General features: G+C 52.0%; 2 protein-coding genes across 2 annotated transcripts; one reads left to right on the forward strand and one right to left on the reverse strand.

Moving 5' to 3' along the window:
- Positions 1 to 6993: 6993 nt before the first annotated feature.
- C3AR1 (complement C3a receptor 1) lies at positions 6994 to 17298 on the forward strand. Its single transcript, XM_056134712.1, has 2 exons — positions 6994 to 7046; positions 15814 to 17298. The coding sequence occupies exon 2, from the start codon at positions 15824 to 15826 to the stop codon at positions 17057 to 17059; it is 1236 nt and encodes a 411-aa protein (XP_055990687.1). The 5' UTR covers positions 6994 to 7046; positions 15814 to 15823; the 3' UTR covers positions 17060 to 17298.
- Positions 17299 to 25591: 8293 nt separating this feature from the next.
- Positions 25592 to 60080, reverse strand: FOXJ2 (forkhead box J2). The gene is made up of 11 exons (XM_056134686.1): positions 58880 to 60080; positions 49374 to 49720; positions 44199 to 44273; positions 41716 to 41784; positions 41192 to 41332; positions 39060 to 39267; positions 31131 to 31514; positions 30208 to 30309; positions 28486 to 28695; positions 27273 to 27371; positions 25592 to 25883 (listed from the first exon to the last, which is right to left on the reverse strand). Exons 2-11 carry the CDS (start codon positions 49704 to 49706, stop codon positions 25795 to 25797), a joined length of 1710 nt encoding a protein of 569 aa, XP_055990661.1. The 5' UTR covers positions 49707 to 49720; positions 58880 to 60080; the 3' UTR covers positions 25592 to 25794.
- Between the last annotated feature and the right edge of the window lie 10762 nt (positions 60081 to 70842).

Here is a 70842-nt window from a genome sequence, read left to right on the forward strand (position 1 = left end):
TGTTCATCAATTTTCTCGAGCACAGGCACCAGTAACATCTCACAACAAATTGTGAGACTTGTTGTTGCTATTTTTGGCATATCGAATATGTCACAGATAGCTTGCCAGGCTCTGCCTTGCAGGCGAGATACTCTCGGTAGCTTGCCAGGCTCTCCAAGAGGGGCGGAGGAATCAAACCCGGGTCGGCCATGTCAGCCATGTGCAAGGCAAACACCTTACCCATTGTGCTATTGCTCCAGCCCCACAAATACATATCTAGATATATTTATTGAAAATATATCTAGATTTAAATTTATAAAGACCCCTCAACCCCTCAATATTCTGAACCCTGTCTACTACTTTCTCCACCATATATTACATATATATTAAACATATGTATGTAATTTCCTATGAGCCCTCATTAGAGTAAAAGAATACAAGCTGATACTTATTCCCTAATATGCTTTCAATTTAATGGAAATCAAGTCATAAAGGGTGTTAATGAAACCCAATTATAATTCCCCTTCATTCTCCTTTCCCAGGCAGACCTAGAAACATACAAAAGAAAAATCAATATCCAGAAGACCCAACATAGTACAATGGGGAGGGTGCTTTTGTTGCACACAGCCAACCCGGGTTCAATCCCTTGTCCCCCAAGCCCCAACAGGAATGATCCCTGAGTGCAAAAACAGTAGTAAGGGCTGGAGAGATAGTACAGGCCATGGAGCACTTTCCTTGCATGCAGCAAACCTGGGCTCAATCCCCAGCATCCCATATGGTCCCCTGAGCAACACCAGTAGTAACTCCTGAGTACAGAGACTGGAATAACCCCTGAGTATCGCAGGGTATAACTCAAAGATCACGATCACGATCACAACCATCCTGTTGTTCGTCGATTGCCTCAAGCAGGCCCCAGTAACGTCTCCTTCATCCTAGCCCTGAGATTTTTTTAAAAGTGCCATATTAAAAGCTCTTCTAGGGTTAGGAGAATGAGACCCATTATTGTAACTGGTATTTGGCATATTGGGTACACCATGGGAAGTTTGCCAGACTCTGCCATGTGGGCAGGTTACATTCGGTAGTCTGCCAGGTTGTCCAAAGTAAGAATGAGATAATAAGGAGTTGTGCAGCCGCAAATGCGGCCGTGTGCTTCCGGGAGCTGGGTTTTATAGTCTCTGGGTCTTGGCCGTTGATGGGATTACACAGCACCAGGGGGCCAGTTGGTGGGTGTGACCCCTGCCTACTGAAATTTGGAGGATCTGGGTGGAGGATGCTCAGCCCCGATCTGAGCAGGCTTGGAGATCTCTGCCCTGGGACCCGCATGCCTTTGTTCCTCTGCCAGTACCTTCAATGCCTATGGAGAGTGGTCCCAGCATGGTGGTGGCTGGTTCTGGAGGTCTTCGGCTGCTGGAGCCCTGGTCAGGGTGGAAACTCAATCCGCTCCCCTCCAAAGGGCCCCAGCGAGGACAAAAGGAAAAAAAAAAGTAATAATCCCTGAGCACCATTGAGTGTGAACCAAAAACAAAACAAAAAGAAAGAAAAAAATCAATATCCAACAAATCAGTCGAAGGAATGAAGTTTATGATCTTTTCTTTAAAACCCTCCTAGTATAATAACATGCTAAATCTAGCTTATTGTTTCAAGGTCCCAGAGTCAGCGGATCAATCATGAATATGATAGGATTGGTACTTTGGGGTTTCAATGTACTTGCAAGGGAATTGCTGTAAGTCCTGGGTGTCTTTGTGCTTTGATTTATCTTCTTGCTTGGTTCTAGTACAACGAGGTACCTAATTAGGCTGTTGTATACTCGGGAGAAAAGCGTATGTACAATTCACAACTCAGAAGATGCCGGGCTGGGATTTAATTTGATGGCAAGTACGTGACTTCATGCTGAGAAGAGAACATTCTGTAAATATTTTTTGCTTTAATCGGCCACTGGGAGCCACATTAGCTCTTTGACATAATCGTTACTAACATTTTTGGAGCGCTTATGTCCCAGGACTGCTTGAAGTGCTGTGTCATTTGTCTGTGGCTGATCTTTCTCCTGAGAAGCTACAGCAAATATTCCCCCCCAATCAGCCAGTCTCTCTGCAATTCCTGGACTCACTCCCAGCGTGTCTGGGGAAGTGTTCCCACACCAATAAACAATTCTCGGATGGGAATCGGTTGTCTGAGAATTCGGCTCTTCTCTATTCTGACATTCCAACCTGGAGATGGCATTTGATTGTACAAGACTGCCTTCCTGCCCTCCAACTTACCAACTCCCAACTCAAGTCCAGATTTTATTTTATTTTTTTGGCTTTTTGGGTCACACCCGCTGGCATCAAGGGTTACTCCCGGCTTTTGCACTCAGGAAAAACTCCTGGCAGTGCTCAGGGTACCATATGGGATGCTGGGAATTGAACCCGGCATGCAAGGCAACCGCCCTACCCACTGTACTATCACTCTCCTGCCTCTCAAGTCCAGATTTTTACCTGCACTTCTTACCCACTGACTATAAATCAGAGGTTCCCACCATCTCTTCCTTGGGTTTTGATTCATTTGCTCGAGTGTCTCACAGAACTAGAAGAAATGCGGGGCTGGAGTGGATAGCACAGCGAGTAAGGTGTTTGCCTTGCACGCAGCCAATATGGCCGACACAGGTTCGATTCCCAGCATCCCATATGGTCCCCCGAGCACCGCCAGGAGCAATTCCTGAGTGCATGAGCCAGGAGTAACCCCTGAGCATCGCCGGGTGTGACCCAAAAAAAAGCAAAAAAAAAAAGTGAACTAGAACTAGAAGAAATGCTTTACCTATTAAATGACATATCGAATGACTCATTTGTTATAAATTTTTTTCTTTTTGGGTCACACCCAGCGATGCACAGAGGTTACTCCTGGCTCATGCACTCAGGAATTACTCCTGGGGGTGCTCAGGGAACCATATGGGATGCTGGGAGTCCAGCCCCAGTCAGCCGCGTGCAAGGCAAATGCCCTACCCACTGTGTAATCATTCCAGCCCCTCAAGTCCAGATTTTTACCTGCACTTCTCACCCACTGACTATAAATCAGAGGTGTATAACCCATCTCTTCCTTGGGTTTTGATTCATTTTCTCGAGCGACTCACAGAACTCAGAAATGCTTTACCTATTAAGTGGCATATCAAATGACTCATTTGTTATAATTTTTTTAAAGCCATCATTTCTAAACAGCCAGATGGAAGAGTTACATATGGCAAAGTATGGGGAAAAGGCAGGGAATTCCCAAATCCTCTCTTATTAGCATGCTCTCTCCCCAAATCTCCATATGTGCAATCAACTCAGAAGTTCTCCAAACCCAGTTTCACTTTTTTTTTATTTTTATGGAGGCCTCATTACATCAGTGTGGTTGATTAAATAGATGTTCTTAATCCATTTTGCAGACAGGCTCTTGTCCTGCGTACTGGACAGTGGACCAGCAGCTACAACCCAGGCAGAAGACCAGTGACTTTCATCTTTTCTAGACCTGTGCACAGCGGGTAGGGCATTTGCCTTGCACACGGTCGACCCGGGTTCGATTCCTCCATCCCTCTTGGAGAGCCCCACAAGCTACCGAGAGTATCCCGCCCGCACTGCAGAACCTGGCAAGCTCCCCGTGGCGTATTCAAACAAACACTGTCCTCCCGTTGTTCATCGATTTGCTCGAGCAGGCCCAGTAACGTCTCCATTGTGAGACTTCTTGTTACTGTGTTTGGCATATTGAATACTCTCGGTAGCTTGCCAGGCTCTCCGAGAGGGGCGGAGGAATCAAACCCGGCTCAGCCGGGCTGGCTGCACGCAAGGCAAACGCCCTACCTCTGTGCTATCACTCCAGCCCGTGGCGTATTCTATATTCCAAAAACAGTAACAACAAGTCTCACAATGGAGACATTACTGGTGCCCGCTCAAGCAAATTGATAAACAACGGGAGGACAGTGCTACGATGCTACAGTGCTAGACCTGTGAAGTGGCCCCAGTCTCTAGACCAGAGGTTGAAAACCATTGGATTTAGTCATTAACTGTTGGCAGTTGACACAATCTTCAGCTGTACTGGTACCTGGTACCTGGTACCTGGTAGCTAGAAGTTGGAATCCTCAGGCCCGTAGGAATAGTGCAGTGGCTTAGAGCATCTCTTTCCACCTTGCTTCCTGCCTGTGACACTTCCCTACCCCCTCTTTCCTATTGGCCCTCATTTATGCCTTTTTCACCTGTGAGCCTCTTGGAATTCCTTGAGAAACTCGAGTTTAGAGCAGCTGCCTTGCAAGCCGATGGTCATGAGTTCAAATTCCGCCATATCCCCTCGACACTAAGCATGACCCCGAAAGCTCTTCCATGGGACCTGGCTCTTCTACTTCTTGGGATTCTGAGAACTGCAGGTTGTGGCCATACACCCCAGCAAGGAACATAACTAAGAGATGCCCGAGCACCACAGCCAAGGGTTGTGTGCAATGGGTCATCACAACAACAACCAAGGAAAGAGCGATGAAGGGAGCAAACAAAATTAATTTTCTTTTTTTTTTTTTTTTGGCTTTTTGGGTCACACCTGGTGATGCACAGGGGTTACTCCTGGCTCTGCACTCAGGAGTTACTCCTGGCAGTGCTCAGGGGACCACAGGGGATGCTGGGAATCGAACCAGGTTTGGCCACGTGCAAGGCAAATGCCCTACCCACTGTGCTATCTCTCCAGCCCCAAACAAAATTAATTTTATTTTTTTTGGAGGGGGTCACACCCGGCAATGCACAGGGGTAACTCCTGGCTCTGCGCTCAGGAACTACACCTGGCGGTGCTCAGGGGACCATATGGGATGCTGGGAATTGAACTCGGGTCGGCCATGTGCAAGGCAAATGCCCTACCTGCTGTGCTATTGCTCCAGCCCCACAAAATTAATTTTTAATTAAAAAAAAAGGAGAGATCAAAGAGATGGTACAAACGTTAAGATGCTCGCCTTGCATGTGGCCAATATTGCTTTCATTCCCATATCACATATGGTCATCTGGCCATTACTAGGAGTGAACCCCAAGAAGGTCAGAAGTAAGGATCTCCCACCACCACCACCACCAATAATAAGAAAGAAAGAAAGAAAGAAAGAAAGAAAGAAAGAAAGAAAGGAAGGAAGGAAGGAAGGAAGAAAACAGCAGCTGGGGAGAAACCTTGAAGAACTGGAGCACATGCTTCAAGCGCAGAAGTCCTGGGTTCAATTTCCAACGCTACATTATCTTCCAAGCACCTAACACGGGCAAGCGTGATTCTCAAGCATCATTGGCTATGTGACGCCCCAGAATGTAAGGTCCAGGCCCTAATCACTTGGTTTGTTTTCCTGACTACCCATCTCCAAGGTGCAGTCCAAATCATTTCATCAACGAAACAAAACATGCCTTCATCATTCTCAATAAATTCTTAGGAAGTGCCAAGGGCTTTGAGGAGTGCCAGAAACCAGAAAGTCAAAGCTGCATTTCTTACTCAAAATGTCACACCCAGCCAGTAAAATAGAAACCACTGAAAGAATTTCAGAGCCAGACAGGAGACAAGACACCTTGCATGTAGCTGACCCTGACTCAAATCCCCAGCACTATACATGAATGATCCCCTAAGCACTGCCAAAGATCCGTCTTGAGGTCACAGCCAGGAATAGCCCCAGTGCACGCAGAGGTGTGACCCAAACCCCTTTTCCCCACAAAAGAAAGTCTTCAGGGCCTTGGCGATAGTGCATGGTTTAGGGCAGTGGCCTGATCGTGGCCAATCCAGGTTTGATCCCCAGCACCCCATATAGACCCCCGAGTCCCGCCAGGAGTGATCCCTGAGTGCAGAGCCAGGAGAGCACTCTGACAATCACTGGGTATGGCCCATAAACAAACACACAAATAAACAAAAGAATCCAGAAGCTCAGGAGCCAGTGGGTGGGGCTGGAGCCATAGCACAGTGGGAAGGGCGTTTGCCTTGCACATGGCCGACATGGGTTCGATTCCCAGCATCCCATATGGTCCCCTGAGCACCACCAGGAGTAATTCCTGAGTGCAGAGCCAGGGATAATCCCTATGCATAGCCCAGTGTGACCCAAAAAGCAAATAAAGAAGCCAATGGGCTTTTAGCAGTGGCTGCTGCTAAAAGGCTGTGACCCGGGGACCAGAACGATAGCATGGCAGGGGGAAGGCATATGTCTAGCATGCAGCTGACCCAGGTTCAATCCCCAGCATCCCCCTATGTCCCCCTGAGCACCACCAGGAGTAATTCCTAAGCACAGAGCCAGGAGTCACCCCTGAGCATCACCAGGCAAGGCCCCCCAAACCAACAAAAAAATAATAAATAAGTGAAAGCAATGATCCTGCCTAACCCACAGCAACTACTACAAAAATACACCTGTCGTGGGCGTGGCAGGAGCAGGAACCCAGACGGAACAGTTCCTCTTTCAATTTCTCTCCTTGCTTATGAGAGAATTACAGATGAGCAGGTGAGGGGTGGGAGCAATGGTGCGGAGGGGAGAGTGTTTATATATTCGCAACAGATCATCAACCTAGAGATGAATAGAGTCGAGCTCATCTGATTTTTGGCCTGGCACATTTCCTCACACATATCAACCCTTTAAAAGATGCTGGCGGCGATTCATTCCATGGGGCTGGGTCCCCCCCATCTGCTTACATCATTGGGTCTGGTTTTGGTTTTGTCTTTGTGGGACTGAAGAACACGAAAACTCAAGTAAGAAGTGACATAATCTCACTCCAGAAACTCTCTCTTCTCTCTCTTTCTTTTTCTCTCTTTCCCTTTCTCTCCCTTTCCCTCTCTCTCTTTCTCTCTTTCTCTCCCCTTCCCTCTGTTTCTCTCTCTCTCTGCCAGTTCCGAGTTCCTGTGAAAAAAAACTTGGTCTCCAAGAATTCGCTTTTGAAACTCTTCTGTGAATTCTGAGAGTGCAAAGTGTGAGGTCTGATTTATCATCAGAAACTCAGAGAGGAAGGAAGAACTCAGCACATTTCCTAACACCCTTCATGACTTGCCTGTGTGGTTAGTGGGGAGCAGGCAACACCACAGGGGAAATCTCCAGAGGTCCCCATCGCTCCCGCAGGCTCGGGCTTTGGGTAAGAAAAAAATTTAATTTTCCTGATAATTTGTGCCTAGTTTGTTTTGCTTATGGTGGGGCTCGGGTTGAGAACTACTCCGTTCTGCTCTTCCTTTAATCTGTGGGTTAAAAGAAGTCTCAAAGTCTTAAGTTCTGTAGATGTAGACGGTCAACCTCCCTCTCCTCAATTTCTATTTCTTCCCTAGCATTTTTATGGCCTCCGTTCTTCTGCTACCTAGTCCCCTATCTGTTCATTCTTTTATTATGGATTCATATATTATTAGCTTCTTTCTGGAACCAATTGCGAATTTTATGCCATTCTTCCTTCTCCGTGTTTTTCCATTAGTTTGTTTGTTTGTTTGTTTGTGGGGGGGCATACCCAGGGTTACTCAGGGATTACTCCTGGCTCTGTACTCAGGCCATTCCTGGTGGTGCTTGCGAAACTATATGTGGCATGAGGGATTAAACCAGGGCCTGTGAAGTGCAAAGCAAATGCCTTAACCTCTGTGCTATCGTTCCGGCCCCTCCATCATATTTTAAGAGGTAGCTTCCTCGCTTCATTTTATGGTTTTTTGGTTGTTTTTTTTTTTTTTTTTTTTTTGCTTTTTGTGCCACACCTGGCGATGCACAAGGGTTACTCCTGGCTCTGCGCTCAGGAATTACCCCTGGCGGTGCTCAGGGGACAATATGGGACGCCGGGAATTGAACCCGGGTCGGCCGCGTGCAAGGCAAACGCCCTACCCGCTGTGCTATTGCTCCAGCCCCTTGTTTGGTTTTTTCAAGTCACTAATAGTCTATTGTTCTCTATATATCTTTGTCTTATTTTTCTCATTTCCTTCTTTCTTAAAACGTGTTGCTCATTTCTTGTGGCTATTGATTCTCTCATCTACTCATTAATATTTGCTTCCCAAATTTACTTTTCTTTGCTATCATAGTTGAAAAAGTAACAACTGTAACTCTTCCCCCAAGAACATTCATTTACGTCATCTTTCATCTTTATGTCATATAAGACATGGTTTTAAATTCTGTCAGGGCCAGAGAAATAGTATGACAGGTAAGGCACTTGCTTTGCATGCAGCTAATCCAGTTTGATCCCTGGCTTGACATATGGTCCCCTGAGCACTGTCGGGAGTATTCCTGACCGCCCAGTCAGGTGTAAGCCCTGAGTACTGTCAGATGTTACCCTAAACCAAAAAAATTCTTAAGATGTGTAAGAAATGATGCTGTGGGGACTGGAGCTATAGCACAGTGGGTAGAGTGTTTGCCTTGCACGCAGCCAACCTGGGTTCGATCCCCGGCATCCCCTATGGTCCCCTGAGCACTGCCAGGAGTAATTCCTGAGTTCAGAGCCAGGAGGAACCCCTGAGCATCACCGGGTGTGACCCAAAAATCAAAAAAAATAAAAAGAAAGAAAAATGACCCTGTTCTGAGAGATAAAAACCCTGATTCATAAATTTTCCACTTCAAAACAGATATTTAAAAAAAAAAGAAGAAAAAAAAAAACATAATAAATGCTATCTAAAATAGAGCTCAGTTCCAGAGGACTCAGCTTGTTCTTTTCAGGAATGATGTTCCATTTGGTGATTCTCTATAAGGAGAAAAAAAAAAAAGAGAGAAAGAGGGGTGACAGTCTTCAGACCTAGGGCGTGTGTACTCTCTAGTTGCTCTGAGTTTCAGTGTGCGAAACTGTGAAACCAACACAGAGGAAAGAGAAGACGCCTGGCTAGTTTCCTCTCAATGAGAGCATTCTATTCACCGCATTCTCAAAAATGTGATTTATAAAGCAACGTGCTCCGGACTAAGGCAATGGACCACAAGAGCTGGCAGGTAGAGCATTGGGTCAGGAAACAGGTCTCTGATAATATTCAAATATCTAAGTCGGGCTACCAAAAGAGGAATAGAAACACTTCTTTATTATTTTGTTGACTTAGCTTTTTTAACTTCTGCTAAATACATAGGACCCAATGACAGGGCTGGGGCTGGGGCTCTGTGGGAGAGCATGTGCTTGCCTCTGTAAGGCCTTGGGTTCGATCCCCAGAATGGCATCTCCCCCCCCCAAAAAAAAAGTCCCTATGGCAATGACAATATTTTTGTTCAGCTGAATTACTGCCAAGTAGCAAGAAAATAAGCTAAAAATAAAAATAAACTTTGGACTGCTCAAAAAGGAAGTCGCGAACCCCATGACAGTAAAAGTAAGAATTGGGAATGGGGAAAAACAAACAAAGGAAGCTAGAAGAAATTGCTTTCTTAGTGGATAAAATAGTCTAATGGGCGGGACTCTTTGCCTTGCATGTGGCCAACCTGTATTCATCCCCAGAACCCTGAGCACCGCCAGGAGTAAGCCCTGAGCACAGAGCCAGGAGTAAGCTCTGAGAACCACCAAGTGTGGTTTTTTTTTAAATGATCACAATCACGATCACGATCACGATCATTCTGTTGTTCGTCGATTTCCTCGAGCAGGCACCAGTAACGTCTCCTTTTTCCTAGTCCTGAGATTTTAAAAGAGCCATTTCAATACTCTTTCAGGATTCGGAGAATGAGACCCATCATTGTTACTGGTATTTGGCATATTGAGTACGACACGGGAAGTTTGCTGGACTCTGCTGTGCAGGCAGGATACTTTTGGTAGCCTGCCAGGTTTTCCAAAGGAAAAATAAGATAATAAGATGTCGCGGGGCCGTGAATGCAGCCGCGTGCTTCCGGGAGCTGGGTTTTATAGTCTCTGCATCTTGGCTGTTGATGGGACCAACCTGGCGCTGGCAGCAGCTGGTGGGTGTGACGCCTACCAACTGGAAGATGGGGGGGTCTGGTTGGAGAAGGCCCAGTCCCAATCCGAGTAGGCTTGGAGACCTCAGCCCCGGGACCCGCATGCCTGGGTTCCTCTGCCAGTTCTTTCATGCATGAGGACCATCTGGACATGTGGAGAGTGGTCCCAGCATGGCCATGGCTGGCTCCGGAGGTCCTCAGCTGCTGGGGCTCTGCTCAGGGCGGGGGCGGGGGGAGAGAGAAACTCAACCCTCCCCCCTCCAAGAGGCCCCGGTGAGGACAGCCAGGCGCGGGGGCAGGAGACATATATATATATATATATATACATATATATATATATATATTAAGAATTGTTCGCCAGGCTGTTTCACTCAGGGCTCCCCAGAGGCGGGCAGGTGAGACCCCTCCTCACGCCAAGGGACACAGCCCCAGCAGCCGAAAACCTCCAGAACTCAACTGCCACCATGCTCACAGCCACTCTCCACACACTCAGATCAAGCCTTACCCACGAGTGAACCTATTTCTGGACACTTTATACCACATACCCTGGGGCTGGAGAGATAGCACAGCAGGTAGTGCATTTGCCTTGCACGCAGCCGACCCCGGTTCGATTCCTGGCATCCCATATGGTCCCCTGAGCAACGCCAGGAGTAATTCCTGAGTGCAGAGCCAGGAGTAGCCCCTGTGCATCGCCAGGTGTGACCCAAAAAGCAAAACATAAAAAAAAAACATATCACATACCCTATTCATACTCCAAGAGTACCACACCACATTTGACGGGGTTCAAAGTAATAGGCAACCAATCTTCGAGGGAAATACATTTTTTTACAGATATATATATATGTATATAAAAGCACACAAGGCTCAACCTTTAACAACATGTTAGTGATCTCTTATAGAACAGCTTTAAGGGCTGGAGAAATGGCGTTTGCCTTGCACAAGGCTGAGCCGGGTTCGATTCCCAGCATCCCGTATGGTCCCCCAAGCACCGTCAGGAGTAATTCCTGAGCACAGAGCCAGGAGTAAGTCCTGAAAACAGCTGGGTGTGGCACCCCCCCCGAAAAAAAATGTGCTATTGCAGAGAGAATATGAAAAAAGTTGTTCAACCACAAGCCAAAATATATTTAAACGGCTGAAGAACTTATTTCTTACTGGGATTACAAGAGAAGGTTTCAAGGAAGATAAAATGTTTAAGCCTGACTTTAAAGAATTTCAACAAAGATTAAGTCATGAAATTTGCATGTAAGTGGATCAACATGGAGAGTATCATGCTAAGTGAAATGAGTCAGAAAGAGAGAGACAGACATAGAAGGACTGCATTCACTTGTGAAATATAAAGCAACAGAATGGGAGACTAACACCATAGGATAGTAGAGATAAGGACCAGGAGGATTCCACGGCTGGGAAGCCACCCTCAGATGCTGGGGGAAAAGGCAGCTCAGATAGAGAAGCAACCACCAAGTAAAGGATGCTTGGAGGGCCTGCTATGGAGGAGAAATGTGTGCTGAAAGTAGACTATAGACCAAGCATGATGGCCACTTAATACCTGTATTGCAAACCACAATACCCAAAAGGAGAGAGAGAGCAAAAGGGAATGTGCCTGCCACAGAGGGCGGTGTAGGGAGTGGACTGGATGGTGGTGGGAAGGATACTGGGAACATTGGTGGTGGAGAACGGGCACTGGTGGATGGATGGGTACTTGATCATTGTATGACTGAAACGTAAGCACGAAAGTTCGTAAGTCTGTAACTGTACTTCATGGTGATTCACTAAAAAAATCTAAAAATTATTAAAAAGGAAAAAAGAATGTCAACAGAGATTGAAGGTGGGAAAAAATATATATAGGGGTAAAGGTGAAGGACATAATTTCAGGTTATGCCATTAGCAGCTTTGACCAAGGAATTCCAAATGCCATTAGCTTGGAATGGGCTAGAGCGATAGCACAGCGGTAGGGCGTTTGCCTTGCACGCAGCCAACATGGCCGACCCGAGTTCGATTCCTCCGCCCCTCTCAGAGAGCCCGGCAAGCTACCGAGAGGATCTCGCCTGCACGGCAGAGCCTGGCAAGCTCCGCGTGATGTATTCGATATGCCAAACACAGTGACAACAAAGTCTCCAAAGGAGACGTTACTGGGCCTGCTCGAGCAAATTGATGAACAACAGGAGGACAGTGATGACAGTGATTAGCTTGGAACGGTGACTTGCTCAAGAGAGCTATAGAGATAAGTATCTGAGCTTGGGTACAGTTATGTAAGCACAATAATGTCTCTGGAAGCGAGTCTTAAGAAGTCAAGGCATCAAATCATTCACACATTGTGAATGATTTGATGAAGAATGAAGACAGAGACAAAGATGTTTGCATTTTCCACAGAGAGGTGATTTTAATGGATGAGTAGGAGACAAAGTAGAAAGGGTTAAGAAAGAAGTGTGTGCTGGGGCTGGAGCAATAGTCCAGCAAGGAGGGCGTCTGCCTTGTACATGGCCAACCGGGATTCAATCCCCAGCATCCTATATGGTTCCCCTGAGCACTGCCAGGAGTAATTTCTGAGTGCAGAGCCAGGAGTAACCCCTGAGCTTCGCTGGGTGTGATTCAAAAAGCCAAATAAGAATAAAAGTGTGTGGTGAGGCATCGGAGCAGGTAGATTACTTGCTTTGCATACAGGCCAGCCAAAAGCACCGCCAGAAATGACTCAAAAAAAAAAAAAAACAGTGTCATGAGAACAAAAGAACCCAAAACCACTTAGTGTTTTGGTGGGTTTTGGGGGAGGGGCTTTGGGAGGTGGCAGAGTTCTCTGTTTGGGGGCCACACCCAGCTGTGCTGAGGGTTCTGTTCTCAGGGATCATTGCTGGTGGTTCTGGGGGGCTACATGTGGGATTTGAACCCAGGTCACCCACATACAAGGCAAGTGCCTCATCCTCTGCTCTATCTCTTGGGCCTGAGTCAGTATCTTCTGAAAAAGGGAAGTGAAGCTAAAGGAAAGGACTTAAAAATAACATCCAGCACCAAGGCGACAGCTCCAGAGGCTGGAGTACATGCAGGAAGCCTGGGTTTGATCCCCGACGTGGTAGGGCTCCCTGGGCACCACCCGGAGTGACCTCTGAGCACTGAACTGGGAGCAGCCTCTGAGGACCACCAGGTGTGCCCCCAAAACCAAAAAAAAATGATATATAACATCCAAATGCAAAGTGAGATCCTAGACTGGATAAAATTGTGGACAAGTGAGCTAGAAAAGTATTTGGGGGTAAGTTGGAGGGAAACTCGTATCATCTCTGGGTATTTCATCAAGGACCGTTTACCAGTGCATTGCAGCAATACTACCTGGAAAAAAGAAAAAAAAAAGCTAATAAAACAATTTGCTTTTACACGTATGTTCCCAGCAACGCTTACACAATAGCAGAAAGGGGGAAGCAACTCACACATCCAACAGTTGAAAGAATCAACAAAATGTGATACATGTACCCGGTAGAATATTCCCTATTGACCTTTGAAAGGAAAAAAATTCTGACACCAGGATCTGACAGATGGTACAGGGGTTATGGTGCTTGCCTTGCATGTGGCCTTCCTTGGTTTGAATCCCCTCACCTCATGTGATGCCCCCAGCACCCTTGGATGTGACCCAAAAATTAAAAAGAGAGAAAAAAATTCTGACGCCAGCTATCATATGAATGAACCTTGATAAGTGACATAAGCTAGACACAAAGGTACCAATATTGTACTGTCCACTTACGTTACTCTTCATAGGAAGGAAGTAGAATGTGGTTTGCCCGGGGCTACAGGGAGAGGGAAGTGGGGAGTTGTTTATCAGGTAGAGTTTCCGATAATAGGGTGGAAAAGTTCTAGGGGCTGGAGAGATAGGACACTGGGTAAGCACTTGCCTTAAACACAGCCCCCTCAGGTTTGACCCCCGATTTTCCATTATGAAAATGGAAAATTTCCCCTGAGCACTGCCAGGAGTAATTAGTGAGTGCAGAGCCAGGAGGAATCCCTGGGTGTGGCCACAAAATGAAAGAAAGAAAGAAAGAAAGAAAGAAAGAAAGAAAGAAAGAAAGAAAGAGAGAGGGAAAAAGAAAGGAAGGAAGGAAGGAAGGAAGGAAGGAAGGAAGGAAGGAAGGAAGGGAGAAAGAGAGAGAGAGAGAAACAAAGAAAAAGAGAGAGAGAGAGAAAGAAAGAAAGAAAGAAAGATAGAAAGAGAGAGATAATCAAGGAAGGAAGGAAGGAAGGAAGGAAGGGAGAAAGAGAGAGAGAGAAACAAAGAAAAAGAGAGAGAGAAAGAAAGAAAGAAAGAAAGAAAGAAAGATAGAAAGAGATAATCAAGGAAGGAAGGAAGGAAGGAAAGAAGGAAGGAAGGAAGGAAGGAAGGAAGGAAGGAAGGAAGGAAGGAAGGGAAGAAAGGAAAGATGGATGAAGAAAGGAATTTTGTAACAGTACGATGCTAAATTTCATGTATGTGTGTATATATATAAATTTTATCATAATATTTTGTTTGTTTTGTTTTGGGGTCATACTTGGCTGTGCTCAGAGCTGACTCTTGGCTCTGTGCTCAGGGATCATTCCTGGCAGTGCTCAGGGATGATCATATGGGATATGAGATGACCATATGGGATGCCAGGGATCAAACCCAGGTCAGCCGTGTTCAAGGAAGATACCCTACCCATTGTACTATCCCTCAGGTCCCAAGATTTTATCATAATTAAAAATTTTTTTTTTCAGCACAGGTGATCAAGCATCTCCCCCAAGTGAGACACACAGTTTATGGTTGAGTGAGTCCCTGATTGCACTTGAAAAGTTTTTCCAACAATATGCACAGCGTGATGTGGAAGATTTTAATTTATTGATCAGATTATATTGTGGATTGGTCCCATGTAAAGTCAAGAAACATTAATGGACACTAGGGGATGTGTCTCAGCAGTACAGCATATACCCCGTGCTAATATACCCCTGACTTTGATCCCTGGCACTAAACAATGACCACACACACACACACACTCTCACACACACACACACACTGAAACAGTGCAAGGGTGTCTGTGGTTTAACACTAATAGGTGAGAAGGTAAAAATTCTAAAAATTTACTTTAGAAAAAAAAAAAACAGGGTTGGAGAAAGAAAGAGTACAGCGAGGAGGGTGTTTGCCTTGCAGGCAGCTGACCTGGGTTTAATCCCTGGCATCCCATATGTTCCCCCGAGCACCGCCAAGAGTGATTCCTGAGTACAGAGCTAGGAGGAACCCCAAATCATACCGGGGGAGGCCAAAACAAACAAACAAACAAACAAACAAAAAGTTTCTGGGAAAAGAAATAGTACAGGGCTGGAGCAATAGCACAGCAGGTAGGGCTTTGCCTTGCACGTGGCCGACCTGGGTTCAATTCCCAGCATCCCATAGGGTCCTCTGAGCACAACCAGGAGTAATTCCTGCGCGCAGAGGCAGGAGCAACCCCTGTGCATTGCCGGGTGTGATCCAAAAAGAAAAAAAAAAGAGAAATAGTACAAAGGTGGGGCTGGAGAAATAGCACAGCAGGTAGGGCGTTTGCCTTGCACGTGGTTGACCTGGGTTCGATTCCCAGCATCCCATATGGTCCCCTGAGCACTGCCAGGAGTAATTCCTGAGTGCAGAGTCAGGAGTAACCCTTGTGCTTTTGGGTTATACCCAGCGATGCTCAGGGGTTCCTCCTGACTCTGCACTCAGGAATTATTCCTGGCGGTGCTCAGTGAACCACATGGGATGCCAGGGATTGAACCTGGGTCAGCCGTGTGCAAGGCAAACGCCCTCCCCACTGTACTATCACTCCAACATGCTGGCTACAGCTTTAAGAAAGGCAACAACACTTCCACTCCCAGCCCCAAGAAATGTTAATTTTGGTGTTTGGGGTTTTTTTGGGTGGGGAGATACATCTTGGGGTCATCCAGGATCACTTCCGATGGGGCTCAGGGCTTGTGTCTGTGTGGTTGGGGATTCCCACCCAAGTCAGCTTCAGGCCCGGCTGTACGTGTCTCCAGCCTCTTGCTTCTCTTTCTCACAGATGTTCCGTCATGGAGTCTCTCTCAGCCGAGAGCAACGCTACAGACACACAGCCTCTGGCTCAGCCTCCCCTGGTCCTCTCCATGGTCATCCTCAGCCTCACCTTCCTGCTGGGGTTTCCCGGCAACGGGCTGGTGCTCTGGATCACGGGCCTGAAGATGCGCCGGACGGTGAACACGGTTTGGTTCCTCCACCTCACCCTGGCCGACTTTCTCTGCTGCCTCTCATTGCCCTTCTCCCTGGCCCACCTGGCACTCCGGGAGCACTGGCCTTATGGCTGGCTCCTGTGCAAGATCATCCCCTCCGTCATCGTCCTCAACATGTTTGCCAGCGTCTTCCTGCTGACTGCCATCAGCCTGGACCGCTGCCTGCTGGTGCTCAAGCCCGTCTGGTGCCAGAACCACCGCAAGGTGAGGACCGCCTTGGCCACCTGTGCCTGCGTCTGGGCCTCGGCCTTCATCATGTGCATACCTGTGTTCGTGTACCGCGAGACCTTTGTCGTGGGCAACCGCAGCGTCTGCAACTACAACTATGGTGTCTTTGGTTCTCTCGATTACCCAGACTACCATTCTTTCCAATTCGATGCCACGGTGCCCGCTGCCATGCCTAGTGCATTTCCCACGGACCCTCCCAGAACTCCCCTGAACAACTCCGATGCTTTGCTCTTGCCAGATTCCCGGCCGTTGGCGCTGGACGTTGAACGTTTCTCCTACAGCACGGAGCTGCCGCAGTACTGGCAGTATGATTACATGGGCCATTCCGTGTTCGGCCACCACGTGGCCACCCCGCTGGTGGCCATCACCCTCACGAGGCTGGTGCTGGGCTTCTTGCTGCCGGCTGGCATCATGGTGGTGTGCTACAGCCTCCTCGTCCTGCGCCTCCGCCAGGGCCGTTTCCACAAGTCGCGCGGCAAAACGTTGCGCGTGTCGGTGGCGGTGGTGGTGGTCTTCCTGGCGTGCTGGGCCCCGTACCACGTCGTGGGCGTCCTGTCCCTCTTCACGGACCCGGAGACGCCTTCGGGGGAAGCGCTGCTCTTCTGGGACCATGTGTCCATCGCGCTGGCCACGGCCAATAGTTGCTTCAACCCCTTCCTCTATGCCCTGCTAGGGAAGGACTTCAGGCGACAGGCACGGCAGTCCATGCAGGGCATCCTGGAGGCCGCGTTCAGCGAGGAGCCCACCCACACCACCAGCTGTGCCCCCAACAAAGGCGTTTCTGAAGGAAACAGCGCCAGCACAGCTGTGTGAAAAAAATGTAGGAGTACTGACTCATACAGCGAACCCACGAGCGTGCAATCCCCTTCGGGAAAAGATCCCCGGAGGTAGGAGCCGGAGGACATCTGAGACCAGCCCGGAGTCAGGTGCACGCTTCTCCAAAACGGGGAGGCCGTTCCTTCCCACATGTTCGAATGACCGGTTCTGGAATGTTCCCCCCACCCCATCCCCTGAGCAGATCCTCTGAGCCCGGTGTCCAGGCAAGTGCTCTGGACCTGCTGTGTGGTTTCCAATAAATGCCCAGTTTCAGAATCCTTGTGGACCTTGTCCTCTTTCGATTCCAGGCTAAGCCGTTGTGATGTCATGAAGACTCCCGAGCTCTGTGTTTCAGCCAACGCTCACGCGGCAACCCCATGGGCCTTCAGAGGGAGCCGTGGATGGAAACTGAAGAAATGCAGGGAACGCGCAAGGGACAGGAAGCCAATGGGAGGGCCACCGCCGGAAGGGAACAGGGTCACAAGGGGACCATGGCAGGGAAAGGGTGAGGAATCGTCATCTAGAATTCTTTAAAAGAAAGCATTGTCTGGTAAAGTTCAGCTTAATCAGTGGCTGAATAAATATCAGTACTCCTACATAAAAAAGAAAGAAAGAAAGAAAGAAAGAAGGAAGGAAGGAAGGAAGGAAGGAAGGAAGGAAGGAAGGAAGGAAGGAAGGAAAGAAAGAAAGAAAAAGAAAGCACTGTCTGTAGCACTGTCCTCCCATTGTTTATCGATTTGCTCTAGCGGACCCAGTAACGTCTCCATTGTGAGACTTGTTGTTCCTGTGTTTGGCATATCGAATACGTCACGGGGAGCTTGCCTGGCTCTGCCGTGCAGGCGAGATACTCTTGGTAGCTTGCCAAGCTCTCCGAGAGGGGTGGAGGAATCGAACCCGAGTCGGCCGGCTGTGTGCAAGGCAAACGCCCTACCGCTGTGCTATATGGCTCTAGTCCCTCCCTCCTCCAGCTTTTTTCTTTTTTTTTTTTTGCATCCTCCCAGTTTTAAAAGATTTTCATCATTTTTGTTTTTGTTTGGGGGCCAGTGATGGTACAGCGGGGAGGGTGTTTGCCTTGCAGTCGCTGACACAGGTTCAATAACCAGCACTCCATATGGTCCCCTGACCTCTCCCATGAGGGACCCCTAAATGCAAAGCCAGAAGTAAGCCCTGAGCATAGCCAGGTACGAAAAGAAGAAAGGAAGGGAAGGGGTGGGGAGGAGAGGAGAGGAGAGGGAAGAGGGGAGTGGGAGAGGAACTAGAGCCATTAATACAGTGGATAGGGCATTTGCCTTGCATGTTGCCAACCCAATTTTCATCCCCAGCACTACATATGGTCTCCCAAGCCCCGCCAGAAATGGTCCCTGGGCAGAGCCAGGAATTAGCCCTGATCACATATCTGAGTATAGCAAGAAAGCAGGCAGGCAGGCAGGCAGGCAGGAAGGAAGGAAGGAAGGGCAAAAGAGAGAAAGAAAGCAAAAAAAGAAAAAAAGGAGAGAAAGAAAAAGAAAGAGAACAGAGAAAAAAACAAAAAGGAGAAAAAGAGAACAGAAAAAAGAGAAAGAAAGAAGAAAAAGAAAAAAGAAAAAGTGAGAAATGAAAGAAAGAAAATAGAGAAAGAAAAAGAGAAGAGAGAAGAAAGAAAAGGAAAGAAAGAAAAAGAAAAAAGGAAGGAAGGAAGGAAGGAAGGAAGGAAGGAAGGAAGGAAGGAAGGGAGGGAGGAAGATAGAACAAAATTTTTGTCTTTTGGGCCACATTCTGAGGTATTCCCAGCAGTTCAAACCCAGACCTTCAGCATGCAAACCGTGCGCTCCAGATCTTTGGGCTAACTCTCCAGTTCCCCGTCGCTTTTTTTTTTCCCCAAATCTTCTCTAAATCCTTTTTCAGATTTCATTTTAAACTACTTCTGCTAGACGGAATGAAAGATAATCATTCGTTCTTTGGTCTTGTTGGGGGATGAATTTTGTTTTGTTTTGTTTTGGTTTTCGGACCACATCAGATACTGCTCAGGGCTTACTCAAGGGTCTGCACTCAGAGATCACTCCTAGCTGTGCTCAGGGGATGCTGTGGGGTGTCAGGAATTGAACCTGGGTCAGTCGCATTCAAGACAAGAAGGTAAGCACCCGTTTTTTTCCCTTTTCTTTTCCTGTGTCTGAGTGTTTGGGGGCTACACCTGGCAGTACTCAGGGATTACGCCTGGCTCCGTGCTCAGGAATCACTCCTAGCTTGCTCAGGGCACCATGTGGGATGCTGAGGATCCAACCCAAGTCGGCCGCATGCAAGATAAGGGCTCTGCCCACTGTACTATCTTTCCTGCCCCGGTAGTGGTGATTTTGTATTGGAAAAAAAAAAAAACAGTCAACCAAGGAAAAGGAGTTATGAGTCAGAGCAGAGCACAAGGTCACATGCTTGCTACTGGGAACATCCCTAAGTACAGGACAAAGAAAATGGAAATTCCGAGTTTCCAGCGTCACAATGAAATAAGCGTTGGGTGTGACAATACAGAGGACAAAGGCCTTGAAAATCTTACTCCGGAAGTGGCAGGGAAGCTTGTGTGCCCGCCCTTGTTTCCTCTGCCTACTGATAATGGAACATTCTCTTCCTTTCCATAAGCTTCTGGGTGGCCTTGTTCCCCGATGCATCTTAATCTTCTTGCACATCAGACTTGTGCCTCAAACATTATCATTTTATAAGGCTCCAGGAGCCAGAGGCAGTACAAAGGGCAAGGGCTGGCCCAGGTTCAATCTCCATTACCTCACAGGGTCCGCCAGGGGCAGTGAGAGCGGTCCTGAGTACAGAGTCACGAGCAAGCCCTGAGCACTGACTGTGTGATTTCACCCCCTACCCACCTCCCAAATTTCTAATCCCTCTCCTCTAGTTCCAGGTATTTCCCAAGAAATTCCCATTTCAAGTGACAAGAGGATAGAGCCCCAAAATTTTTATTTAAAGCACAAGAACTGAGGACCCTCTAAAAATACTATTACAGGGGACTGGGGCAATAGCACAGCAGGTAAGGTGCTTGCCTTGCATGCAGCAGACCTGGGTTAGATCCCCGGCATCCTACACAGCACGAGGAGTTAATTCCTGAGTGCAGAGCCAGGAGAAACCCCTGAGCTTCACTGGGCATGGCCCAAAAGCAAAACGAACCACCCCCCCCCCAAAACACACACACACACACACACACACACACACACACACACACAACAAATAAAAATACCAAAACAGGGGCTGGAGAGATAGTACAGCAGTAGGGTGTTTGCCTTGCATGCAGCTGACCCAGGTTCGATTCCCAGCATCCCATATGGTCCCCTGAGCACCGCCAGGAGTAACTCCTGAGTGCAGAGCCAGGAGTAACCCCTGTGCATCGCCAGGTGTGACCCAAAAAACAACAACAAAAAAAATGACCGATATGTCTTTTCTGCCCAAGTTATCAACTCTGTTTTGGATTTTTTATATATTTTTACCTTAAAGTATCATAGGTGTATTAGGTGTTCTGGGGTGGTTTTTTTGGGGGGGGGTGTGCACACCTGGGAGTGCTCAGGACTCACTCCTGCCAGGCTTGGGGGACCATATGGAGTGCCAGGGACCAAATCTGGGTCAGCCACGTGCAAGGCAAGTGGCACTACACTGTACTATTCTTCTGGACCCTTCTTCTTTTTTTTTTTTTAATGAAGCAAAATAGTTTGTATTGAAAGTTCTTATCCTATTTTCTCTTATTTATTGATATTTTTTCTCTTCGAGAGATGTGAGGGAATAAAGAGAATAATACACATTCAAGAGAGAATATGGGCATCATCAGAGCAGAAAAAGTCAAAAAAGAAGGCCAGAGCAATAGTGCAGCAGGGAGGGCATTTGCCTTGCACCCGGCCAACTTGGGTTCGATTCCCAGCATCCCATATGGTCCCCCGAGCACCACCAGGAGTAATTCCTGAGTGCAGAGCCAGGGGTAACTCCTAAGCCTCACAGGGTGTGACCCAAAAAGCAAAAAAAAAAAAAACCAGCAAGCAAAATTTAGACAAGCAAGTGAGTTACATCTTTGAGGGGGAACACAGGCTTCAAGGGCAAGCTCCAGCCTCTATGTTTATTATTTTTGTTTTGTTTGGGGGCCACACTCGGTGATGTTCAGGGGCTACTCCTAGCTCAGTGCTCAGGAATCACTCCTGGTACTGTTCAGGGGCCCATGTGGTGCTGAGTATCATACCTGGGGCTATCTCCCTGACTCATGATTATGAGTTTAAGGAGAAGTCAAGCTTTATAATAAAATATCAGAAGTTTCCGGCCCCACTCTGCCCAACCACTCACTCCACCCTCTACAATTACTCAAAGATAACGCTTGCAACATTCTAGATATTTCTTCAGATATTGGCCATATTTCTAAATCGTATGCTCATGCTGGTAGTTTGGGAAGATGTGATCAGACAACTTATTTTGAAAGATAAATTTTACTAAAATTCATTTCTATTTTGATCAGCCTACATCCCATGAGAGACCCTATTTTCATGTATTCACAACCACATCCTTTTTCTTCTCTATACCTTCGTAACCATGTACAAAGTTTTCCTTCTGATTTTTTTCACTTGCAAAAAAAAAAAAATTATTCAATGCCTATCACCTTCTAATTTTCATATAAATCATTGTGCTAAACTTCTGAAAGTTTGGGAGCCAGAGCAATAGTATAGCTGGTAGGGTGTTTGCCTTGCATATGGCCAACCCAAGTTCAATCCCCAGCATCCCATATGGTCCCCCAAGCCCTGCCAGGATTGATCCCTAGCTCAGGGAGTCAGGAGTAAGCCCTGAGTATAGGCAGATGTGGCTCAAAAAAAAAATCCATTTAAAAATAAAACCTGTGAATTTGGGTTCACTTTGCAATGCTACCTTCAGTTGATTCTATTTATATATTTGATGCAAATAAATGCTTCCTTTCTTAGGGTTCCTTCTGAGACCCAGACATGCATGCATCCTTTTGTTAGACACTCGCCATGTTATTATAATCTCTACACATGCATCAAATAAGTCTCACAGATGGTAGCTGTGGGTTTGCTTATTTATTGATATTTTTTCTCTTCGAGAGATGTGAGGGAATAATTGCTATAATTGCTATAGCAATAATTAGGCGTCCAGACACCCCGAGACATCTTCAAGTTCCTAGATACAAATTCCACATTGCTGCGGCTAGTGTCTAGGATATTGGGGTGATGGTTATAGCCTATTTACCAAGTTCCGATGGTTGGCGACAGTTGGCATTAGGGTTTAATCCCTGGGAGTCACACCACTGGGAGAGGTTTCTAAGTACTGTGTGATACCTAGCCCCACACAGACAAGAGAAAAAGAGAAATTCTTGGTGTTTCTAGATTCTTCTGTAGATGTCCTGTTATTTTTTACCTTGAAAATGTATCCTAAGGAAACTCCTGTGATTGAAATGCCCCCCACAAGGGTAAGGCCTTAGACGCAGCCGCCCCGTTTCCATCTTGCCACCACATGTGGTCCCCTGAGCACTTGCTGGGAGCACTCCTGAGCATTCTCAGCACCAGGAGTAGCCCCTGAGCACTTCTGGATGAGGAACACCACACACCACCGTCTCCCATAAAGGGCAACTTGAGACCGACACTGATAAAACTAGAAACGTTCTTCTTTTTTTTTTTTTTATTAAGAAAGCATGCAAAAAAACAAGTTGTGAGACCATACACCCCCTTCCCAGCCTTGCACCGAAGCATTATGGGTGGCATGAACGACTCACCAAACCAAGAAACATGGGGGTGCAAGAGAGGAAGGCAGGGATGGGGAGGGGGGGGTCTAGACCAAACAATTGCTTTGTCTGTCCCTCTCCCTCTGGTAGGCAGTGAGCTTCTGCAGTTTTTGCACACGTTACCCAATACAACCACAATGACTATACCGCATGCCCAGTGATGCTGGACCAACAAGAAAAAAAAAAAGTAGTATATTCTTTCCATGTCATAGACGGGCAGGGAAACTGAGGCCCCAAGGGGGTTGGGTGGTTTTGCCCTGCACCGCCTCAGCAAAGCAGTTTAAGTGGAAGGGAAGCCCCAATCCCAGGAGGCTGCAGGGCCACGCTCCAGTGCTGGCCTTGGACGTCAGTGAGGTGGCTGAGCCCCCCACACACACAGCCCCCACCCCGCCCCCGCCCCCACTTCTTAATGAGACCGGTTTTCAGAAGACACAGCTGAATTATCGACAGGGCACGTCGAACTGTCTGAGTTCGTCTATTCTCACAAATCCTGTTAGGCATCGGAGTAGAAAAGGGGTGTAGAAAAGGGGAGTGATCGTTTTTTGAAACGGGAGGGGGGAGGGGAACATCTTGGGGAGAACGGATGGGGAAGTGGCGTGTCGGAGGGCCAGAAGGACTCTGGGATGAGATGCCCCAGGCTGGGGACACGGGACAGAAGCATCTCGCCCGCCCCACCGGAGAAAAAAATCTCCTTTTCCCCAAAGGAAGACGTCGCTCCACCGGATGCCCCCAACACAACAGGGGTGGGCACCGCTCAACCCCCCCCCACTCCCTTCCAAAGAACTTGAGAGAAATAAAGTGCACTATACTTGACCGCCCTTTCTTGCCCCTCGGTTTTCTTTTGCCTCCCTGGGCTTCCAACTTCAATCAACTTTCATAGGTAACCCCGCCACCCCCGTCATGAAGAAAGACACAGGGGAAGAAGGGGGAAAAAAAAAAACTCGGGAGAAAAAGCTCTGGAAGGGAAAGGAAGGGGTGAAGAATTGGCAGAGAAGGCGGGAAACAGGGAGCGAAGGAGCTTTAGAGAAGGCGGGAAGAGTTTGAGACGGGGCAGCCCTGCTCATTCCAGATATTTCTCTCGAGGACTCTCGGAGAGCGGCTGTCTGCTCTTCCCTTCTTTAACCAGAACTCCCCAGTACACAGACAAGATAGAGCAGGTGCTTTGCAGCAAGAAATCAGGGCCGGGGCTGGAGCAATAGCACAGCGGGTAAGGCGTTTGCCTTGCATGCAACGAACCCAGGTTCGATTCCCAGCATCCCATATGGTCCCCTGAGCACTGCCAGGAGTAATTCCTGAGTGCAGAGCCAGGAGTAACCCCTGTGCATCGCTGGGGGGTTGACCCAAAAAACAAAACAAACAAATAAAACAAACACAAAAAAAAAAATCAGGGCCGGTCAGTTTGCATCCCTCTCTGTCCTCACTGAACTCTTCTCTCTGGAGCAGTTCCCACCATCATCACCGACTGCCTTCGCCCTGCCAAACAACTTCTCTGTCAAAGCTTCAGCCCCGGTGAGCTGGATCCTCAGGGAAGCATCTGCCTCGGTCGGTGCTAAGAGCTCAGAGCCAGCAAGCACACCCCCTCCCCAGGCCGAAGCCTTTCCTCTCCATTCTGCAGGGCTGGTTCCCAAGACTCCCACCCCCAGCTCCTGGGATGTGCTGAGACTCTGAGGGAAGATGGCTTGTGTTTCGTTCTTGAGAATCCCAGAAAACGGATGATGATCATTGGGGCGGGGAAGGGAAGGGATGGGGGGACAGCTGATCCACCAGCCAGGGGAGGTCCGAGTCTGTCCTCGCTGAATGGGAAGAGGAAATGGAAAGGTACCAGAAATGCGAGGCAGAGTTACAGCTCGCTTCTTCCGGAGAAAATGATGCTTCCAAAAGACAGGGGATGGCGAGATGGGGGTGCCGGTGGCAGGGATGGAGGCCCTGGGGTTGTCCCTAGTCACAGCCTGGCTGGCTGTGGCTTTGGTGGCCCCGAGCGCCACTGGGAGTGGCCCCCCACCACAAAAAAAAAAAAAAAAACTAAGCGTAAACATCAAAAACTTTTTTTTCAAAAGCCCAAATGGGTCCATGGACTCCATCTCTCAGGAGAAGAGGCAGTGAGCACTAGCTACGGGCCTCCCGGCCACAGAAGCAGCATCCAAGGTGGGGGTGACGGGAGGGGGGGTTGTGTTGTGACCAACATGGTGACCAACTGACAGAATAAAGAGCAAGACTAGCAAGGAAGCAACCAATGGAAGTAGATTCGCCGGGAGGCAGTTAAGCAAACACCCCAATTTGGGACTTCCTTCAGTGCTCCCTTGACAGTGCTCCCCTGGAGCCAAGCCTCTTCCTCCACGAGGCATTCCCTGTCACTCTGGGTACCACCATTTTCACCTCCCCCTGATGGTGGAGGGAGTGATGGAACAAAGCCCGGAAGTGCTGTGGAAGAGCTAAGAGGAGGATGGATGGATTTAGCACCATGGAGGAGAACCCGCAATTTCCTGGCCGCCAAGCAAGGCCGAGGCCAGGCAGCCTCCCCTGCCTGGCCCACCACGGACGGGCCTAGGAAACCAGGTCAGGCAGAATGGCAGGAGGAGCCTTTGGGTTCCCCAAGGGCAAGTGGGATGTGAAACCCTTCTGGGAGCGAGCCTGGTACCACCCCCCACCCCCAGGCAGCCAGAGGTTCTGAAACGAGCACAGCGGTGATGGAGGGACCTCGGACCTGGTCCAGGGCACGGGGACTGCACCCAACCAATAAGAAGAAGAATATAACGATGATCAAGCGTAACAACGAAAGAATGGGTGGGGGGTGGGAGGGATGAGAAAGAAGAGGAAGGCTGAGGCGGGAGAGAGGGGGGTTATCTTCGGCAGCATCTTGTGGTGGTTTCTCGGACAGAGAAAGGAACAGAGGGGAGAGAGATCTATATACAGCCAGGAGGGAGGGCCCGGCCGGGCGCGCTCAGCTCCCACGGCCAGCCCGGGCCAGACGCCCACGGCCCGCGCCACACTAAGTGATTAAGTCCCAATCGAAGTCGTCGGGGATCTCCTCGTTGGCCCCAGGAGGGGGCACCGGCGGCCGAGGGACCATGTGGTGGGCTGTGAGGAAGACAGAGAGAGAGAGAGCGTTAGGCAGCACCGCCCTTCCTGGCCCGGTTATCTGGGTGCGGGCTGCCCACAGCGGGGGCATCTCGGAAATGGGTGCCAGGGAACCAGCCCTGGGGGTGGGGGACGGAGGCCCGGCCGGGCTGCCTGGATGGACGTGGGCAGCGAGTACCCAGAACACAGAGAATGTTCTAGCAAACGGCCCCGAGGTTCGGGAAGTTGTATCTGGGTGACAAGGGAAACCAGGACTTGGAATCAGGGGACACGCCCCAAATGGGAAACTTCAGCGCTCAGGAGAATCCTGTGGTTTCGCCCACGTGACTGACAGCTGCAGGGTCTGCTCATCTGGTGGGACTGAGGGCAACTCGGGGCGTCCCCTCGCAGTTCACACTCAGACACAGACACCCATCATGAGAGTGACCCGTAGGGTCTGTCCTCCTGCACACACACACACACACCCCTGCCATAAGAGGTGGTCAGTCAGGTCTATCCCCTTACTACACACACACATACACACGTCATGACAGATGGTCAATGGTGTCTGTCCCCTCACCACTCACACACACACACAAGCACACACACACAAACACACATACACACCCTTGCCATAAATGGTGGTCAGTAGGGTCTATCCCCTTACTACACACTCAAACATCATGACAGATGGTCCATGGGGTCTGTCCCCTCACCACTCAGACACACACACACTCATGACAGATGGCCAATGAGGTCTGTCCCCTTAGCACTCACAGACACACACACACACCCTGACATAAGAGGACAGAGTAGTGTCTGTCCCCTTACTACACATATGTCATGACAGGTAGTCAATAGGGTCTGTCCCCTCACCTCACCACTTACACACACACACATACACCTGCCATAAAACATGGTCAATAGGGTCTGTCCCCTTACTACACACACACACACATGTCACGACAGATGGTTAATGGGGTCTGTCCCCTCATCACTCACACAGACATATACAGACATACACAACACATGGTCAACAGGGTCTTTCCCCTCGCCACTCACACACACACACACACACACACACACACACACACACACCCTTCTGTGAGTTTGATGCCTGCCCTGAGGCTAGAGGTCCGGCACCCGGAGAGCAAACGGGGCAGCAGGCAGACAGGCTGGTAGCAAAGTCCCCTTCACTGCAGCGCATCTATCTCCCATCCAGGCCCCCAAACGAGACTCGCTGTCTCCGCTGCTGTTCCCTGCATGCACGCACACACCGGCTGCTCTGAGAGGCTCGTCTCCAGGACGCCCCCGCCCCTCCCCATCCGGCTTCCTGTGCAGGCCCTGAGCCCAAGGCCAGTGCAACGGCAATGACTGGCTGCCTGGGGGCAGCGGCTCTGATGCCCTTACCTGGACGGCTGTATCCTGCGGAGTCCGGGGCGGGGAGCGGGTACATTGGTGACGGGCCGGGGTAGAGGTGAGGGGCTTGGGGGTGCCCGTAGGAATTCACTGCCAAGACAAGACAAGACGCGCTGGAGCGGGGCCCTAACACGCAGCCGAGCAGGGACCAGGGAGGGAAGATGCTCTCCCCTCAGAATTGCTGGGATCTCCTCCTGCCCTGAAGTGCCCGCAGGGAGGAAGCTTTTCCACAGCTGCTTTCGGCCCCCAGCACTTAGGGGAAATAGGGACTAAGATGCCAGAATCGGGGAAACACCGCCGATAGACACAGATCTTTAAAATACTCACTGGGGGGCTGGAGCGATAGCACAGTGGGGAGGGCGCTTGCGTTGCAAGCGGCCGACCCGGGTTCGATTCCCAGCATCCCATAGGGTCCCCCAAGCACCGACAGGAGTAGTTCCTGAGTGCAGAGCCAGGAGGAACCCCTGGGCATCGCCGGGTGTGACCCAAAAAAGCAAAAATAAAATAAAATTTAAAAAATAAAATATTCACTGGGGCCGGAGCGATAGCACAGCAGGTAGGGCATTTGCCTTGCATGCGGCCGACCTGGGTTCGATCCCCGGCATCCCATATGGTCCCCCAAGCACCGTCAGGAGTAATTCCTGAGTGCAGAGCCAGGAGGAACCCCTGAGCATCGCTGGGTGCGACCCAAAAAGCAAAAATAAATAAATAAATAGTGACCACTTTCTTTAAAAATAAATAAATAAAATATTCACTGGAGAATTACAGATGCTCTGCTTGTGGTAATCCACAATCTGGCACCACAGAGGGGCCCTGGGCACATCCAGGAGTGAACACATGGCCCCCCACCCCCCACCCCAAGTACCACCGCCAGGTAGCTGGGGGCTACTTCAAACAAAACCAGAGAGACCTGATTAGGGAGGGACGAGAGAGAGAGTACAGAGCTGAGTCCTGGCTCTGCACTCAGGAATTACTCCTGGGGGTGCTCGGGGGACCCCATGAGGTGGTGGGTGATCGAATCTGGATCGGCTGAACAGAAGGCAAGGACCAGACCCGCTGAACTATGGCTCCGGCCCCCTACCGTGGCATTTTCAGCACAGGGCTTCACGGAGCCCCCGACGGTCCCCAAGATGACCTCTCTGGACTCTGTCGATGGGGGCACCCCGCCCCGCCCTGCCCCACCTCCTCCCTCACTGCTCACTACCTTGGTTCATGGGGGTCTCCTGCTTGCCGCTGGTGAGGGCACAGGAGTCAGTGATCCGGGCAGGGGCTGGTGGCCGGTGGGAGGTGCCCTGGGGGGGCACGTGACCAGTCTGAGTGAGGAAGTGGTTGAGGGAGTCACACAGGTTGGCGATGTGGTGGGGGTCGAGGCTCCAGTTCTTCTGCTCCGCCTGCCGCAAGCACTCCATCAGGTCTGCACACAGAGGAGGAGGAAGGCTCAGCCTGTGGGGTGCCCTGAGGACCGATGGGGTGGCATCTGCCTCAAGGTGGCAGCTGCACCTGCAGTCAGCCGGCCAGTGGCATAGCTGGCCTGTCCCTGCCATTCAAAGGCCATCTCTATGTTCTCTCTTTTATTTGGGAGGGCTGCACCCAGGGCTGACCCCCGGCTCGGGGTGCAGGGATCACTCCTGGCAGGGTTCAGGAGGCCACAGGGCAAGGTTGAACCCGGGTTGGCAGCATGCAAGGCAAGTTCCTTGAGCCCCGTACTACCTCTCTGGCACCCAATGGCTGTCTCTTGCATTTTTTTCCACTCTCTTAACTCTTCTTCTAATTCCCATCTCTAGACAAAACTTGAAACCCAATAGAACTGGAGGAGGGGATGTTCTGGGGCCACAACCGAGGTGCTCAAGGGCTGACTCCTGGCTCTGTGTCCAGGGATCACTCCTAGTGGTGCTTCAGGGACCAGATGGGCTCCAGAGGAATTAAACCCAGGTCAGCCGTCCTCCCCACACCCTCCCAGTTCTCTATCCCCCCGAAGCAAAACTTCAAAACAGATAGAAACACAAAAATGACTGAGTTAACAGGCTGTGATCACACAGTCGGGAAATGGCAACTGGAAGATAAAAATCAAGGTCCAGGGCTGGAGAGATAAGACGAGGGTATTAATTAAATGCTAGCTCTGCATGCCCTCCACCCAGATTTGATCCCCAAACCCCAGCAGGACTGATCCCTGAGTGCAGAGCGTGGACAGAGAGCCCTGGGACTGCCCAGGGTGGCCCAACCCCCTCCCCCTCATTACAATAATCATGATCACAATCACGACCATCCTGTTGTTCATTGATTGCCTCGAGCAGGCCCCAGTAACATCTCCTTCATCCTAGCCCTGAGATTTTTTACAAGGTGCCATATTCAAGGGTCTTTCAGGGTTAGAAGAATGAGACCCATCATTGTTACTGGTATTTGGCATATTGGGTACACCAAGGGGAGTTTGCCAGACTCTGCCGTGTGAACAGGTTACATTCGATAGCCTGTCAGTTTGTCCAAAGTAGGAATGAGATAATAAGATGTCGTGTGGCCGCAAATGCGGCCGTGCGCTTCCAGAAGCTGGGTTTTATAGTCTCTGGGTCTTGGCCGTTGATGGGATTACACAGGACTGGGAGCCAGTTGGTGGGTGTGACCCCTACCTACTGGAAAAAGGAGGATCTGGGTGGAGGATGCTCAGCCCCGATCCGAGCAGGCTTGGAGATCTCAGCTCCAGGACCCGCATGCCTTTGTTCCTTGCTGGTACCTTCATGCGTTGTTAATTATTATTAACAATAATAATTATATATAAATAAAATGACAGCCCAGGGTTTCCGAACTGCCGCCACACAGCTGGTGAGGGTGACCCACTGTCATGGGACATTAAGGCCACATCAAAATCCATCTGAGAAGAGGATCCGCCATTCTCCTGTACCCTCCAAAGCTTCCCTCTCTGCACCCATACCGGAGAACTGGGATTGCTCAATGCTGGACCAGTTGAGCCGGTTGACCATCTTGAAGCTCTCCTTTAAGGAGTCGATGTTGGAGCACCAGTCGGGAGGAAAGGCTGGAAGAGAGGAGGGGAGGGGGGCTCAGCGGACTCAGGTCTGCAGTACGCCGGGCTCCCACATCCAGAAGGAATGGATAGGTGCGGGAACCCCCACCCCACCATCGTGCAGAGAATGTGGGGGGACCCAAGGCACACTGAGTCTGCGTGAACCCACTGCGCACCAAGATTTCGGGTATCTGCTGCGCGCAGAAACTGCCCGACCCACTGCGGGCAAAGAATGTGGGGGCAGGGGTTATGTGCGCACCTAGATTTTGGGTATCTGCTGCGCGCAGACTGCAGGACCCCACGGTGCACAGAGGCTGCGGGACCCGCTGCGGGTAGAAACTGAAGGACCCCACTGATAGCACAGTGGGTAGGGCATTTGCCTTACACGCAGGCAACCGGGGTTCGGTACCTGGGGCATCCCATGTGGTCTCACAAGCACCGTCAGGAGTAATTCCTTAGTGCAGAGCCAGGAGGAATCCCTGAGCATCATTGGGTGTGACCCCTCCCAAAAAAAGCAAAAAAAAAAAAAAAAGGAGGAAACTACAGGATCCCGATGCAGGCAGAGACTGCAGGACCCCGCTGTGTACAGAAGCTGCGGGACCCCACTGTCGCAGTGACTGCAGGGACTCCCTGCGGTCTCCTTCCCTGGGCACTGTTCCCTGGACGGCCACTCTGGGCTGCAGGTACATGCCAGAGCGGTGCAGGGCACGGACTGCCAAGCGCGCGGGCGAGAATTCTCGGGCTAACACAGTTCCGAAGCCCCCAGAAGGTCCCTCCCTCGCTCACTCTCAGCTGCAGTCCCTGGGGGTCCACCACCCGCCCTCGGGACTCACCGAAGCCTGGGCTGTTGATGGGCGCCTGGCCCGGGGCCTGCGGCGGGGGCTGTTGCGGGTGGTGCTGATGAGGGTGGTACCCTGCGTGCTGCAGGGGCGGCGGGTGCAGGGCCATCACGGGGGGCGGCCCGTAGCCCTCGGCCCCCGCGGGCTTTCCTCCGGGCGGGGGACAACCGTCCGGGCTAGGGGTGTGCAGCGCGGGGGCGCCCCCGACGGCGGCCGAGGGGCCCTGGGTGGACGGAGGCGGCGGCTGGCCCGGCGGGGGTTGGGCCTGCTGCGGGTTCGGGGCCTGCTGGGGGGGCGGGGCCTGCTGGGGGGTCGGCGGCTGCTGGTACATGTAGTAGTTGCTGGAGGGCGGCATGTCCCCCAGGAGCGACGAAAAGCCTGCGGGGACAGAAAGCAGGTCAGTGACTTGCATTATCCTTTTTTTTTTTTTATTTTTATTAGTGAAACACCCTGAGGTACAGTTGTAGACTTACAAATTTTTGTGCTTGGGTTTCAATTATACAATGATCAAATACCCATCCCTCACCAGTGCCCATTTCCCATCACCACGGATCCCAGTATCCCTCCCACCCCCCATCCCCCGCATCCCACCCTGCCTCTGTGGCAGGGCATTCCCTTTTGTTCTCTCTCTCCTTTTGGGTGCTGTGGTTTGCAAAAGAGGCACTGAGTGGCAATCACGTTTGGTCTATAGTCTACTTTCAGCATGCTTCTCCCATCCTGGGAGGGTCCTCCCAACACCTTTATTTGGTGCTCCCTTCTCTATCTGAGCTCCCTTTTCCCCTAGCATGTGTGGCTGGCCTCCAAGCCATGGAGCAAAATTCCTGGTACTAATCTTGATGCAGATCAAAATCTTTTTTTTTAATTTTTATTAGTGAAACACCCTGAGATACAGTTGTAGACTCACAAATTTTTGTGCGTGGGTTTCAGTTTTATATAATGATTGAGTACCCATCCCTCCCCCAGTGACTTGCATTGTTCTTGCTCATTTCTCTCTCCTAGTTTATTTTTCAGGTGCATGTAATTTTCCCCACCCGGGGTTTCTGGGTGACACTCTGCTGAGCTCAGGGCTGACTCCTCACTCTCTGCGCCCAGCAATCACTCATGGTGGGTTTGGGGAGGGGAGGGGGAGAGAGGCCTAGATGGGGTGTTGGGAAACTGAACCCAAACTGACCACAGGTGTGAGATAAGCACTCCACCCACTGTACCATCTTTCCGCCCCGTGCATACATATTTAAAGACAGATTTTCGGGCTGGAGTGATAGCACAGCGGGTGGGGCGTTTGCCTTGCACGCAACTGACCCAGGTTCGATTCCCAGCATCCCATAGGGTCCCCCCGAGCATCACCAGGAGTAATTCCTGAGTGCATGAGCCAGGAGGAACCCCTGTGCATCGCTGGGTGCGTGACCCAAAAAGCAAAAATAAATAAATAAAGACAGGTTTTCAGGAGCTAAGAAACAGGTACCACGGATATATATGGCCAGAGAACAGGAGATCCAGGGTGAATCCCATCCTCCCCACCTGTGTAACAGTTTGGTTTTTTTGTTGTTGTTGTTATTGTTTTGGGGTTTGGTGGGGTTTTCTGTCGTTGTTCATTTGTTTTCTTTTTGAGTCACACCCAGCAAGGCTCAGGGCTTACGCCTGACTCCGCACTCAAGAATCAATCCTGGCGGTGATGCTCAGGGGACCCTATGGGATGCTGGGGATCGAACTTGGGTTGGCTGCAGGCAGGGCAAACGCCCTACACATTGTACTATCACTCCAGCCCGGTGTTTTGTTTATGTTTTTGTTTTTTTGGGGGGATCACACCCGGCAATGTTCAGGGGTTATTCCTGGCTCTAGCTCAGGAATTACTCGTGGTGGGTCTGGGGGGGTCCAGATGGGGTGTTGGGAAACTGAACCCAAGCTGGCTACAGGTGCAAGGCAAGTGTTCTACCCACTGTACTATCTTTCCACCCCATGCACACACATTTAAAGACAGGTTTTCAGGAGCTATGACAAAGGTACCAGGGACATATATGGCTGGAGAACAGGAGATCCAGGGTCAATCCCGTCCTCCCCACCTGTGTAACGTTTGGTGCTTTTTGCTTGGGGGTTTGGTTTTTGTGTTTATGTTTGTGTGTGTGTGTCTGTGTGTTTTGTTTTTTTGTTTGCTTTTTGGGTCACACCTGTCAATTCTCAGGGATTCCTCCTGGCTCTGCACTCAGAAATCACTCCTGTGGTGCTCAGGGGATCCCATGGGATGCTGAAGATCAAACCTGGGTTGGCCGTGTCCAAGGCAAACGCCCTACCCTCTGTGCTATCACTCCAGCCCCCCAATCAGAAATTTTTAAAGCTAGATTTTAAAAAATTACTACAGACTACCTTAAGGTAAAAAAGGTAAAGGCCCTCCTGTTGATCATCGATTTGCTCGAGCGGGCCCAGTAACGTCTCCATTGGAGACTTTGTTGTTACTGTGTCTGGCATATCGAATACTCTCGGTAGCTTGCCGGGCTCTCCGAGAGGGGCGGAGGAATCGAACTCGGGTCGGCCATGTTGGCCGCTTGTAAGGCGAACACCCTACCGCTGTGCAATATTTTCTATTGCTTGGGCCAGGGAGACAGCCAAAGGGCTGGAGTGCAGATTGGCATGAGAGAGCCCTTGGCTCCATACTGAACGTGGCATGGTCCCCAAGAGCCATCAGCATGGGAGATGTGTAAGACACTGAGATTGGGGCTGAAGCAATAGCACAGCGAGGAGGGCATTTGCCTTGCACACGGCCAACCCGGGTTCGATTCCCAGCATCCCATATGGTCCCCTGAGCACCTCCAGGAGTAATTCCTGAGTGCATGAGCCAGGAGTAACCTCTGTGCTTCACAGGGTGTGACCCAAAAAGCAAAAAAAAAAAAAATTCTGATTTGGGTCCAACTATTCTAGGGGAAAGGGCAGCTCAGATAGAGAAGGGAGCACCAAATAAAGGGTGTTTGGAGGATCCTCCCAGGAGGGGAGATGCATGTTGAAAGTAGACTATGGACTGAACATGTTTGCCACTTAATGCCTCTTTTGCAGACCACAACACCCAAAAGGAGAGAGAGAACAAACGAGAATACCCTGCCACAGAGGCAGGGTGGGATGGGGGGATGGGGGTGGGAGGGATACTGGGATCCGTGGTGGTGGAAAATGGGCACTGGTGGAGGGATGGGTATTTGATCATTGTATAATTGAAACCCAAGCACAAAAATTTGTAAGTCTACAACTGTAACTCATGGTGTTTCAGTAATAAATAAAAAAAGAAAGACACTGAGATTATCTATGGCAACGCACAGCCCTGAGCATGCCAGGATGTGGTCCTGGTGCACCACCCCCCTCCCCCGCCAAAAAAAAACCACCAACAGCCACAAATCAGGAAAACTCAAGAACATATTCAAAACACAAAATCTGAGTACGGGCAAGATATGAGCTGCTCTTAAAGAAAATGTTATTAATTTTGTTAAGAGCAGAGATTTCAAAAAATGGAAAGCCGTGATCATTCAGAATTTCTTCTGCAGGACCACCCCTGCTCAGGGGAGGGGGAGGGGAAGGGGGAGGTGGACATTCCTCTCTTTTCTTTTTTTTTTTGGCTTTTTGGGTCACACCCAGCGATGCACAGGGGTTACTCCTGGCTCATGCACTCAGGAATTACTCCTGGCCGTGCTTGGGGGACCCTATGCGATGCTGGGGATCAAACCTGGGTTGGCCTCATGCAAGGCAAACACCTTTCCCGCTGTGCTATTGCTCCAGCCCCGACTTTTCTCTCTTTTTACTCTCCAGGTTGTTTTTCTCCTCTTCCAAGTTCTTAAATAAAACTCTTTTACTTCACTAAAATAAAATAATGCCTACTGAAATAGTATTTACATAATAACATGTCTGGAAATTGCACTAAGAGGGAAAAAAAATAGCTGGGTGGGAAAGGAAGTCCGCCTAAAATACTGGTAACTGCAAAGGCTGGAAGAAAACATGAATGCCTATTTTATGATTTTCTCTGTTTTTTCCATGTTTGAACTGTTTTTTTTCTAAACACACACACACACACACACACACACACACACATACACACTAACTATATGAGGCCAGAGAGATAGTACAGTGGGTTGGGCATTTGCCTTGCACACAGCCCACCCAGGTTCTATCCCTGGCATCCCATAAGATCCCCCAAGCTGGACTGGAGTGATAGCACAGCGGGTAGGGCGTTTGCCTTGCACTCGGCCGACCTGGGTTCGATTCCCAGCATCCCATATGGTCCCCCAAGCACTGCCAGAGCAGAGCCAGGAGTAATCCCTGTGCATTGCTGGGTGTGACCCAAAGAGCAAAAAAAAATAAATAAATAAAGATTCCCCCAAGCCCTGCCAGGAGTAACTGCTGAGGGAAGAATCAGGAGTAACCCTGAGTCCCGTGGAATGTGGCTCCAAAACAAAACAAGAAAATTAAACCACATATATGATTCTCCTGGCAAAATTGCAAAATCCCAGCCAAATGCCAGATTCTAAGGGTGCCACTGCTGCCCCCTAGTGGCCACCCTCTAAATAACTTGTCTGCAGCTAAAACAATCACTTCTTAGTGCTAGAAGCGCCTCTTAACTCCAACTCTCTGAAGCCAATAACCCCGCCTGCCTCTCACAGGTGGACTCTGAAGCGTGCAAGCGCCGGGCCATGAGTTTCACACCCAGGGGTCCCATGGGCATCGAGCGCGAGCCTCGCAGCTGTGCCAGCTACGATCCCGGGCACCACAAGAGATTTCTGGCTGCACGAGACCCAGAAAAGGCATGCAAGGAGGACCGGAATGAGAGCACAGTAGGTAGAGCATTTGCCTTGCATAATCTGACCTGGGCTGAATCCCCAGCATCCCATATGGTCTCTTGAGCAGCGCCAGGAGTAATTCCTGAGTGCAGAGCCAGGAGGAACCCCTGAGCATCGCTGGGTGTGAAGGAAGGAAGGAAGGAAGGAAGGAAGGAAGGAAGGAAGGAAGGAAGGAAGGAAGGAAGGAAGGAAGGAAGGAAGGGAGGAAAGAAGGAAGGAAGGAAGGAAGGAAGGAAGGAAGGAAGGAGGAAAGAAGGAAGGAAGGAAGGAAGGAAGGAAGGAAGGAAGGAAGGAAGGAAGGAGGAAAGAGGAAGGAAGGAAGGAAGGAAGGAAGGAAGGAAGGAAGGAAGGAAGGAAGGGAAGGAGGAAAGAGGAAGGAAGGAAGGAAGGAAGGAAGGAAGGAAGGGAAGGAGGAAAGAGGAAGGAAGGAAGGAAGGAAGGAGGAAGGAAGGAAGGAAGGAAGGAAGGAAAGAAGGAAAGAAGGAAGGAAGGAAGGAAGGAAGGAGGAAAGAGGAAGGAAGGAAGGAAGGAAGGAAGGAAGGAAGGAAGGAAGGAAAGGAAGGAGGAAAGAGGAAGGAAGGAAGGAAGGAAGGAAGGAAGGAAGGAAGGAGGAAGGAAGGAAGGAAGGAAGGAAGGAAGGAAGGAGGAAAGAGGAAGGAAGGAAGGAAGGAAGGAAGGAAGGAAGGAAGGGAGGAAAGAAGGAAGGAAGGAAGGAAGGAAGGAAGGAAGGAAGGAAGGAGGAAAGAGGAAGGAAGGAAGGAAGGAAGGAAGGAAAGAAGGAAGGAGGAAAGAAGAAAGGAAGGAAGGAAGGAAGGAAGGAAGGAAGGAAGGAAGGAAGAAAGAGGAAGGAAGGAGGAAAGAAGGAAGGAGGAAGGAAGGAAGGAAGGAAGGAAGGAAGGAAGGAAGAAAGGAAGAAAGAAAGAGGAAAGAAGGGAAGGAAGGAAGAAAGAGGAAAGAAGGGAAGGAAGGAAGGAAGAAAGGAAGAAAGAAAGAGGAAAGAAGGGAAGGAGGGAAGGAAGGAAGGAAGGAAGGAAGGAAGGAAGGAAGGAAGGAAGGAAGGAAGGAGCGACAGCACTGAGGGAAGGGTATTTGCTTTGCATGCAGCCAACCCGACTTTGATTTCTGGCATACCATATGGTCCGCCAAACACCGCCAGGCCTAATTCCTGAGTACAGAGCCAGAAGGAACCACTGAGCATTGCCAGGTGTGACCCAAAAGAAAACAAAAAACAAAAAAAAAAGGGGGAAAAAGAAACGGCAGGCAGGCACCACACAAATGGGTGTGATTTCCACCACCCCCCCCCACCACACACACACACACGCCCAAGTGAGCAACTAAAAAGGTGTGGGTGTGGGGGCTGGAGAGATAGCACAGCGGGTAGGGCGTTTGCCTTGCACGCAGCCGACCCAGGTTCAAATCCCAGCATCCCATATGGTCCCCCGAGCACTGCCAGGAGTAATTCCTGAGTGCAGAGCTAGGAGGAACCCCTGAGCATCACCAGGTGTGACCCAAAAAGAAAAAAAAAAAAGGTGTGGGTGTGCCACAGCAGGACTTGTGATCTACAGCAAGCACCAGAACCCACTAAACTGAGGCTGAGGGTGGGACTTGCCCTGACCCCAGGCCATGGGCACGGGTGCAAGCTCCGCGACTAAGCATTCGAGCACTGAGTCACGGTGCACCCTCCACCCAGCTGAGCACTCACCAGGCCAGCAGGGTACCCCAAATACGAAGTGGCAAATACGAAGTGGCAGAGCAGAAGGGGCAGGGCGGGGGGAGGGGGGACAGAGAGATAATACAGAAGGTCAGTCGTGAGCTTTGCACACGGCTGAGCCAAGAAAAGCCGTAGGATCCCACCCGGTCCCCCAGCCTCGTCAGGACTGATCTCTGAGCAGCACAGGGGGTGGCCCAAGAACAGTAACAAAACAAAAAAGGAAGGGGGGGCTGGAGTGATAGCACGGCGGAGAGGGCATTTGCCTTGCGTGAGGCCGACCCAGGTTCGATTCCCAGCATCCCATAGGGCCCCCTGAGCACCGCCAGGAGTAATTCCTGAGTGCAGAGCCGGGAGGAACTCCTGAGTATCACCAGGTATGACCCAAAAAGAAAAAAAAAAAAAAGAAGGGTCGGGGGAGGAGGGATTTTTGTTTTGTTTTGTTTGGGGGCCACACTTTCCAATGCTCAGGGTTTACTCCTGGCTCTGTGCTCAGTGATCACTCCGGGGGGTGCTCAGGGGATCATATGGGATGCCAGGGATGAAACCGGGCTTGGCCAAGTGCAAGGCCAGCTGTACTATGGCTCCGACCCCAATGAGGAGGGCGGTGGTTAGTTATTAAAAAACAAGGACAGGGGCTGAAGCGATAGCACAGCGGGTAGGGCATTTGCCTTGCATGCAGCCAACATGGCCGACCCAGGTTCGATTCCCAGCATCCCACATGGTCCCCTGAGCACTGCCAGGAATAATTCCCGAGTGTATGAGCCAGGAGTAACCCCTGAGCATCACTGGGTGTGACCCAAAAAAAAAAAAAACAAGGACAATGAGGCTGGAGTGATAGCACAGCAGGGAGGCCATTTGCCTTGCAAGGGGTTGAGCTGGATTCAATCCCCAGCATCCCAGATGGTCCCCTGAGCACTACCAGGAGTGCAGAGCCAGAAGTAACTCTTGAGCATCGCCAGGTGTAACCCAATAATAGCAATAATAACAGTAGCACTGTAGCACTGTCCTCCCATTGTTCTTCGATTTGCTCGAGCGGGCCCAGTAATGTCTCCATTGTGAGACTTGTGGTTACTGTGTTTGGCATATTGAATACGCCACGGAGAGCTTGCCAGGCTCTGCCGTGCTGGCAGGATCCTCTCGGTAGCTTGCCAGGCTCTCTGAGAGGGTAATGATGATAATAATAATAATAATAATAATAATAATAATAATAATAAAAAACAAGGGCAGTTCCTGAAACGCTCAACTCCAATGAGTTTGGGGTCACATCTGGCCAACGACTCACCTTTCCGTGGGTGCCAGGTGGAGGAAGGGAGAGCAGAGGCTGGCCCCGTTCTCCCCTCGCACCCCTGCCCACTCCCCAGGGGCCCGGGAACGCTGCAGGGGCCCGCCCGGCCGACTCACCGTGCTGCGAGGAGGAGGAGGAGGAGGATTTCTCCAGCATGGACTTGTAGAGGTTGCGGAAGGACCAGCTCAGGTCCTGAAAGTTGATCTCTGAGTAGGAGAATTTGAAGTCGTGGTTGGCGCTATACAGGGGCGGGGGGCCCTCGGCGCTGTCTCGGCCTGGAGCCCCCGCAGGCACGGCACCGCTGCCGTCCACAGACGCTGAGCTCTGCAAAACGAAGGGGGGACGCTTGACCCCACTCTAGGGAACCCGCTAGGGGTCCCGCACCCTCCCTGGCCAGTCCTTCGGCCTCTTCCCTCTGACCCACAAGGGAGCCCCATGAACCCCTTTTCTTGTCCTTTTCTCTTTTTTGGGGGGGGGCACGGGTGGAGGGAAGAGTGGAGGGAGGGTATCCACACCAGCAACGCTCAGTCACTACTCCTGATTCTGTGCTCAGGACTGACCCCAAGCAGTGCTTGGGGGTCCATATTGGGTACCAGGAATTAAACCAGAGTCAGCCAGGTGCTAAGTCAGCACTTTTTTTTTTTTCTTTTTGGGTCACATACATCTGGCTCGTGGACTCAGGAATTACTCCTGGCAGTGCTCGGGGAACCATATGGGATGATGGGAATTGAACTCGGGTCAGCCGCATGCAAGGCAAACATCCTACCTGCTATGCTATCGCTCTAGCCCCTAAACGAGCACTTTAACCCCTGTACTATCTCTCAGTCACTCATCTATTCCTTTTTCTTTTTTTTGAGGGGGCGGAGGGGGAAACCACACCCCCAGCAGTGCTCAGGGCTTACTCCTGGCTCAGTGTTCCAGGATCCCTCCTGGCAGGCTCGGAGGACATACCGGGTGGCACCCGGGATCCAACACTGATTGGCCACAGGCCAGGCAAACGCTGAATTTTCTCTTGCCCCCGTCACTGAAGGGGGCAGTTATTGGCTGAGGGGAGCGCTGGGGCTGCTCCAGGCTGAGTGCTCGGGGGATCATTCCTAGGTGCGAGCTGTCGGGCCTGGGGCTCCTGCATACAGAGCACATGCCCCAGCCCTGGCCCACCTCCCTGGACCAGGGAACTACCTCACCTTCTTTCTCACCACTTTTTTCCTCCTGATCTTTTTGTTTTGTTTTGGGGCCACACCGAGCTATGCTCAGGGCTTACTCCCAGCTCTGCACTCAGGAATCATTCCTGGCAGTGCTCAGGGGTCCAGAGAGGATAAACAGACTGAACCCGGATCGTCCGTGAACAAGGCACACACCTTACTCACTGGAGTATCTCCCTGGCCCCTCTGATCATTCTTAAATTTCTGTTCTCTCCCTCTCCCTCTCTCTCTCCATTTTATTTTTCTTTTTGGGTCACACTCAGCGATGCTCGGGGGTTACTCCTGGCTCATGCACTCAGGAATTACTTCTGGCAGTGCTCGGGGGGACCATATGGGATGCCGGGGATTGAACCCAGGTTGGCTGCATGCAAGGCAAACACCCTCCCTGCTGGGCTATCACTCCGACCCTTCTCACTCTCTTATATTGTCAATCTCTCCTCTCTTTTGCTTCCCCCTCTTATTTCTCAAATTATCTACCGCATGGCAGAGTCTGGCAAACTCCCCGTGGCGTACCCAATATGCCAAATACCAGTAACAATGATGGGTCTCATTCTCCTAAAGAACCTTGAATATAATCTCAGGGCTAGGATGAAAGAGACGTTACTGGGGCCTGCTCGAGGCAATCGACGAATAACAGGATGATTTGTGATTTGATTTGTGATCTACCGCATGATAGATACAATACCTATGAATTCATCCTTCCACTCAGATGGACATTTCCCAATTCCTCCGCTCATCCATCCCTTCCTCTATCCATCCATCCACTCATCCCTTTCTCCATCTAAACATCCATCCCTCCTCCCACTCCTCCGTCTATCCATCCACTCATCCACCCCATTCATTCCTCACCCCTCTTGCCTCCCATCCGCTCATCATCCCTTCCTCTCTCTGCCCATCAACTGCCACCCGCCCACCCCCTCCCCCTTCCTCGCTCTCTCATCCATCCATTCATGACCCCCGCCCCCACACCGACCCCTGCTCTCTCCCACTCTCCCTCCCTCAAACCCCTCCCGCCTCAACCACCATTGGCCACCTGGATTCCCTACCTGGCTGTAGCTGGTGATGGAGGTGGGGCTCTGAAGTGCCATCTGAGGGTTCCCCTCGGGGGGCAGTGAGGCTTCTCCACCCCCGGGAACACCACCCCGCGGGCTCTTGCTCGCCTCCTGCTCTGGTGAGTCTTGGGAGAGCTGGGGTTGGACAAAGAGGAGCGACCTGTAAGCGGGAGTAAAACATCCCCCCGACGCCCAGGGTGAGCCCCCCTAGGGCTGCAGCTGAAACCCCCTAGGGGTGTTTGCAGGGTTCGAGAGGGGACAGACGAAGCTACAGGGCAGGCTGAGAAAGAGACTCCCGGGGCCGGAGCCATAGTCCAGCAGGGAGGGCGTTGGCCTCACACGCGGCCAACCTGGGTTCCATCCGCAACACCCAGGATGGCACCCCGAGCCTGCCAGGAGTGATCCTGGAGTCACGAGCCCGGAGTCAGATCTGAGCACCACCAGGTGTGGCCCCCCAATGAAAAACAAACAAACCCAACCAGAAGCTCCCTGGGGGCTTCTCCCTGAGGGGGTCTTACGTCATCGTCAGGAGGGTGTCTTCTCTTCCGGGAGATGTCCGGGCACGTGTCGATGGTCCAATAGGAGCCCTGCAAGAACCATAGAGAACAGAGTTCTGGACCCGAGAACCCCCGCCTTTGGAAACTGGAGGTGGATAATTTTCATATAAATCAGTGAAGAAGAAGAGGAGGAGGAGGAGGAGGAGGAGGAGGAGGAGGAGGAGGAGGAGGAGAAAGAGGAGGAGGAGGGGGAGGAGGGAGAAGGAGGAGGGAGGAGGAGGAAGAAGAAGGGGGAGGAGGAGGAGGGGGAGGAAAGAGGGGGAGGAGGAGGAGGGGGGGAGGAGGAGGGAGGAGGAGAAGGAGGAGGAAGAGGAGGAGGAGGAGGGAGGAGGAAGGAGGGGGAGGAGGAGGAGGGGGAGGAAAGAGGGGGAAGAGGAGGAGGAAGAGGAGGAGGAGAAGGAGAAGGAGAAGAAGAAGAAGAACAAGAAAAGGAGGAGGAGAAAGAGGAGGAGGATGAAGAAGAGTAAGAAGAAGAATAAGAAGAAGAGGAGGAGGAGGAGGAGGAGAAGGAGAAGGAGAAGAAGAAGAAGAAGAAGAAGAAGAAGAAGAAGAAGAAGAAGAAGAAGAACAAGAAGAACAAGAAGAAGAACAAGAAGAAGAACAAGAAGAAGAAGAACAAGAACAAGAAGAGGAGGAGGAGGAGGAAGAGGAGGAGAAGGAAGAAGAGGAGGAGGATGAAGAAGAAGAGTAAGAAGAAGAATAAGAAGAAGAGGAGGAGGAAGAGGAGGAGGAATAGGAGGAGGAGGATGAAAAAGAAGAGTAAGAAGAACAAGAGGAGGAGGAAGAAGAGGAGAAGAAGAGTTAAGAAGAAGAGTAAGAAGAAGAAGAGGAGGAGGAGAAGGAGAAGAAGAAGAGTAAGAAGAGGAGGAGGAGGAGGAGGAGGAGGAGGAGGAGGAGGAGGAGGAGGAGGAGGAGTGACAAGGGAGTCCCACAGAATACTGAGGCCACTGGCTATTCGTGAGCAATCTGCCCTGAAAGCCCTGAGTCTAGGGCTGGAGAGACTGTGAAGGCGGTAGCCGGCACATGACAGACCGGGTTCCATCCCCAGCATGCCACGTGGTCCCCCGAGTTTGCCAGCAGGGATCCCTGAGCACCGCCAGGTGTGGCCCGAAAAACCAGAAAACAAACTTTTAAAAATGGAAAGAAAGTTCACGAGTCTGTCTGAGGTGACCCCTACCTTGAACCCCATCCTCAGCTCTCCCGGATGGTGCTAACCGAGTAAAGGGCCGGGAAGAGGTTCCAGGAACTGAGGCAAACATACACAGCCCTCCCCTTCCACGCACTCTGAGCTGAGACCCTCCTGGACTTCGTCCTTCTCCATCAAATGATTCCTTCTCACTTCTGGAGAAAAAAATCAAGGGACTTTTGTATAGAAAACCTCTGGCAGGGGTTGGAGAAATAGCACCGTGGGCAGCACGCTGCCCCTGCAGGTGACCCATCCACGAGCAACCCCTGGTACCACATGAGGCTCCCGGAACCTCAGCACAGCCAGATGTGACCCCAAAACCAAACAAAACAGAAAAACCTCCCATGGGGCTGGAGATAATACAGCAGCCAGGGGGCGTTCGCCTGCATGTAGCCGACCTGGGTTTGATCCCCGGCATCCCATACGATCCCCTGAGCACCGCTAGGAGGGATTCCTGAGTACAGAGCCAGGAGTAACCCCTGAGTATCACCAGGCATGGCCGCCCCCCCCCCCAAAAAAAGCACTGTAGCAGTGTCCTCCCGTTGTTCATCGATTTGCTCGAGCGGGCACCAGTAACGTCTCCACTGTGAGACTTGTTACTGTTTTTGGCATACCGAATATGCCACAGGGAGCTTGCCAGGCTTTGCCATGCGGGCGGAATACTCTTAGGGTAGCTTGCCGGGCTCTTCGAGAGGGGCGGAGGAATCAAACCCAGGTCGGCCGTGTGCAAGTCAAACGCCCTACCCGTCATGGTATCGCTCCAGCCCCACCAAAAAAAAAGAAGACCAGAAAAATGTCCTTCATGATAAAGGTTATAAAGTCAGGCTGGAGACACAATACGGGGGTGGAAGGTGGGGGTCCTCCTGGCACTACATACAATCCTCCGAGCAAACAGGGGTCGCTCCTGAGCACAAAGCCAGGAAGAGCCCTTGAGCATAGCTGGGAGACACCCACCCCCCACCCCCGCTGCCCAAGGTCCCGATCTTCCGCCTACAGAGCATCCCACACATGAAAGGCAGGTCTCGAGGTGGTTGTATCACCAGCCTCGCTCTGTTTTGAAGACTTGGCCAACTTCCTTAGTCAGCCCTCCTGGTGAGCACCAGGAATGAGCTCTTCTCTGGCAGGGAAAATAATGCTAGTAATAAGGAAGCTGCTCCCCTAATGCCAATGATTTCCTCTTCTGGGGGGTGCAGGCAGCCTCACTCGGGGGGCTTCCTCCCTCCCTTGCCCCACCAAGCCCTGAAGCCGTGGCTCTTACCTTCCCCGGGTCGTCCCGAGGCCTTGGCACCTTCCGGAAACACTTGTTGAGAGAAAGGTTGTGCCGAATTGAATTCTAAAGAAGCAGAGAAGTCAATTAGAACTGAGTAGGGGGGGAGGCGGGGGGGGGGGGGCGCGGAGGAGGGCGGAGAGATAGCACAGCGGGGAGGGCGTTTGCCTTGCACGCGGCCGACCCGGGTTCAATTCCCAGCATCCCACATGGTCCCCTGAGCACTGCCAGGAGTAACTCCTGAGTGCAGAGCCAGGAGGAATCCCTGAGCATCGCCGGGTATGACCCAAAAAGCAAAAAAAAGAACTGAGTACGGGGCCAAGCGGGAGGATTTTCCATGCTCACACATTTACACACAAGCATACACACATATACGCACACACATTCACACACACATGCACACACCACATGCACACGCATTCACATGCAAACACACACGCACACACCTCATGCACATGCATTCACACATATGCACACATGCATACATACACACATGCATGCTCGCTCTCTCTCTCACACACACACACTCAAACTCACACACACACAAACACACACGGAAGTGCTAGTCTCTGGAGAAACCCAACCCCTCTCTCGATGTAGAAGGGAATCACCCAGCAGCTGGCCAGGGAGGGGGCTCACACAGGCCTGGACATGTCCCCTGAAGCACTCAGCCCCCTGCAGCACCGCCGGGTGGGGCTTAAACCCACCCCCCAAGAAAAGCAAAAGAAGTCAATAAATGGGGGGATGAGGAAATAGCTACTATTGTTTCTCTTTTCCCAAGGAAGATGCATTCTTTATTTACTAGCTTTTGGCTTTTTTTGGGTCACACCCAGCGATGCTCAGGGGTTACTCCTGGCTCTGCACTCAGGAATTACTCTTGGCATTCTCTATAGAACGCTGGGGATTGAACCCAGGTCTCTCGAATGCAAGACAAACGCCCTACTCGCTGTACTATGGCTCTGACCCCTGAAGATAAATTCTTTTTTGGTTTGTTTTTGGGGAACCATACCTGGCTCTGTTCAGGGCTTACTCCTGGCTCTGCACACAGGGAACACTCCTAGCGAATTAAGGGGACCATATGGGATGCCAGAGATTGAACTCCTGTCAGTGCACACAAGGCAAGTATCCTAGCACTATCCAATGTAGGAAGATACACTCTAAGACCCCCCAGAGGACAGCTAATCCCAGGATGCAAAACCCTATATAGTTTTTTTTTTTAACTACACAAAACATATACTGATGATAAAGTTGAATATCTAAATTAGGAACACTAAGAGATTACAAATAATAACTAACAATACAATAAGGCAATTATAACTCTGTGCCCTAATAAAAATGATGTGAATGCCAGAGAGTTTGCACAGGAAAGAAGACACTGGACTTCTCTTTTGTGTCTGACCCTGGTTCAAATCTATAACCCCACATCTGGTCCCCCCAGGCACTGCCTGGGGTCGCCCCTGAGGAAAAGGCAGGAAGAGCCCCTAGCACTGCCAGGTGTGGCCCCCAAGTATCAAAAAGAGGTAAATTTTATATAAACTTACTCACGCCCACCTATATTGCAAATCATATTGCCCGAAAGAGAGAAAAGGAGGGGGATAAAGGGAAGGGGGGGGGGGGGAGAGACAGACAGACAGACAGACAGACAGACAGACTGGCAGGAGGGAAACAGGGAACACTGGTGGTGGGAAATGCACACAGGGGAAGGGGCAGGTGTTGGAACACTGTAAGACTGAAACCCCATCATGAACAACTCTGTAACTGTGTATCTCACGGGCTCAATTTTAAAAAATAAAGCACAAAAATAAACATATTCCCCGACTCTCTCTTTTCCCCTCCCTTCAAATCCCCTCTTATGTTTATAATATTTTTGGACTGAGGTTGGCCATGGGTTGCTAAAGCCATAAAAATATACACCTGGGGGCTGGAGCGACCTAGGTTCGATCCCCAGCATCCCCCAAGCACCGCCAGGAGTCATTCCTGAGTGCAGAGCCAGGAGTAAGCCCTGAGCATCACTGGGTGTGACCCCCAAAAGCAAAAAAAAAAAAGGGGGGGGGGCTGGAGTGATAGCACGGCGGGTAGGGTGTTTGCCTTGCACGCAGCTGACCCGGGTTCGATTCCCCGCATCCCATATGGTACCCCGAGCACCGCCAGGAGTAATTCCTGAGTGCATGAGCCAGGAATAATCCCTGTGCATCGCCGGGTGTGACCCAAAAAGCAAAATAAAAATAAAAAATAAAAAAGGATCTTGGGCTGGAGTGATAGCACAGCAGGTAGAGCGTTTGCCTTGCATGTGGGCGACCTGGGTTCGATTCCCAGCATCCCATAAGGTCCCCCGAGCACCGCCAGGAGTAATTCCTAAGTGCAGAGCCAGGAGTAACCCTTGTGCATCCCTGGGTGTGACCCAAAAAGCAAAAAAAAAAAAAAGTATATATATATATATATATGTATATATATATATATACACACACACACACACACACACACACACACAGAACACACACCTAGTAGGATGGAGGTGGAGGTGGGGGGGCATAAGGAGACTTCTGTCATTTTGTTTACCACCTGCCCCTGAAAAGTGGATCATGGAACCTTTCCTTCCTTCTGCCCACCAACAAACAGAGCAACTGTATCAGATTCCCGGCTGCCCTGAGCCACCAACTCATTCTAACTGCAAAGGATAAAACTTTGCAGGGGAAACAAAATATAAATTAGGGGTGAAGCAAAGGAACATTTGCTCCAACAGCAGAAGTGGGGGGAGAGGGGAAGGGTCAAAGGGGAAAGCGATGTTATTGTGCACGTGGGGTGCCGTGGGATGGGGCGGGGGAGGGGGGAGGGGGCTGGGGTAGCGCTGGTGGGAACTGACTGGCCAAGGAAACAGGAAAACTTTTCAGCTGATCGTCTGGTTCACATGTCAGAGGGTGACGGAGAGTGAGGGAGGAGAAGGCCACGCGCCCCCCATTCCCTTGCAACAACTTGGCAAAGGCGCTTCCGCTCTATGGAAAATTCTGGAACATGTCGCCTGGCGCTCCTCCCCAGGATGCCTGCTGCCAGAGGCCCCCTCTCTTCCTTTATCTCCCGCCAAGCCACTTAACCTCTCTCGTGACTGGCCTGCGGGACGAGCTGTGAGTGAGGGACCGAGTGCTGTGACTTGCTCTGGGTCGAGCAGCTCTTTCCGAGATGGTGACTACGTGCAGGGCAGCTCTGGTGGCCTGGCCCGGTGCCTGCCTCTGGGAAGGCAGGATCCCTGCCAGGCCCTGCATGGTGGCAGGAACAGAGCTACTCGGGAAATGAATGAATCGACTTCTGGAATGACGCGCGCCCCATATCCCCCACTGGTGCTAGGTTTGGTCGCTAGGTACCGCTGGAGTTTTCCGGACAGACTTTTAGAAAAGAGACTCAAGTGTGAATTCTTTTAGCTTTTTAAAAATAATCATGGGATTGGGGTTAGGGCAATAGCAGAGCGGGTAGGGCGTATGCCTTGCATGCGGCCAACCCGGGTTCGATTCCCAGCATCCCATCGGGTCCCCCAAGCACCGCCAGGAGTGATTCCTGAGTGCAGAGCCAGGAGGAACCCCTGAGCATCGGCTGGGTGTGACCCAAAAAGCAAAAAATCATCATCATCATCATCATCAGGAAGGGCCCGAGCAATAATACGACAGGTAGGCAGCTTGCTTGCCTCGCATGCGGCCGACCCGGGTTCGATCCTGGTCATCCCATATGGTCCCCCGAGCCCAACCAGGAGGGATCCCTGAGCACAGAGTCAGGAGTCAGCCCTTGAGCACCACTGGCTGGCTCCCCAAACCAAAACAATTAAGTTTTTTTAAAAATCATGTAAGGGGCAGGAGCATAAGAGCTCAAGTCCGCATGTCTCTGTAATGGGTCGGAGGGAATCAGATCAGGGTATACAAAAGGATGGGCAGAGAGGGAGAGAACAGAGCGTTGGGTGCTTGCCTCACATTGCACTTCCGGTAACTGGGGTTCGAATCCCTGGCACCACTTCTGGTCCCCCAAGTACTGCCAGGGCTGAGTCCTGAGCACAGAGCCAGGAAGAGCCCCCAACCAGCCCTGAGAAGTGGCCGCAACCACCTCCCCACTACCTCAAAAAAAAAATAAGGGGCTGGACCCATAGCACAGCGGGGAAGGTATTGCTTTGCAAGGGACCAACCTGGGGTCGATTCCCTCACATCCCTGCTGGTCCCCTGAACACCACCAGAAGTGATTCCTGAGTGCAAGAGCATGAAGCAATCGCTGAGCATCACCAGGTGTGGCCCCAAAATAAAAATAATGGGACTGGAGTGACAATACAGCAGATAGGTTATTTGCCTGGCATGTGGCCAACCCGGGTTTGATCCCCCGCATCCTCTAGGGGACCCCAAGCACCATCAGGAGTTAATTCCTGAATGCAAAGCCAGGAGTAACCCCTAAGCATCGCTGGGTGTGAAAAAATAGTACAAAACCAAACCAAAATAATAATAATAAAAAATAAAAGAAGAAAGAAAAGTCCCAAAAGACGGTGAGAGGTTAAGTTCAATCTCAGGAACAACCTCTGACCTGAGCATGAGCGGGTGGGACCCCAATAATAATAATAATAATAATAATCACTGTCACTGTCCTCCCATTGTTCATCGATTTGCTTGAGCAGGCCTAGTAATATTGTGAGACTTGTTACTATGTTTGGCATGTCAAATACGTCATGGGTAGCTTGCCAGGCTCTGCCATGCGGGTGGGATATTCTCGGTAGCATGCCGGGCTCTCCGAGAGGGGTGGAAGAACCGAACTTGGGTCGGCCACGTGGACCACGTGCAACACAAATGCCCTACCTGCTGTGCTATTACTCCAGCCAATAATAATAATAATAATAATAATAATAATAATAGCACTGTAGCACTGCACTGTCCTCCCATTGTTCATCAATTTGCTCGAGCGGGCACCAGTAACGTCTCCATCGTGAGACTTGTTACTGTGTTTGGAATATCGAATACGCCACGGGGAGCTTGCCAGGCTTTGCCATGCAGGCGAGATACTCTCGGTAGCTTGCCGGGCTCTCCGAGAGAGATGGAGGAATCGAACCCAGGCGCGTGCCAGGCAAACGCCCTACCCACTGTGGAGAGAGAATCGTGCAGACGGTGGCAGGGGGCCAGCCTTGGGGCACGGGGCATCGCTCACCTTCCAGCCGATGCCGGCGTTCTTGTAATAGGGGAAGTTATCACAGATCCAGCGGTAGATCTCGCTCAGGGTCATCTTCTTGCCGGGGGAGGAGTTGATGGCGTAGGTGATGAGGGTGGCGTAGCTGTAGCGGGGTTTGCCGTCCTGGTGGACCGCCGCCTCGTCCTTGCTCAGCGTGGCGTTAGGATCCGTGGGGGAGCCCGGGGGGCACTTGCGGCTGCCGCCGGGGGGTCCGGCCTGCGAGGCGCTCCCGAGCTTCTCGATGGTGGCGCGCAGCGTCAGCTGGGGGAGCCAGTCGATGGAGGTCAGGCTGCTCTCCAGGTCCGAGGCCATGGTGCCTCTGGGCTCTGCAGAGACAAACGCAAAGCAGCGGGGCTTACTGACCGGCGGGGACTAGGCCCACCCCAGGGAGGTAGGCAACAGTTTCCACGGTAACCGGGGAAGCCCCCAACCAGGTCTTTCCAGGACCCCCAAACAGGCGGTCGATCGCCAGTCATCTGCCAGGTAATGCACCGGAACTTCGCCCAACTCGACGGCAGACGAGACCTTCCTGCAGGTCTCCAGGAGGAGACGGAGGGAGAGTACAGTGGGCAGCGCACGCAGCAGACCTGGGTTCAATCCCCGACACCCCATATGGTTCCCCCAGCTCCAAAAAGAGTAATTTTTTTCTTTTTTTTTTTTGCTTTTTGGGTCGGGCTGGAGCAATAGCACAGCGGGTAGGGTGTTTGCCTTGCACACAGCCAACCCAGGCTCAATTCCTCCGCCCCTCTCGGAGAGCCCGGCAAGCTACTGAGAGTATCCCGCCCGCACGGCAAAGCCTGGCAAGCTACCTGTGGAGTACTTGATATGCCAAAAACAGTAACAACAAGTCTCACAATGGAGACATTACTGGTGCCCTCTCGAGCAAATCGATGAACAACGGGAGGACAGTGCTACAATGCATTGTGCTTTTTGGGTCACACCCGGGGATGCACAGGGCTTACTTCTGGCTCTGCACTCAGGAATTACCCCTGGCAGTGCTCAGGGGACCATATGGGATGCTGGGAATCGAACCCAGGTCGGCCACAGGTCGGTAAATGCCCTACCCCGCTGTGCTATTGCTCCACCCCCAAAGAGTAATTCCTAAGTGCACGGTCAGGAGGAACCCTTGAGCATGGCCGAGTATGACCTCTCCCAAAAACGCAAAACAAAAACCAGAAAAAAGAGCCATCCAACCAGCAACCAACTGGACCAGTCACTCGGCTCTCATTACCGAAAGCACACAACATAATACTTCAAAACGCTGTAGAAACAAGAGGCAGAGGAATAGTATAGCAGGTAGGATGCTTGCTGTACACGTGGACATGTGGTATCCTGAGCGCCACCAAGAGTGATTCCAGAGGGGCTGGAGTGATAGCACAGTGGGTAGGGCATTTGCCTTGCACGCAGCCCACCTGGGTTCAATCCCTGGCATCCCATATGGTCCCCCAAGAACCGCCAGGAGTAATTCCTGAGTGCAGAGCCAGGAGTAACCCCTGAGCATCACTGGGTGTGACCCAAAAAGAATAAAAAGAAAGAGTGATTCCAGGGGCTGTAATGATAGCATTGCGGGTAGGGCATTTGCCTTGCACGTGACCAACCCGGGTTCGATTCCCAACATCCCATATGGTCCCCTGAGCAGCACCAGGGGAAATTCCTGAGTGCAGAGCCAGGAGAAACTCCTGTGCATCGCCAGGTGTGACCCCCAAAAAAAAGCAAAAAAGAAAAAAAAAGTTAAAAAAAAAGAGTGATTCCAGAGCACAAAGTCAGAAGCCCAACACACCACTGAGTAAGCCCAAAAAAAAAAAAAAAATCCTGACTAGAAATACACATACATAGGGATCAGCATTTAGAACAGTGGGTAGGGCACTTGCCTTGCATGCAGCTGACCCAGGTTCAATCCCTGGCATTCATATGGTCCCCAAGTCGACCAGGAGTGACTCCTGAATGCAGTCAGCTGTGGCCAAAATACCCTCCCCCCAAAAAAATACGCACACACATATATGAATATACATACATATATTCTTTTTCTTGTTGGGTCACACCCAGCGATGCACAGGGGTTACTCCTGGCTCTGCACTCACGAATTACTCCTGGCGGTGCTCAGGGGACCATATGGGATGCTGGGAATTGAACCCGGGTCGGCCGCTTACAAGGCAAATACCCTACCCACTGTGCTATCACTCCAGCCCCTATGAATATAATATTTTTAAATAAAGCAAAACTGGGGTGGGAGAGATAGAATAGCAGGTAAGGTGCTTGCCCTGCTCACAGCTGACCGGGTTCGATCCCCAGCCTCCCCAATGGTCCCCAAGCCACATCAGGAGAGATCTCTGGGCTCCGAGCCAAGCAGAAGGCCTGTGCACCACTGGGTGTGGACCTCCCAAAAAAATGTAAATAAATACATTTAATGCCATTTTTAGAAAGCAAAACATTCTGGGGCCCGAGAGAAAGACTGAAAGGGTGGAACACAGGCTTTGCAGGCTGCAGCCCTGAGTCTGAGCCCCCACAGGCCCTGGGGTCCAAAGGCAGCCCTGAGCACAGCTGCATGTGGCCCCCCAAGCCTAAAAGAAAATAAGGGCCACTTCGCAGGCAAAATTAGACAAACCCTATTCACCAGGGCAGATGACTGTTCTATTACATGCGATTCTGCAGAGGGAAACCCCTCTGAGTAAAACGCAACTACACCCCCAATGAAGCACATCTGATCCCCTTAAACAGCGCTCTCTCTCTCTCTCTCTCTCTCTCTCTCTCTCAGCTGTGCACTCAGGGCTCATTCCTGGTGGGGACTGGGGACCACAGGGGTTGCTGAGGATGGAATCCACGTCTGCCATGTGCAAGGCAAACGTTCATCCTACCTGCTGAACTATCCCTCCACTCCAGCTCATAAAGGTACTTTTTGGGAAGAGGGCCGGGGGTCACACCTGGCGATGCACAGGGGTTCCTCCTGACTCTGCACTCAGAAATTACTCCTAGCAGGTGCTCAGGGGACCATATGGGATGCTGGGAATCGAACCGGGTCGGCGGTGTGCAAGGCAAACGCCCTCCCGGCTGTACTATTGCTCCAGGCCCAAAAAGGTACTTCGTAGGAGATACCTTTGATTACTTTGTCCCTGTGCGCTAGCACACACACACACACACACACACACACACACACACACACACAGTGCACAACCAGACACACCGCATGGCACCTGACCACCGGACGGCACAGTGTCCCAGAGGAGGGCACCCAGCGAGCGCCCCACTGCGATGCCAGCCCCCCAAGACAGAGCACAAGTCCTCTCCAGGCCCTCCCACCTCCCCCAGCCAGGGAGACACCCAGCTCTGTGCACACCGGGAACAATCAGACGGTCGCTAAAAATAGCCCGTCGGGCGGGGAGTTGGCTCCCGCCCCACTGCCGCCCAGCTAGCCGTCCTCCTCCTGCTCCTCCTCCTCCTCCTGCTCCTCCTCGCTGGCTCCCTCCTTCCCAGCCAGGCACGCAGGCTCGCCGCACCTCCGTGCAAACTCTGGGTGCTGCCAAGCCTCCCTCCCACGTCCCGGGTCTGCCCATCCCGCTTCCACCCACCCATACCGCTGGGCGCTCCTGCTGGCACGGCGTTGTGACGAGGGAGAAGAGGGTGGTGGGTGCCACTCGGCGGCCTCCCGGGCCAGGACAGGTTTCTGCGCGGTGTGATGAGGGAGAAGAGGGTGGTGGGTGCCACTCGGCGGCCTCCCCAGCTAGGACAGGTTTCTGCGCGCACACGCGCGCGCCACCAGATTCCAGCCGGTGCGTCGTCGTCGTCGTCGGCCTGGAAGCCGCCAGCCCGGCCCAGAGGTCAGAATCCCGGGCAGAGAGACGCAGTATGCCTGGAATCTCGACCTCCACACCCAGCTCGGCGGCACAAGCCCGTACACGGCACGTCCCCGTCCCCGGGCTCGGCGGGGTTGGACGGCCAGGCCCACGTCGGGCAGCGCGCGCGCTCACAACTCCCCCCGGCGCGGCACACGTTGGGCCGCCCGCCAGGGGCGCCCCTCCCAGCTGGTCCTTCTCCCCCGTCACTCGCCCTTTCCCCTAAGGGGGGGTGTGGAAGGAGTGTGTGGGGAGGGAGGGGGCGTCGGCTTTCGTCTACCGCACCCCCACCCCCACGCCCGCGCGATCTCTGCACGTCCAAGCATGCTTCCCCGGGCCCGGCCCGGGCTGCGTCTCACCGCCAACACACCCACTCCGCTGGGCTGCAGGAAACTCCAGAGCGCCCCCGGGGGCTTGGGCAGCCGGGACCCGCAGCCAACACTACCCGCCACCCCCCCCCCCCAAGTCTCCCCCGCCAGGGCTGCAAAAAGCAAAAGCCACGCACACAAAAGGCCACGTTTATAAATAGCACTCTGCAGGGGTTTCTCCCTGGCTCCTAGGCTCCGGCTCCCCCCCACACCCCTGCCCTTCAATCAACCCCCACCATCCTGCCCCCCCAACACCCGAGACACTTGGGACCCCAGCGGGGAAGTGTCATCCCTCCAGGAAGCCTCCCAGGCCTTGGGTCTGGCTGGGCTGGGGGCTTGCACTGGGGCTCTGAGCTGGCAGCCCCGCGGGTTGGGGGGGCGGGGGCCGGGGGCCCACGGGGGTTCTACACAGAACCCCAAGCTGGAGCCCTCCTTGCTGATAAGCAAAGCACCGGGGCTGGGGGAAATGTTATCTTAAGAGCCAGAGCCGCCCTCTGCGGACAGGACAGCTCATCTGAAACGCTCCCAAAACTGCACAAGGCGCAACAGAGCACTCACAGTGGGTTACGGAGCCTGGCGGGCACCGGCCGGGCACCCTCAACGCCAAGCAGGGAAGCTCGCCCGGACCTTTTACGCTTCCAGCCGCATGTCCTTCCCTCTCTCTTACACCACAACCCTCCCTCCCCACCCCCCACTGCGCCTGCCTGCGGCAGGTTAGGGCACTGTAGGTTAAATTTAACCTTTCCCCAGCACCCTCCGGGTCAGCCCTCGGGACTCAAAATACATTCCAGGCAGAGCGGCTACAAGATGCTGGCAGCAGGCGGGCTGGGGGGTGGGGGGTGGGGGGTGGAGGGTGGGGGCAGCCTCTGGGCTCTTCAGCCCCATCCCACCAACTCCACCCCACCCCCCAGTGCTTCCCCATTCTTGGAAGGCCAGTGCAGAGGCTGCACTGCCCAATTCCAGTCCCACTCTGGACACTGACTCAGGAAACTGCCCCTCTGGCTCCCTGCAAGGTCCCATGCCTCAGTTTCCCCTTCCATCCAAAAGAAAGAGGCCGGAACAAAAGTACAGTGGAGAGGGCGCTTGCTTGCCTATGGCTGACCCAGGCTGGATCCCCGGCATCCTGGAGGGTGGCCCGAGCACCTGCCAGGGGTGATTCCCTGAGTGCAGAGCCAGGAGGAACCCCTGAGCATCGCGGGGCGTGAGCCAATATTAAGAAAGAGAGAAAGAGGGGCTGGAGCCATAGCACAACGGGTAGGGTGTTTGCCTTGCATGCGGCTGACCTGGGTTCGATTCCCAGCATCCTCCATAGTCTCCCAGCACGGCGAGGAGTAATTCCTGAGTGCAGAGCCAGGAGGAACCCCTGAGCATTGCTGGGTGTGACCCAAAAATGCACAAAAAAAAAAAAAAAAGAAAACGAAAGAGAGGAAGAAAGGAAGAAAGTTAGAAAGAGAAAAAGAAAGAAAAAGAAAGAATGGAAAGAAAGAGAAAGAAAAAGAAAAAAGAAAAGAAAATGAAAGAGAAGAAGAAAGGAAGAGAAAAAGAAAGAAAAAGAAAAGAATGGAAAGAAAGAGAAAGAAAAAGAAAGAAAAAAGAGAAAGAAAGGAAGGAAAGAAAGAAAAAGAAAGAATGAGAAAAAGAGGGGGGAAGCATGAAATCATAAACTCTGCACCAAATCTTCCCTGACCCCCACTCCTCACCCCCAAAGCGCCCACAAGTGAATGAAGCTGAAGTCGGGACTCCACGGCAGCCTCACATTCCACGCGCCCCAAAATAATGGCTTGTGGCTACTCTCCTGAGCTATTATTAGAAAGGCAAACAAGAGGCATTCCCATGTCCCTGCACCGGCGACCTGTCTCCCCACACCTCTCAGACCAGGTGGGCGCCGGGGTACTGGGGCAGCGCCTGGGGCCAGTCACACTCACCCCTACGTCCTGGCAGGACGAAAGGAAACGGGCCCACAGACACGGGGAGAGGCGGCCAGCGGGCAGGCTCTGTCACATCCACAGGTGCTGGCAGCCGGCTTCGGGGCTGGGTGAAGGGCAGAGGAAAACAGAGAGCGTTTTGTGGGGGTGCGAGCCCCATCTCACAGGGGCTGTGTGAGACCCACCGGGCACAGCAGGGTGTGTGAGCCCACAGATCTGCAAGGCCGGGGCCTTGTGCAGAAATGGGACCAGGAGCCAGAGTCCTGCTCTGCCCGGAACATCCAAGATGAACTGAGCACTGGCCCCCAGTACCACCTCCCTGAGACCTCCTGGGCCCCCCGGCCTCCTGATCATGCCTTCACAGTGAGTTATTCACCGATTAAACCGAACTGTGGGGCTACAGAGGCCTATACGGAAGGAAGGTGTTCGCCAGGTTCAATTCCTGAGCACAGAGCCGGGAGGAAACCCTGAGCACCGCCAGGTGTGGCCTGAAAATTCAAAAAAAATAAAATGTGATCCTTGAGTGTAGAGTCAAGAATAAGCCCTGAGCACAGAGCCAGGAGCAAGCCTTAGGCGCCGCTGGGGGTGACCTCCAAACCCGGAAAGGATAATACTAATGATAATAAAATAGAGATGAGAACACTCCGGTGGGTTACTCTAAAGATCACCTTGGGTGCTCTATTTCGGCGGGGGGGGGGGGGGGGGAGAAGAGGAGGGATTTGGGCCCCATCCAGCAGTGCTCAGAAGCCACAGGAGATGACATTTGATACCAGGGAGAGAAGTGGGGTCAGCCCCTCGGGACCAGGTGCCTTGTCTGGTCTCTGCATCCCCAGGTAACTTTAAGGGCACTTAGTAAGTCCTGACTGCAGTTCCAGTTTTTGAATAAGGAAGGAGAGAGAGAGAGAGAGAGAGAGAGAGAGAGAGAGAGAGAGAGAGAGAGAGAGAGAGAGATTGATTCACCTGTAAACTAAGAGCGCCTCAAGGAAGCAGCTGTGTTTTGGTTGGGTTTTTTGGGCCACACCTGGCAGTGCTCAGGGCTTCCTCCTGGCTCTGTGCTCAGAGGTCACTCCTCGTGGCGGTGCCAGAGACCAAACCAGGGTCAGCTGCAGCCTGTAAGCCACCTCCCGGGGACTGTCTGTCCCAGCCAGCAGGGCTTCTCACTGCAAAGCCTGCAAAAGTTTTCAGGACAGCAAAACGTCCCGCAATTTTTTTTCCTTTGGGAACTGCATCACCCCAGTAATGCCAAGACTGAGGAGAAACTCCCTCGGAGGAAGAGAGAGGGGACTCACAATTCATATTTTGGGGAGTGGCTGGGGGGGGGGGGGCTGGGGGAAGGTCAAGACTCTAAGACAGGATCTGGAAAACAGCATTCTCGACATCACAGGTAATCAAACGCAGTGGCCCGATGCTGAGTTCCACAGAAGCAAACTAATTTGGGACGCTGGGTCCCAGGAACACTGACTGCAGCGGGGGGTACCCATGAAGATGAGGGGCTGCATTCCAGCATCTGGAAAAGTGCTTCGTAAGAACCACGCAGCTGGTCTCAAGACAGACACACAGACACACAAACACACACCGAAAAGTACTTTGTAAGAACCACGCAGCTGGCCTCGACACACACACACACACAGACACAGACACACACACACACCCTCCCCCAGCTGGGGTGGGGAGAGTTCTAGCTCCCAAGTCAGGGCTCTTTATGCCTCTGAGACCAGGGATATCAGAAATGGGGTGCTGTGCTCAGTCCTGGAGAAAGGAATGTCTGGGCCAATTCATTCACTCCAACCCCCCAGACAAGGGCTCCCAGGAGCTTGACTCCCTGCTGGTCACAGTCCCCAGGCCCCCAGCTCACTCTTACGGGGAGATCCTGGCCCAGGGCTCCCTGCTTCCAAAGGAAACACATCGGCCTAGGGGATTCCAGAGTCGGCCAGGAAACACCCCGCCCCACCCCCACTCCTGGCCCTCCACACACGTCAGCCGCGCTGAAACGCTCGTTTGAGTGTGTTCACACTCATCACCACCTGGCAGGGGTGCCAGGACCCAGTAGCTGGTGCAGAGCCCACCCAGGACACAGCAGCGGAGGCAGTGAAGAGCCCAAGGAAGGACCAGAGAGATACGACAGCAGAGAGGGCACTGGCCTCGTACACTGTCCAGCCGGGTTCAATCCCCAGCACCCCAGATGGTCCCCTGAGCCCCACCAGGTGGGAGGCCTGAGCACAGAGCCAGGAGTAAGGCCACTAGGCGCGGTACCAAAACCAAAGATAAAAACCCATGGCGCTGCATGAAGGGATGTTCCCAGCACCTTTTCCCAGAGCCAAGAAGCAGCTCACGCCTCTCTGACGGCACAGAAGGGAAACCCAAGGTCCCAGGAACCAAACAAGAATCAGACAAGGGGGGCTGGAGAGATAGCACAGCGGGTAGGGCAGCTGCCTTGCACGCGGCTGACCCGGGTTCAATTCCCAGCATCCCATAGGGTCCACTAAGCATCACCAGGAGTAACTCCTGAGTGCAAAGCCAGGAGTAACCCCCGTATATTGCCAGGTGTGACCCAAAAAGCAAAAACAAACAAACAAAAAAGAAACAGGGCAGGGAGTGCATGAGATCGGAGAAGCCCCTCAGAGCTCACATCCCGGAGGTGGCCCAGAGAAGAATGGAAGGTGAGAGTCGCTCCAATACCCTGCATCTCCCCCTCACCAGAGGATAAGGGGCCTGGAGGGGGCCTGGGGAACTAGCCCAGCACCCGGGAGAAGTTTAATCCAGCAGCTCCACGTCGACCCTCTCTCTCCCTTCGGATTTCATTGGCTGAGGAATGTGGTCAGTGGGGAACCGGGCGACCCTACAGGAGTCTAAGAACCAGGAGTAGGGCCAGGCAGCTCAGTGGGTTGGAAAGAACAGCTCTCGGAGGGCACCGAACTGGCCTGGGGCAACAGGTAAGAAGCTGTCCCACCAGAGGAATAGCACCCAGCTGTCCAGGAAGAGAACAGAAAAGGATGGAGCTGGGTCCAGAAGTCTGGACGGGCTCACACTTGATGACACAAGTGCTTTCTGCTGTCCCTGTGCCCCAGCTGGGAACCGACACTTCCCTAGGGACCTCCAGTAAAAGCCAAACGCTGAGATGCCCAACTCTGGAAGTTGAGGGTTCGAATCCGCCGAACTCTGGGAGTTGAGGGTTCGAATCCCGACCCGCCGCAGCACACACAGCCCCTCAGGACCTCTGGAATTCAGAGTTACTTCTCTGAATTCCAGGACAGGATCCCAAAAGCCACCCTCTCTGCCCGCACCCCAGACCCCAGCCATATCCCCCCTCCCATTAAAAAAAAAAAAACTCGGGCCGCAGAGACCCAAGAGAAGTAACTCACCGGTCTCCAAGGTGCCCCCAGCCAAGGGCGGGAACCACCTGCTAGTGGCGTTGGAGGGTGCCGGGATCCCCCTCTTCAAAGGGAGCCGAAGAGTCTCATCGTCATCCGCGGCTCTTCCTGTGCTCGGCAGAGCCTCCCATGCCGCCGCCGCCGCCGCCGCCGCGGAGGGGAAGTGGGTTCCCAGAGGGTGCGGAGCGGAGGGGCGCTGGGGGGGAGGAGGAGGAGGAGACGGAGGCCCTACCTGGGGGAGGTGGTACACCCCCCAGCCCCGGCCGGCAACCCTGGGGAGGAGGGGAGGGGCGTCTCCCGACCAGGCGCTGTCTCCTCCCCCTTGGGGGAGTCCCCCTCCCCCCCAAACTGGCTCTTTGGAGAGTGGAGGGCTCCTGAGGTCGGCGGGAGGAGCTCGGCGCCGAGGGCTCGGGCTCGGCCCGGCCGCGCCGTCGAGGCGCAGGGGATGAACGGGGGGAGCTGCTCCCCTCTCCTGGACGCCGACCCCCCTGCTTTCCCGGGCGTGGGCCCCGCTCGTGGATGTCAGGACGCCGCTGCCCCGTGAGTACCGGCTCGCACCGACGGCGCGCACGGAGCTCACCGCCTCCAAAGTCCCGCCGCGCCCGGAGTCGCGCGCTTGCAAGGGGCGGCGGCGGCGGCGGCGCGCCGGGCCGGGCTCCCCCTAACCTCCTCCGGGAAGGATCACCCCCTTTTGCACTTCTGGGCGTCTCGTCGCGGGCCTGCGCGGGGGGCTGCGCTCGCCTCTATCGCACCGAGCGCCGCGGCGGCGCCCCACGGGGGGGCGGGAGGGAGGCTCCCCGCGCCCGCGCCCGACGGCGAAAGGTCCGCGCTCCGGCCCCCGCGGCTGGTGGGGGGGTGACCCGAGGGTGGGGATCGCGTCCTCCCCGCTCTCCCCGCGCTGGCCTGGGCAGCTGGCGCCGGGAGGCCGCGGCTCCCGACTCCCGTCGCGGGCGCGGGCGGCGCCAGCGCCTCCTCGGAGTCCCCCGTCCCGTCCGCTCCGCTCCCGGGGGTGGCGCGGGGCGCGCTCGGGCTCCGGCCGGCTCGGGGCTCCCGGGGAAGGCGGCAGGCCGGGCGGGCCGTGTCGGGGCTCGGCTGGGGCTCGGGCTCGGGCTCGGCTCCGCTGCAGGCCCCGGCTCCTCCCCGGCCTCGGCGCCGCGCTCGCGCCCCTCCCCCGCCCCCGCCCGCCGGGCCGCCGCCGCCGCCGCCACCCCGCGCCGCTTAAGGAGGCGCGAGCGGCCGCGCGCGGGCCCCAGCCGACCCCCCCCAGGCGCCCGCATCCCGCATCCCGCATCCCGCATCCCGCATCCCGCATCCTGCATCCCGTATCCCGCATCCCGCATCCCGCCTGGCCGCGGTCCCGCGCACCGTCCCGGCGGCCCAGGTCCCGGGCTGCGCTCCGACTCCGAGCGGCCGCGCACCTAGGGGCCAGCGCGGCGCCGAAGGACGACAACTCTCGCCACCGCTGTCCCCTCCACGCCCTTCCTGGGGCTTCTCTGTCCGCCCCAGCCAGTGGATCCCGGGATGCGGCCACAGAGATGCCTTCGTTACCCGAGCTCGGGACCTCCCGGACGCCAGCCACGGCTGGGGAAATGGGTGGGGACGGGGGGGGGGGGGGGGTGCCGAGTGGACTTCGGGGCAGACATCCCGCACCGGACACCGGGAGATGGAGCCTCTCCCGCGCGTGCAGCCTCGGTGGTCGCGGGGGACGCCTTCTTGCTGCTCGCCTTGGCCACCCCGCAAGGCCTTGACAAAACTCGACAGTGTGAAAATGCTTTTCGACCCTCTGGATGACTTGACCTATCACTTGAGAATACTTTCCACTATCTTTTTTTTTCTTCTTCCTTTTTTGCGGGGTGGCGATGTTGGACCACACCTGTCTGTACTCAGAACCTACGCCTGACTCGGTGCTCAGGACGCAGTCCTGGCAATAGGACTCAGTCCCACGATTGATCAACCAGACTCAGGCGCGCGCAAGGCAAGCCCCCTTCCCACTATACTGTCACTCCAGCCTCTCGCTCCCATATCTTTCCCGATCACAGGGAATAAAATATTCTTCCGGACACCGAGTCCCTTCCCTCCCAGCCAAGGGACAGACTAGGGCAGAGGACCGTCCTCCACTTTCCTCCTAGAAAATTATTCCTCTGAAAATTCTCTATTTCCATTTTCTGGCCCTCTAAACACTTATCAAGTGATTTGATCACATAAAGTATTCTAAGAGCAAAAATATTACCCATGAGGGGCTGGAGCGATAGAAGGGCGGATCGGGCGTTTGCCTTGCACTCGGCAGACCCAGGTTCGAATCCCAGCATTCCATATGGTCCCACTCCCCCCCAGCAGCGCCAGGAGTAATTCCTGAGTGCAGAGCCAGGAGGAACCTCTGAGCATCGCCGGGAGTGACCCATAAAGAAAAAAAAATTACCCATTAACTATTTGAATATCTTTGTATGGTTATGAATTTATTTTACCTCTACTTTATTTAAACACAGCAGTTTATAAAGTCGTTCGTGCTGATTTGTTACAGGCGTTCAATATTCCAACCCCCAACTCACCACCAGTGTCACCTTTCCTCCACTATTGTCCATGTTCCCAACCACCCCTCAGGCCTGCCTCTGTAACATGTCCACGGTAATTTATTTTATTTTGCTTGTTACCCCTAAATGGCTAATGGAATGATCAAAAACTGTTTTCACAGAGGGAAGTTTGTGAACCTTGTTATATCTTAAATTGCTTTTTTAAAAATGCCCATGCATTCAAGAGCCCAGCTTGATGACTCCTTTTTTGACATGGGCTGGGTAAATTATTATCTTTCTATGTGGTATACATACTCTGCATATGTGTGGCTTAGATGTGTCATTATATATAATTACATTATATTCACAGTGTGCTGGGCATTGAGCCAAACCCTTATCGTATTTAACTCTCATAAGCCCTATTATTATAAAGTCTATTTTACAAATGAGGAGAGCATGATTTAAGAGAGATTGACCAAGTCTGAATTCATGCAGTTAATAAGTAGCTAAGTCAGTACTGACATGAACAAATCCAAAATCCTCCAGAGACTTGATTCTTAGCTTCTATTCCCCTGTCCTGACTTGTCAGAATTAAGAATCATCTTCCTCTCTGTCCTTGCCATACCCAGGTTTAAAATTATTTTCTGGGGCCGGAGAGATAGTACAGTGGGTAGAGTGCTTGTTTTGCACACAGCCAAGTCTGATTCAATCCCACACACACACACCTGGGTTTTCTCACTGGCACCCCATATCATCCCCTGAACCCCACCAGGAGTGATCCCTGATTGCAGAGCCAGGAGTAAGCTGTAAGCACTACCAGGTGTAGCCCCAAAACCAAAATTTAAAGTAAAAGGTAAAGGTAAAGGCCCTCCCGTTGTTCATCGATTTGCTCGAGCGGGCCCAGTAACGTCTCCGTTGGAGATTTTGTTGTTACTGTGTTTGGCATATCGAATACATCACGGGGAGCTTGCCAGGCTCTGCCGTGCGGGCGAGATACTCTCGGTAGTTTGCCGGACTCTCCAAGAGGGGCGGAGGAATCGAACTCGGGTCGGCCATGTTGGCTGCGTGCAAGGCAAACGCCCTACCGCTGTGCTATCGCTCCAGCCCAGTAATAATAATAATAATAAAGCTATTTTGCCCACTTTTCAAAACACTAACACATTCAACAACCCAGTACCTTTATTTTTTCTGTGTGATAGATGTACTTTTGGGGGAGGAGGGGTATTATTGTTTTTCGGGATTTTTGCTTTTTTTGGGTCACACCTGGTGATCCTCAGGGGTTACTCCTGGCTCTCCACTCAGGAATTATTCCTGGAAGTTCTTGGGGAATGATATGGGATGCTGGGACTTGAACCCGGGTCAGCTGCATGCAAGGCAAATGCCCAACCTGCTGTACTATCGCTCAGGCCCCTGTTCTTTTTTCAACCCCACTTTTTATTGTTGTTGTTGTTGTGTTATTGTTGGCTTTTGAGCCACATCTGTTGGTGCTTAGGCTTACTCCTGGCTCTTTGCACAGGGATCACTCCTGGCGGAGCTCAGGGGACTCTACAAGATACCAAATGATTGAACCCAAGTCAGTTATGTGAAGGCAAGCATCTGACCTCCTGTAGTATTGCTCTGGCCCCTCTTTTTTTTTTTTTTTAAATGTTTGTGTTGAGAATGGGAGCTAGATGGAGTGAAAGAGCATGTATCTTGCACATCTGGGGTCTTGGCTTCCAGATCTGGCACCTCCATGAAAACTACGGACCAGAGAGAGAATATCATGGTTAAGGTACTCCCTTGCATGCAATTGATGCCGATTCAATCCCTGGTACCATATATGGTCCCTGACACCCTGAGACCACTGGGAGTGAAGCCAGCTGGGAGTAGCCTCTCCGGACCGCAAGGTGTGGCCCAAAAGCCCACCACCAACCAAAATAAAAAGTAAAGAAAAGGGGGTAAGAATATTTCCTCCTGGGCCAGAGTGATAGTACAGTGGGGAAGGCATTTGTCTTGCACGTAGCTGACCCGGGTTCAATTCCCAGTATCTCATAGGGTCTCCTAAGAACTACCAGAAGTAATTCCTGAGTGCAGAGCCAGGAGTAACTGCTGAGCACCGCCAGGGGTAACCCAAAAAGCCAAATACACAGACACACACACACACACACACACACACACACACACACACACACACACTTCCTCCTTCCTAGTGTTGTGGAGGATTAAATCACTCTGCATATCTAGGTCCTGTGCCTAAGACCTTCCACCCACTTGATGGGGGTCATTCCAGTAGCTCTGCTAATTACAACAATGTGTGATCTCCAACCCACAGTCCCCTCTGTGAGAATATCACTACTCAAGTGTGTGGTCCTGGGTGCAGAGCGGCCAGGAATATGGTCCCTTGTGAGCCTGGAGGCAAGCATTGGAATGAAAGTGGAAGACCCCGGATCATCACACAGTGAACAGAGGGGAAGAGTGGCGGGAGACACAGTGGATAGGCTCCGTGGCAGAACACGTGTCTTGCCCATGTGCAATCCCCAGCACTGGCAAGAGGCCAATCAAATGCAATGTGGAGAGAGAGAGCTATGCCCATCCATGTCCAACATGGGACTGTTGGATCTTAAACAAAATGACTGGAAAAAAAAATGCCGAGCAACAGATGAAATTTCTATCTAATCTTTGGTGCAATCAGGAAATTGCTATATTTTCGATGTATTCATGGAACTGGGGAAGGGGGAGTTTTTAAGAATTATTTTGTAGAAATGCCAAATGAAGCCTCTAGTCTTGAAATGCTTGACACCTTGAAATTATCAAATGATGGGGAAAGAGGTATAGTAGATCATGAAAGACTGACCAGGTATTACTTATTACTTTTAAAATATACCATTCTATTTTGGAGACTGGAGCAAAGCCCCCCCAAAAAGCAAAGCCAGTGGGTGGGGCATTTGCACACAGCCAACCCGGATTCAATTCCCAGCATCCCATATGGTCCCCCGAGCACCGCCAGGAGTAATTCCTCAGTGCAAGCCAGGAGTGACCCCTTTGCATTGCCGAGCGTGACCCAAAAAGCAAAAATAATAATAATAAAATAAAACATTCTATTTTTGCTATTTGAAATTTAACAAAGTAAATAATCGTGTGATATTGTTGGAAATGCTGAAACACTGGTGGGAATGTTGACTAGTCCGTTTTGAAAAACAATATGGACAATCTTCAAAAACCTAGAAATTGAGGGGCTGGAGAGATAGTACAGAGGCTAGGGTGCTTGACTCGCATGCACTCGACCCAGGTTCGATCCCCAGCATTCCATATGGTCCCCTGAGCACCACCAGGAGATTCGTGAGTGCAGAGCCAGGAGTAATCCATGAGCGCTGCCAGGTGTGGCCCCAAAACAAAATCCAAACAAAACTAGGAATTGAGTTTCCATAAGAGTCAGCAATTCCACGCCAAGGGCCCCAAAACACAACGCAGACCATATATAGTATGTAATATACCTTATTATGATACATCATGGGCTGGAGCGATAGCACAGCGGTAGGGTGTTTGCCTTGTGCGCAGCCAGCCCGGCTGAGCCGGGTTCAATTCCTCCGCCTCTCGTAGAGAGCCTGGCAAGCTACCAAGAGTATCTCGCCCACACAGCAAAGCCTGGCAAGCTACCAGTGATGTATATGCCAAACACAGTAACAAGAAGTCTCAAAATGGAGATGTTACTGGGCCCGCTCGAGCAAGAAAATCAATGAACAACTGGTGGTGGACAGACAGACTATCATCTGTCTAGATGATACATCATATACCATAATATACCTAATATACCATATTATATAATATACCTGCACAATATACCTGACATCTGCACTCCTGGGTTCATTGCAGCACTATTCAACGATGGACAATATCTGGAAATAAGCGTCCAAGAACAGGTGACTGGATAATGGAACCGTGGAACATATACACAATGGAATACAACTGGGTCTTAAGAAAAGATGTAGCCATACAATTTGCAGCAATCAGGATTGATCTGGAAAGTATCAAGCTGCGTGAAGTTATTCAGTGGGAGAAGGGCAGGCTCAGAATGATTTGTCTCACATGCAGAATATGAAAAAACAAAAGTAGGGAAATAACAAATGCCCAAAGGCAACAGTCAAGGAAGGGTACGATATGACATTGATGAAGAAAAGTGGTCACTCTGGAGAACTGGATGCGGAAAGGAGGTATAAAGTGCCTACCATAGAGGCAATCTGGCAGGTAGGAGGGTAATTGATGAAGAGAAGCAGACACTGGCGTGGGACCCACGTTGAAACATTGTACCCATGAATAATTTGGCTACTTTGCAACTCAGGGTGATTTAATTAAAAAAGTGCTGGCACACTCTCAGGACTCCGAAACTTTACTATTATTATATACATTGTATTTATAATATGCTATATTTACATCTTTTAGAGTACAGTGTTTGCCATCTACACGATTTTTTTATGCTTCTACTAAGCCTCGGAAGGAAGCATTACTACTGTCTCCACATCACAGACGAGAAGGTTTGCACCAAGGCAAGTAGGACGCCGGTGATGAAAGCAGGAGGGAGGGTGGGTGACCCACAAGCTTCTAAGCCACCCAGCGTGAGTCTCTTTGCTTTTCTTTCGCTCTCGGTTGTAAGTCAGAGCTGGCAAGGAGAAATCAAACCAGCCTCCCAGCGATCCCTTTAGAAATCTGCACCGGACACAATGTGCGTTCACTTTTGCGGATCCGGGGGTGGGGGAACAAAACAAGACAGAACCCGCTGGGCGCTACTTTAAAAGGTAATCTCAATCTCGGAGGGCAGAGAACTGCAGCCGAAGCGTGCAGGGGGAAAAAAATAAATAAATAAATAAATAAATAAAAACTAAAGGCAAAGTTCTCCGGGTGGTTGGTCTTTCCATTACGCAACTTGCGCGATTTTCGATGGTGCTTTACCTCCTCTGCCTAACCTGTTTATTCTCCCTAAAAATAAAACTAGAACGGAGGCGCTCGGACGGGAGCCTAGACGCGGGGAGGCAGGGAGGGGAGGGAGGACGTCACATCCCTGTGGCTCGCCAGCGCCAACCACCCAACTCTTCAGTTCCACCTTAAGACGCTCCAGCCTCTCCCGGCGCCGTGCAGGCATCCAGCTCCGCCCACTCCCGTGTCAGCGCCGCGCGGGGAACGTGGGGCCGGGGGCTGCGGGACTCGCTCCTGCCCTTCCCTACCCGCCCGGGGAGGGGCGTGGAGGCACGGGCCCCATTGGCCCTGGGCTCTCTTCCAGCAGGATCCAGCTCGGAGGGGTAGGGGGAGGGCTCCCCAGAAATAAAGGGGCGTGGGATGCGGGGTGGAGGGGGGCATCCAAGAGGGGCAGAACCGCTGCCCCTCAATCCGCGGTACGCGGGGATGCCCGTGCAGGCGAAAATTCTAAGTGGTCGGGACGCGCCTCTTCCAAAGCATTTCCAAAAGAGGGGGCAAGTTTTCCATTCCCCGCCCCAACAGCCCGTCTTCATTTTCATTGGTTGGGTTTAAGGTAGGTTGGGCTCCGATCTGCTCTTTGATTGGCTACGGGAGGGATCCATCAGGATGACGCAGGGGGCGTGGCCCTTTGGGGAGGAAGTGAAGATTATTTTGGTACCTCCCACCCCAACTGCTGATTGGTTGATATTTTCAATTATGTAAAGCCGGGGGCTTGGAAAAAAAAAAAAAGGTCCAGGAAAGGGCGCAGCCGATTGGCTGTTTTCTCGGGGATGACGTCAGGGTGGTGCAGGGAAGCGCCAGCCCGGTTCTGTTATTGTAGCGAAGGTCCAAAACGGATTGGAACCCGGAAATGAGGGTAGCGGGAACTGAAGGAAAAAGGGAAATCCGCGGCACTTCGTTGCCCTCACGCAAGGTCATTTCCTGTTTAGGATCGATAGTTTCCTGTTTATTCAACAGAAGTTAGTTTCGTGTCCTGGCTTTCTGGAATATACACGATCACTTTAAACACACATCCTTTACCGCCAGATTGTCCAAATAAAAGAATGAATGAAACCGAGGAAAGGCAAGGCAGAGGGTTTTAACCCTGCCGTTAGGGACAGATAGAGAAACTGAGGCTCTGATACACAAAGCTCAGGGCTGGAGTCTGGAGGATAGTACAACCGGTAGGGTGTTTATCTTGTTCGTGGCTGCCTTGGGTTCGATCCCCTGTTACCCCCCCTAAGGGACCTCGAAGCACCTCCAGGAGTGATTCCTGAGTGCAGAGCCAAGAGTAACCCAGAACACTGCCCAGTGTAGCCCCAAAACATAAAAAATGCTCGTGTCTGGCCTTGGATCAGAGTATTGAAGCAGGTGGGATACTGAATGAACCGTTCATGAAGGCCAGGAGAACAACGCAGTGACTTAGATACCCTACCTAGCAAGTTTTTGTTCATTGCTAGTGTATGGCCCTGAGTTCAGATCCCCCCAAACACACGCACTTCAGTACTCACTTCCAGGAAGACTGACTCCTGATGTAAACACTGCACCACAGCCATATCTTGTTTGCCTGAACTAAAAGTGAAAATTTTAGTGAACCCCACAGTCTCATATGTCTCTCTCTCTCTCTCTCTCACACACACACACACACACACACACACCAGTTCCACAGCTTAAAAAAAAAAATGTGTCAGTTCCAGGCTCATGTGCCACCCAGGTAATTGCAAGAGCAAGAATATCAAGAAGTGGGGCTAGAGTAATAGTACAGCAGATAAGGCACTTGCCTTGCATGCAGCCGGCCCAGGTTCGATCCCCACAGTCCTGTATGGTTTCCCAAGCACCACGAGGATTAATTCCTGAGTGTAGAGCCAGGAACTAACCCCTGGTGTGCCTCCCACCCCCACCAAATAAAATTTTAAAAAAAGCTAATGCCAGGAAGAACACAAGAAGGGAAGGGAGGAAGGGGAGGGTGATTGGGAACTAAAGGAGAAAAAATGGGTCTTTCATGGGCCGGAGCAATAGTACAAGTCATGGCCATCCAAGGCTTGATTCCCAGTATCCCATATCATCCTCTGAGCACTGCTGGGTGTGCCCCCCCCCAAAAAAAAAGGCCATTCATTCAATTGAAGAAATTGTACAGGGGTTAAGGTTCTTGGCTTGCATGCAGCCAAACTGGATCAGATCTGCAGACTAAACGGTCCATGAGCGTAGAGCTGGTAGAAGCCCCAAATGCCAAGGCGTGTGGCCCAAAACCCCCATCTCCAAAATCATACGTAAAATAACTAGAGGGCCAAAGGGATAGTACAGGCATAAGGAGCTTGCTTGCACAAGGCCGACACTGGTTCCAGCAACTGGCACTACACATGGTTCCCTGAGCACTGCCAGGAGTGGTCCCTGATCACAGAGACAAAACAAAACAAAACAAAAACCCTAATATATTAAACACATCATGCACCGCACCCAAGTGAGAATTATCCAGGGATACAAGGAACATTCAGCAGGCAGTCAAAGAGATAATACGATGGGTAGGGTGCTTGCCTTGCATGAAGTCAACCCGGGTTCAATTCCCAGCATCCAGACGTATGGTGCCGCCAGCAGGTCAATCTGTACCTGTGAGGCTAGTGCATCAGCAGCCTGATGGCGCCTTCAGACTTCCAGATACCCCAAAAGTGCTGCTGTGCAGGTATGAGCCGGTGGTGTGGGGGCAACTAAAACCTCATGGGAAGGGGGGCGTTCCGGTCCATCCTTCACACCCTACCGAGGTCACCAGTTGCCCCCCACGAGCGGCTCTCCAGCACGGCCACAGCCCCAGAAGCACAAGGACTTAATGCAGAACCCGGCAGCTTGGAGCAGAAAAGTGAACGGATTATGCGTTAATCCAGGCCATCATGTCTGTCCGGAGGGGAAAGGGTGTTGCCCCAGTCGCCCTCTCCTCTCTGGAAAGAAAGATGGTGGCCACATGGGAGCCTTGTGGACAGCAGGTATGAGCCGGGGGTGTGGGAGCGACTAAAACCTCATGGGAAGGGGGGCGTTCCGGTCCGTCCTTCACGCCCTACCGAGGCCACCAGTTGCCCCCCACTAGCGGCTCTCCAGCACAGCCATGACTCCAGAGCACAGAAACCAATTTCTGAACTATCTGACTTTCAGTAGAAATACTTCCAGGGTCAATAAGTAAAATAGCAGAAATCCAAAACCAACATTTAATTCTTGAACCCAGCTGTAGAAAGCAAATCACTTCACAATGCTTTTTCAGCATGTCTGATTTGGGGGGGGGGGGTAAACTCTAAATAATAGTGGTGAATCTTTTATTGAAACATTGAATCTAATCAAAGCAGATAGAGTGTTAACTAGAATTCATCTGCCCCACAGGGACTGGGAGGGGTGGGGGGTGGGGTTTTATTGGGGTTCTTCATGGTAAAAAATAAGTATTGGTAAAGGGAAATGTGTTTGATATTTGCATGACTGAGACCTAAACCTGAAAGCTTTGTAACCTTTCCCACGGTGATTCAATAAATAAATAAATAAATAAATTTTTTTTAAAAAGTGCTGCTGTGCCTTTGGCCAGACTCCAAAATCTTGGGGCAAAGTTTACCAAGAAAGTAAACGGCCAAAAGTTAGGTATGTGGGAGACACACCCACAAACCACCTCATGCTAAGCTATATAATTGGAGGCATGGCCTCTCTGGTTCCTGATCGAACTGCTTAACGTCCATGATCCCAGAGACTCAGAAATAAATCTCGAAACCCAACAGCTTTTGGCAGAAATTCTTCCGGTCCCTGCAGTAGGTTACCGGCGCTGGGCCAACCCAGGTGGGAATAGGTTTTGTGCCTTGGCCTGTTCCCCCCTGGCGGCCCGGTGGCCGCCATCCTCCAGAGGCCACTGGACAGTCAGGTTTGGCCCTGCAGTGATGAGACACGCGGGGCCTCACCAGATGGGGGTGGAGCCGGCCCTTTCCTCTCCAACCCAACGAGACCTCGAGTCACCGCCCACGAATGGCCTCTCTGGCTCCTGATCAAGCTGCTTAATGGCCATTATCCCAGAGACTCAGAAACAAATCTCGAAACCCAGTGACTTTTGGCAGAAATGCATCCAGACCCCGCAGTAGGTTACTGTGGCCAGGCCACCCCAGGGGAGAAAGGGTGCTGTCCCTCCACCTGCTCCCCCTTGGTGGCTTCTTGGCCGCCATCCGCCAGAAGCCATTGGACAGTCAGGTTTGGGCCCGCAGTGAGGAGACACGCAGGGCCTCATGGGATGGGAGTGGAGCCAGCCCATTCCTCCCCACTTCAACGAGATCACAAGTCACCACCCATGAATGGCCTCTATGACTCCTGATCAAGCTGCTTAATGGTCAATCTCCAGCATTCCATATGGCCCCTCACCTGCCTCCGAGCCTGCAAGAAGTGATCCCCAAGGACAGAGCCAAGAGTAAGTTGGTGTGTGAAGTTGTTTTTTTTGAAGGTGTGATTCAAAAAAACAAAATAAGAAATGGGGACAGGGAATGGATGGTTCAATCTATA

The sequence above is a fragment of the Sorex fumeus genome, unplaced genomic scaffold, assembly GCF_029834395.1.
Source record: "Sorex fumeus unplaced genomic scaffold, SorFum_2.1 ptg000101l, whole genome shotgun sequence".
NCBI classification, from domain to species: domain Eukaryota; kingdom Metazoa; phylum Chordata; class Mammalia; order Eulipotyphla; family Soricidae; genus Sorex; species Sorex fumeus.

Coding starts and splice junctions, on each gene's coding strand:
- C3AR1 (XM_056134712.1), top strand. CDS start 15,824: ATGGAGTCTCTCTCAGCCGAGAGCAACGCTACAGACACACAGCCTCTG.
- FOXJ2 (XM_056134686.1), bottom strand. CDS start 49,706: ATGGCCTCGGACCTGGAGAGCAGCCTGACCTCCATCGACTGGCTCCCC. Junction 41,333..41,715: donor GACACCCTCCTGACGATGAC/GTAAGACCCCCT, acceptor GTCCAACCCCAG/CTCTCCCAAGACTCACCAGA. Junction 27,372..28,485: donor GGAGACCCCCATGAACCAAG/GTAGTGAGCAGT, acceptor TTGTCTTGGCAG/TGAATTCCTACGGGCACCCC.